This window comes from Bos grunniens, chromosome 1, assembly GCF_055505025.1.
Source record: "Bos grunniens cultivar Pamir isolate PY7600 chromosome 1, Bosgru_T2T1.0, whole genome shotgun sequence".
In the NCBI taxonomy this organism is placed as follows: Eukaryota; Metazoa; Chordata; class Mammalia; order Artiodactyla; family Bovidae; genus Bos; species Bos grunniens.
The window spans coordinates 90,822,839-90,875,007 of NC_141165.1; the positions used below are offsets into that span (position 1 = coordinate 90,822,839).

At 42.4% G+C, this 52,169-nt stretch overlaps 1 protein-coding gene and 1 pseudogene across 5 annotated transcripts; one reads left to right on the top strand and one right to left on the bottom strand.

Moving 5' to 3' along the window:
* The first annotated feature begins 271 nt into the window (after positions 1–271).
* Positions 272–34,916, top strand: ILDR1 (immunoglobulin like domain containing receptor 1). Of its 4 annotated transcripts, XM_086403494.1 has the most exons (9): positions 279–540; positions 13,405–13,575; positions 14,887–15,036; positions 21,203–21,322; positions 21,596–21,742; positions 28,492–28,623; positions 28,842–29,680; positions 32,261–32,380; positions 34,133–34,346. In XM_086403494.1, the coding sequence occupies exons 1-8, from the start codon at positions 486–488 to the stop codon at positions 32,375–32,377; spliced, it is 1,731 nt and encodes a 576-aa protein (XP_086259620.1). In that variant the 5' UTR covers positions 279–485; the 3' UTR covers positions 32,378–32,380; positions 34,133–34,346. The 4 variants fall into 4 exon arrangements, with proteins under 4 accessions (XP_086259635.1, XP_086259620.1, XP_086259646.1 ...); XM_086403509.1 differs by lacking the exon at positions 32,261–32,380 and having other exon boundaries at positions 272–540; positions 34,133–34,916; XM_086403520.1 differs by lacking the exon at positions 32,261–32,380 and having other exon boundaries at positions 28,842–29,639; positions 34,133–34,916.
* Positions 34,917–44,042: 9,126 nt separating this feature from the next.
* Positions 44,043–50,705, bottom strand: LOC147379899 (solute carrier family 15 member 2-like; annotated as a pseudogene). The gene is made up of 5 exons (XR_015169712.1): positions 50,662–50,705; positions 50,448–50,544; positions 47,433–47,579; positions 44,686–44,790; positions 44,043–44,356 (listed from the first exon to the last, which is right to left on the bottom strand). The product of XR_015169712.1 is annotated as a solute carrier family 15 member 2-like (transcript).
* Between the last annotated feature and the right edge of the window lie 1,464 nt (positions 50,706–52,169).

Sequence of the window (52,169 nt, forward strand, 5' to 3'; positions counted from 1 at the left end):
CATGTATGAGTGAATGGAAACATACGGCAGGAAATATTCCCTAAAAAGTTATATCCACAGAATTTTACAAACGGGGAGAAATTTGCTAGGCGTAAGATTTCCCGAGAACTTCTGGAAAATATGGTAACAGGCTCCGTAGACAAAGCGGAGAGTGGCAGGAAACGCTGTTTCACTGAGGAGAATCACCTGGCAGCCTGCCTGGGGGCGGAGGCAGGTATGAAAGGTGGCCGCGGGCGGGGGCCGGGGGCGGAGCAGGAAGCCCTGGTACTAGGAGCTGGAGGCGGAGCCGCGAGGAGCGCCCCAGGTGGGCAGGAGGCGGCGGTACCTGCCCCGGGCCCAGGGTCGGTCCACCGGCCGCGCTGCGCCGAGTGAGGGCAAAACGGAGGGATTTCTTGGCGAAGTGGTGCGTCGTGGACGGGTCGCTGATGAAGAAAGACACAGTGTCCCCGCAGTCCCTGAGCTGAAAGGGGCCGGAGAGCGCCGGTATGGGCTCCGAGCTGCCCGCACCTTGGCTGCTGCTCTTCACCTGGCTCCCAACAGGTGAGCCATGGGAAAATGGGTCCTAGCCAGGCCCAAGGAGAGAGGAAGCCATTGTTGCCTGGCCTAACAGAGTTGGCCGCAGGCGGAACAGAGGAGGCCTGGGCCGCGCTCTGGTGGCTCTTGGCATGGGCGCCAGGATGTGCGGAGACTGGATCGAGTTTCTGCCTGTGGGAACCTGTTTACTTTTATTAGCTTAGGCCTTTACGAAACAGGTGCAACTAAGAAAGAAACTCAGAGCCTCTGGCCTCCTGCTCCCTAGGCACTTCTTGGTCTCTAAAACCGGAGTGATAGAGGCAGAAACACCACTCTTTCAATTCCTAATTACTTTTTCCTTTCATCTGATACTTGTCATAGGTTTTAGATATGGTGACAACCATATTGGCTCAGAAATACACTTATTTCGTTCCTGAGAGGTATATGTATCCTCAGTATATGATGGAAAGTTCGATATGATTCAGAATCTATTACTATTTTATAGGATCACAACAGGAGGTTCTTTGCTAACCATGTTCAGTGTCACTTTTCTGCTTTGTATCCGCTCACTTCCCTAACTTTACCCCATGATCATTGTCTCCCCATCAAGTGTTCATCCATCCACCATTTTCATTTCCTTAACCTCCAGGCCAATCCTCTGTGCTTTGAAAGCATGGTTTTGTGTGTCTCAGTGTATCAGTTGGGGAAATAGCAGGCCATGATCTGCATGAGTGAAATCAGGTGGGAAGAGAGAGCATAGTGAAAGAATGTGTAGGTTCTTTCAGCCCTTTTCAATTGAAATGTAGGTGTGACCTTGCAAACTGGAACCTGAGTTCCCTTGGAAGTTCTGCCCTGTTCTATTTCATTTTACCTTTTTTACTTCCCTCTTTTAGGAATAGCCACCCTCTCACCTCTTAGTTGTCAGTGGGAGGTCAGCTCAGTTTGCTCACAGACCAGTTTGAGTCTTATATTTCTCTTCGGGAAAAGATGTAATATGAAGGTACAGGAAGAATTTCGTTTCTACAAGTTTGAGAGGACATGAAGATAGCTCAGATGTAATCAGATCTCATTCAGACAAGATTCTATAATTCTTTTTAAGCTTAATGCTGAGAATGAAAGGGAGGGAGAATTGCAAAAGGCTAGAAAACTGTTATCCCTAAGGTCTTTGGCTTACCACATTTTCTGTAGAATGTGGGTCCTATAAATTGTCTGAAGCTGAGGAGGGTGAATGTTGGACACTCATGATACACAAGGAAATGGACTGAACTGTACCGACATGGAAGTGCCCGAAATTCTACTAGAACAGTCACCAGCTTAGACTGTGAAAACAAATTCGTAAAAATCCCACAGTTTTGCACAGACTTCTCTCCTGTGCCTCACATGTTTAGCTCAAACTCCATAGCAGCTAGGGATTTCTGAAGCTCCTTGAGCTATCTTTTTAGGAAAGTTGAAGTCTACTCTCACTCTCGCCCTGAGCATGCCATCCCCAGAATTAGGACTTGTAGCCAGCAGTCATTTAGGAAAAAAGAATAAGGAAAGAAGCCTTACAGACAAAAATCCCATTAGGGTATAAACCTCAATCCTTAAATCACCAGCATATTTTAAAAGCTGTTCTGTTTTTGTGAGGAATATTGAGCACTGAATATTTTTCAAATACAATGACCATAACCAAAGGGTATATTCGTAAAGTAAACAAATTGCTAAATGGACAAAGTCTTCGGAAAGTAGAGCTCCATGTGTTCATGAACCAGCCATGCTGTGTGAGTAGCCAGGATGCTGCTGCTGCCGCGTTGCTTCAGTCGTGTCCGACTCTGTGCAACCCCATAGATGGCAGCCCACCCGGCTCTCCCGTCCCTGGGATTCTCCAGGCAAGAATATTGGAGTGGGTTGCCATTTCCTGCTGGGGTGGTCAAATAATACAGATTGCTGTGTTTGCCTGGTATTCATTAAATGGAAGCCTACCTGCGTTACACATTTTAAAACCAGAGAATGCTAAACACGGAAAAGTCCTAAGTCCAGAAGAAATATAGTTTGCATTGTGACATGTACACACATATATGAGATTTATAAAATAGGAGCAAGAGGTATACACACACACACACAAAAACAGTCACTATGTTGGATTAAAAGTATTAATTTAATAAATATTACTTTAGTAACATTTAAATTCGTAGAAAGTAATCCCCAAATTAGCAGCAACTTACTAGAAAAATCCAGTAAGTTGATGTTTTTTTTCAAGATCCACTGCAAACTGAGGTATGAACTTTGGAAAACCCTGCACTAGAATGTATTCATTTTGGTCTATCACCTTTTTGTCTTCTGTTTCTAAAGAAGAGGCAGCCCAGCCCTCTGATTAGCATCCAAGTTTCTGCAGTTGCAAAGTATGGGTGAGTAATGAGATTATGTCAGATGTGGGTACACTGGCTAGTTGGTGTGGCTTGGCTTCTGACGAAGCCTCTGAGGTCAGGAAGTCCTGTGAAGTTACCATAGTCTTTATGTTTGGAGCTGTGGCGAGATCAGAGGGTTTGTGTGTGTAATTCTCTGAACTTTTTTTCTTTAAAAAGGAAGAAAGTTTTATCACACAAGTAATATTTGCTTCTTAAAACAGACTATTAAGATAAGGCTAAATTAAGTTCCTGCAGCCCTTTGCATTAATGGCTAATAGCACTTGTTACCATCATCCAAACTCAAACTTTATTCCTAGAAAGAAAAGTTAGTTTTTTTCCCCAGATTCTAGAAGGTTGTGTGTCATTTGTGCTTTTGTGACTTTTTAAAAAGATCTTAGAAGGGTGTTAACTTATAGATCCATGTAGCTATCAACTTGTGTTACCATTCTTTGGGAAATCAGACAGCTGACTTCTAAAGAACAAGATTCTTAGCATTTAAACCATTAGCTTTCATTTGGTGGTGGTTGTGAAGGTTGGGATCATACTGAAGATCTAATACATCTTGTGAAGTTGCTCAGTCATGTCTGACTCCTTGCAACCCCATGGACTATAGCCTGCCAGCCTCCTCTGTTCGTGGGGTTTTCCAGGCAAGAATACTGGAGTGGGTTGCCATTTCCTTCTCCAGGGGATCTTCCTCAACCAGGGATTGAACCCAGGTTTTCAGCACTGCAGGCAGACTCTTTACCACCCGGGAAGCCCTAATATGCCTTGGTCCCTGATACAGTAAATAGTAAAGTGGAGCTTCTCAGGTGGTGGATAAGGGACTGCGTACTGCTCCTCTCCCTTGCCCCACCCCTCACCTCCTGTGAGGCTCCCTGAAGTACCTCTCAGAATGCAGTGCTCTGGGAACACAAGTAGAAATCACCCCCAGTCCTTGTCTTCCCCTCCCAGCCAATTTTACAGATAAGGAAATCTGTGCAGAGAAGTCAGATGTCTAAGGTTGACACAGTGGAGTTGGTTTGAGGGTTGGGATGAGGATCCTGGCATCCTCACTCTTAGGCCATGCTCTTACATCTATTTCATACCATGGAGCAGGTTTGTTCTGTCTCATTGAATCCTGGTAGAAATGGAAATTGACTACCTCTGGGATGTCTGCATGTATGTGTACTAAGTCACTGTAGTCGTATCCAACTCTGTGACCCTTTGGACTGTAGCCCTACAGGCTCCTCTGTCCATGGGATTCTGTAGGGAAAATTACTGGAGTGGGTTGCCATGTCTTCCTCCAGGCGATCTTGCCAATCCAGGAACTGACCCCATGTCTCTTATGTCTCCTGCGCTGGCAGGTGGTTCTTTATGACTGGCACCACCTGGGAAGCCCCTGGGATGTCTAACCAGATGTTAATTATTAAACATCTTGCCCCAACAGCAATGCAGTGGGATGAGATGGTGGGTAATTACTGTACTGTTTGCCTGGGTTTCTTTCAGCCTAATACTTTATTTCATTATTTGAAGTCCTTAGGGGAGAAAGAAAATTGTGTGTTTTAAGAATTAAAAAGACTGATCATGTCTTTCTCTGGTACTCATTTCTAGATCTTCCAAAATACAAATCTTAGGTGGGTCAAGGAAAGGATTTGACACTTTCTTCATTTCCCAAACCCAGTACCATGTTCTGTTGCTTAATCCCAGCAGCTTAACCATCTCCTTACCTCTAGGCCTGCTACTTCTTTGTCTAGTTCCAACCATTCTCCACACAGATGATAGGTTAACCTACCTGGGTTAATTTTTCCCACCTTCACTGTAGTGGGCTTCCCAGGTGGCACTAGTGGTAAAGAATCCATCTGCCAATGCACGAGACATAGGAGACAAGGGCTCCATCCCTAGTTCAGGAAGATCCCCTGGAGTAGGAAATGACAACCCACTCCAGTATTCTTGCCTGGAAAATTCCTTGGACAGAGGAGCCTGGCGGGCTGCAATCCATAGGGTTGCAAAGAGTCGGACATGACTGAAGCAACGTATAGCATGCATGCACCTTCACTTTAATGCTCTAAGAACCTCTACTAGATCCCCATAGTCTGTATGAGTGGATTAAAGCTCTTTGGAATTCAAGACCCACTCATTCTGGCCTCACTAACTTGGGCAGCTATGTCTCCACTGCTATGAGCATCCTCTTGTACCCTTCCCACCCCCAACATACTCTCTTCTTCCTTGCTTTTTGTCTGGCCATATTACAAATGGTTAACTTTAACCATTTATTTTCTGTACTTTCAGAGCACTTAAAATTTGTTCCAGGCAGTTTACCCTTTCTTGTACGAATTTGTTTATTTGCCAGATGTTTAATGTATACCATGTACCAGACATGCTCTCAAACAAAAGTAGACATGGCCTTGGACTCTATGGTGTTTATGGTCTGAAGGACAAACAAAGAAATGTGGAAATACAGCTATGACAGGGACCATGAGAAAGAGATACAAGGTACAACAAGAGGTTGTAATAGACGGATTTTGCTCATTCGGGAGGCTGTCTCTGGAGAAATGATACTTGAGTTGACAGCTGAGGTGTAATCATCCCAGACAAATTAATAGCATGTGCAAGGCTGCTGAATAGGAGCTCAGTGAGAATGAGGGATGGCAAGAATGTCTCCATGACTGAGAGGAGGAAGCCTTTCCATGTGGTGGGAAGGAGGCAGGGGTGGGTAGGACCAGATCGCGTAGTCTCATGGATCATGGTAGGAGGCTGTGTATTTATCCTGAGAACAGTGCACAGCTTTTGGAGATATTTAAAGAGAAAGAGTTGGGAGGTGGACAGCAGTGTGCTATCCACATGGAAGAAAACCAGAGTGTGTGCAGGTACCAGTTAACTGAAGCAGTATCCAGGCTGGAAGTGATGGAGCTTGTGCTGGGGTGATGGTGAAAATGGAGAGAGAGGGATCCCAGAAATAGTAGGGAGATAAATAAAAGCAGTTTGATAATAGGTTTTGTAGGGAGTGTGAGGGAGAAAGAGATGTCAAGGACAAGACCTAGTTTTCAGTCTTGCACATTGACTGAGATGGGAAATAGGGAAGAACCCAAGTTTGAATAGGAGGAGGAGGATTTAGATTTGGGGCCCAATTTAGATTCTGAAACAGCCAAGAAGAGCTATGAGGAGGATTTGAGCCTGGGTGTCTGTCTTGGCTCTTATTGTAGAGTAGCAGGACTTGTTATACAAAGCTCTACCAGTTTCTGAGCAATCCTGTAAAGCTCAGCCATGACCAGATGTACCTTGTTTATGCATTTACTTGTTTATTATTGACTTGCCCACCAAAAGTATAAGTTCCAAGAGTTCAGGGACCTTGTCTCTCATCAGCTACTTTACCCCCATCATCTGAAACAGTGCTTGTCTCATAGTAGGTATTCAATAAGTGAGTGAGTGAGTGAGTGACCTCTGGAGGCCCAGGGCACACAGAAATTTGTCATTCTGGTGAGACTTAAATTTGCATGTGCGCTGAGATTAGCATGTGGGTACACGGTTGAGTCACTGGCCTGAGCGAATGACTTTGGGAAACCCCGCGCATCTGCCTCTCAGGGCTTGTTGTCCTCTACTCATAATAACTAAAGGATACCAAATTCAAACCACCTGAGAAGCTATTTTTTTCACTTAGTAGGTTATCAGAATTTTTTTTAAGATTGATATTCTCCCCTGTTGGAAAGATTGTGGTGATACATGGGAGTGTCACACACTGCTCATGGGACTATAAATTTCTTTACTGAATTATTTATTAAAAGCCTCATCCCCTTTGACCTAGCAATCTCACTTTGAGAAATACATCCTACTGGAATAAAAAAGGACTTTTGTAAAGAGATACCTAATATAACATAAAGGTATTCACTTCAATAAGTTATTTCGGCATTGTTTGTGATAATGCAAATTTAGAAGTACCTAAATGCCCATCATTAGCAAAAGGGGTAAATTATGGTTCATCCATGTAGTGACTTTTCACGCAGTCACTAAAAAAATTATATCTATTTATACTGATAAAGAATATAATGATATTTCATTAGTTTGAAGAAAAAACAAAATTGTGAGTCAATGCACATAATATGATTAATTAAAAAAAAACAGTGTTGGAAAAGATGTGGAGGATAGACACAAAATTATGGTGCTTCTGGAGACTAGAGTTCATGGTGAGCAAGGAGGAACTTTTTACTTTATACCCTTCTCTCTTGTTTAAGTTTCTTATTATTTATCTTATGAAGAAAAAAAGGGATTTCTCTACAAAATGATTGAAGTAAATTTGTAAATGTCCCTTAAGGGGTTAAACCTCTGCCATTAGGAAACTTACCTAGAAGGCAAGTGGTACAGTGGAAATTGTAGGATTTGAGATTTTAGAGGTATAAGCGTAAATTTAGTCTTGCTATTTATTAGCTGTGTGGCTTCAGCCCAGTTATTTAATCTACCTGAGGATTTTCCTCATCTATGATATTGAGATGAAAATAAGGCTGATCTCATAGGGATTTGCCAAGGTTAAAGGACATACTGTATAATAAACCCTCAATACCATGCTGACCAACATCGAAATGCTCAGTAGTTACATTTTCCTCCCCAGGGCAGCCATAGGCTTCTGCCACTCCAAGCCTAACACTGTTAAGTGCACCCAGATCTTTGTTAACCGTGTAACTCATAGACGTACTTCCTTCTGCATCCCAACCGGTTTCTTCTCCCCTTTTTTCCTGTCCTAGCTCTCCCTGTCCCTTAACTCTTGTCCGTGCATTGCCAGGCCCTCTTCCTCTGGATTCTTTTCCTGTTTGCACTGTTATCTAAGGAAATATGACAAGTACCGATGGTAAATATACTTGGGGAGATAGCTTGCCCTGACATAAACTCTGATAGGATTAAATCTGTGTACTTTTGTTAACCTGCTGACTGGAGCAGAGGTGCCTGGGTGCCTGAAAAACAGGAATCAAGACCTTCCATCGAGGCAGCAGTAGGCTACTGTTTCTTGCTGGGAAACACTTTGCTCTCCGCCCTGCCTTCCACTCCCTTCCAAGCAAGACCCTTCGTGTGAAAAGGAGGGGAAATGACAACCAGTCCCCTGAAAATGATTTTTAGTTAAAAAAAAAATTTTACCTAGATCCCTATGCTGTATAGATAATAATTTCTAGAAACTTATTAAACATCTTTCCCACTCTACTACATGGGGAAAACAGGCTGAATAAATAAATGTGCAAAGATATGCATCTATTTGGGAACACATGGCATTGAATTGTAAAGATACTCTTCTTTCTTTGGTATATTCTCCTTCCACCTTAACGCAGAGTGATAGTCCCGGCTCTGCGCATCAGCGTAGTCTTGGAAAGTACCTCATGGCGGGAAACTGAGAATCCCCTTCCCCTTCTCTCCTTCCCATGGGCTCCGTTATCTCATCTGAAGTCACCTTTCCACCCTTACATGACAGATCCCTCTTCCTCTTTCACAGAGGAGACCAACTGAATGGGTTTGCCAGGTAAGACACAGCTTTAAAAGCTTTTAGTGCAGTAACTCATTTTGCAAAAAGAAGGCAGTAATGACTGCTTACATTTGTATTATTTTAATTCTTTCAAAAATGCTTTTACATGCTATTCTCAGTTGATCTCAACCTCTTAAAATGGACAAGATAAAAAATGATACAAATAATAGCTGACATTTATCAAGTGTCTATTATGTGCCAGGCTTTTTGCTAAATGCTGGACATATTTATCTCCTTTAGTCCTCACTATTACTTATTCAAACACATATTATCATCATCCTAATTTTGCATGTAGAGAAACAACCTTAGTTTGGAAATAACTTATCAGGTCTTTTAGCTAGTGGGGGAGTGGAGGCAAAATTTGAACCCAGAAAACACAGTTTCCAGAATTTAAGGAGAAAAGTATAAAGACAACTAGGAAATTAGATGGTGATAAACTGGGGAGAAGGAGATGCCACATGATGAAGAGAATGAGAATAGAAAGAAAATCTAAGAATTTGATAAGTCAATAGAACTAAGTTTAAAAGATCAAAGATGCAACCAGGACATGTATAAACAGAACACTTATCTTTTTAAATCTCTTCATATTTTCAGCCCAGATTCTGCTGCCCTTAGTCTTTTCTTGAAAACTTTACCTGCTTGATAGTGTGCATGCCCAATGTGGTTAATTTTACAGAGAAATTAGAGGCTAAAGGAGAAGATGGGAAGTTTCTGACTTTGAAATGGGCTGTCTTGCTACTTCCCTCCCCTTCCTCCCAATCTGGAAATTCCTCCTGCTTTTTGAGAGTCCAGTTCCTGACTTCTGCTTGGAAGGTCAGGCTTGCTTGCTTGGGAAAGATTGAGTTTTGGTATGAGCAAGACTCCAGTTCAAAATACTGAGGCTGAGAGGGCTTGGCTTATTATAGTCTCTGAACTTCTGCCCACAGCTATGGCCAGGACTGACCCCACCCTAGGGGTCTTTGTGAGGACTGGAGACAGTGTATGTTTATCACCTGGCACACAGTAGATGCTGAGATCCAGAGCAGCAGCTGAGAAGAAGGGAGAAAGGTTTGCTGGTCGGTCAGTACCTTTGTCCTGAGAGACGCCCTCGCTCTCCACATGGGACTGGGCAGAGGGTGAAGGTCTGGGAACTGTGCAGGGTGCTGTGGGGCTCACAGACCCCTGGAGGGAGTGTGAGTGAGTGCAATATGGTCAAATACATGGCAACCTGTCATAATTCAAGGCTTGAAATTCACTTAAGGGATGAAATTAAAGAAAGGATAAAAGAGCAGCAAAGCCAGTTCTGACGGTAAAGGTGAGTCATGTCACCCCACGTGTGGTTTGTCCATAATAAGGGCATTCATGGAAGAGAAGCTGAGTGAACATTTGGTAATGAAGGTGATCACCCTTGTCCCCATTCTTCTGCCTCAGGGTGTCAGATTCAGCCATCTTCAAAGTTACCCCAGAGTAATTTCTGGCTCCAACCAAATACTTATCTCTGACTCCTGGCACACCCGTACTATCCACCCCACCCCCCGCCCCCCCACGTATATTCTACCTCTATACAAATAACGTTGACTGGAGTCCTTTGAACAAACTGTCGTTTGTATCAGATTACCATTCGACAAAATCAAGGACACATAGTTTACTAATGATGGTATTAGAGTAACTGCTGCCTGTACTATATTAAGTATTGCATGTGTAGCTTGGCCCCATGCTCTGATTATGTGCAAGCTATTGAATACCAAACATCTTCCTCTATTTAAAAAAATAGCTTGATTCTGCTCAGGGCAGAGTCTTGGTTCCAACCACTTTAGAAAATGAATGACCACAGACAAGCCACTTGCCTTGTCCAGTCTCAGGTTTGCTGTGTATGCAGTGGCACAGCTTGTTTCTCCCTGGGGCTCATAAAGATAGTGAGTAGAAGGAAATATATGAAAGTTCTTTGTGAGTCTAGGATTTTGCTTAGATTGCCAGTCAGTTTTTTTCTCTCTATTTCAATCAATGCAAGTTACTGATCAAAATAAGCTAATGTTGACAATGCCATCCTATTTGTTGTCAGATCTTACTGCAGCTGCTTCTTCTGTTCAGTTAAAGCTGTGTTGGGTAAAAGCTCCAAGGTTTAATCCAGGTCAGTTCTGGGAAAAAAAAGGTGGTGAAGGTGGAGAAGCAAAAGTAAAAAAATCAGATTATGAAATAATCCATGTTAAGTTTCAGATACTAGTCATTAGCTCTTGATTCTTATTGGACTGACTTCAGGAATCCTACAGCTAATACAGACAGCAGCTCTCCCCACCCTCCCCACCCCCCGACCACAAGCTCCTCAAGGCTTATTTTCAAAATGATGCTCTTTTCCCATTCACAGCTAAATAAGAAAGTCATCCATCTTCCTAAAAACACCACTTTCACCTTATTATTCCTTTTCAGAAAAACCTTCAGTGATTATCCATTAACTAGAAACAGATTCTGGAGTGTAATTTACACACCACCCCATTTGCCTACTCCCACTCCCCACCATCATCTCACTTATTTATCATCTTATTTATCACCGTAAAGCCAGAGGCCCCAGCTGGACTGGTTCCTTCAGATTCCCCAAGGAACGGCCTCTTCATGATAAGTGCCTTTGCTCACTCCTTTCTTCTATCGTGACTCAATGAGTCTCTCTGCCCTCTTCCTGTTTTTCACATATCATCTTAATCCTACCTTGTTTTTAGAATCTAGCGTAACTCTCTCTTCCTTCTGTGATGGTTCCCCACCCACAGGTCTCCCCCCACACTTCTGCAGACCCTCTCTAGCATGGCTATCACTGGCACATCCTCATTACAGCTCAGCCCTGAAGAGGGCTCAGGTCATTTCTGGGGACCAGAGTCTATCCCAAGCAGCACAGCATCTTGCTGTCTCTCTGTGGACATGAGAAAAGTGGATGCTGATCCCATCATAAACCATGGTGTTCTGTATTAGGAGGGTTGTGTCTAGGTGAGGCAGGACCCAGCACCATGCTCATGGCTCTGGCCATTGAGCCAGGCCCATCCAGCGGCTCTGAAAGGTGAGGGGGTGACTGTTTTGTTTGTGGGAGTAACTCAGTCAAAATGAACACAGCTCCACTTGAGAACTCTATTGGAGAGACTTCTAACTTGAACCCCTTTCTCCATGGCCCTCAGAATAAGGGAGAAAGGAAAAAGACTCATACACTGTCACCACCATGGCAGCATATATGCCAGCACCTTGCCAGTTACCATGGCAGGTGCCAGAAGTGTGGATTATTTCACTGCATTCTTGCAAGGACCTGATGAGGTTAGTACTTATACAATCTCTGTTCATAGCTGAGGAAACACAGGCTCAGAGAGAGTAAATAACTTCTCCAGTGTCCAAGTGAGTAGTACAGTTTGATTTGAACCCAACTGTATCTGAGTCCAAAGCCTGGGTTTAATTTAGCTAGTCTATACCAGTGGTCCTCAAAGTACGGTGCCCAGAGAAGTAGTATCAGAATCTCCTGGAAATTTATTAGATGTAAGTTCTTGGGTCCCACCCAAGTCCTACTGAATTAGAAACTCCCGCTGACAGTGATCTGGGCTGTCACAAGTCCTCCTGGTGATGTATGCTCAAGTTTGGGTACTATTTCTCCACATTAAACCTGCTGTAAGAAGGCCCCTATAACTGGGCCTAGAATCCATATTGACACAGGAACATCTGAAGATGCTGGTAATGTGTGGACCTCTGACCATGTCAAAGTCCCACCTGACATTTCTGTGCCACCTGGTTCCTCATCAACACAGACTTGGAGCTTTAAGTATATCTGTAGATTTGGAAGGTAAGGGGAGAAAGTTTTTAAAAGTAAAAGAAAAATTGTTAGTTCCTTCAAATCTTTTGTGAAAAAAAATTGTCAGTCTGATCATTTTTTTTTTTAATTTGTTTTGTGCTTATGTTGGACCAGTTGTACTGCCAATTTTCACTGTCATTCATTCCATCATGTATTCAACATGAATGAACGTACATTTGTTGGGTGCTAAGGGCTTCCTGGTGGCTCAGAAGGTAAAGATTCTGCCTGCAATGTGGGAGACCTGGGTTTGATCCCTGGGTTGGAAAGATCCCCTGGAGATGGGCACCCACTCCAGTATTCTGGCCTGGAGAATTCCATGGACAGAGGAGCCTGGCAGGCTATAGTCCATGGGGTTGCAAAGAGCTGGACATGACTGAGTGACTTCACTTTTTAAGGAGGTGACAGGTGCCAGTATGAGGCTCTTGTGTTTGAACAGTGAGCCAGAAGCAAGCCCAGTAGGCCTCCAAGCCTACAGTAGCCAGGCCATCCCCAAGAAGTGTGAAAAGTGCTGCCAGAGGTAGGGCAGGGCACTTTGGGAAAACAGAGGAAGCCCCCTCTTCCAGACTTGCAGTCAGAGGAGGCAAGGGTGCAGCTGAAAACCTAAGAAAGAAATCTTGCTTAGCCTGGTGAAGGGAGTGGAGTGGCAACTGGTGATGTGGAAGAGTGCTCCACAAGAGATGTACACCTGGGATGACCTGCGGAAGACGTTGATCCTAGCACGAGAAGGACGGAGGCAAGTCTAGAGTGTCCAAAGCCCTCTGTCAGAGTGGGGCATGAAGGGAGATGAGGCCCCAGAGAAAGGCTGAAAGCAGACCTGACTGGTCTCCTAGGCCAGGGTACAGAGGTTGAACTTTATCCTTAGGGAAATGGGAAAACATTTTAAGAAGAGAAGTGACATGAAAAAATATCTACACTAGCAAAGTCATTCTTTTATGGCCTTCTTTTAATATCATTTCTTTATCATTGTTGGATGTGTCATCACTCCATATGGACTGTAGCCAACTTAGGAGTCATGATTCTTCCTCTTTTTTCCCTCCATCTCCTCCAGGGTGTCTGTAATATCCACCACAACCCCGCCCAGGCTGAGTAAGACAATTGCCTGTGAGCTGCTCCCAACCAGCCAGGCAGTGTGTTTGCTTATGGACATTGCTTTTCTTGCCCCATGAATAGAAGGAAGTCACCCCTTAGAGTCCTTCAGCATTGTCTTCTGCTCTTGGCTGCAGGCTGCATGTCCTTGCTGGTGACGGTCCAGCACACGGAGCGCTATGTCACCCTGTTTGCCTCCGTCATCCTCAAATGTGACTACACCACCTCTGCCCAGCTCCAGGATGTGGTCGTGACGTGGCGCTTCAAGTCCTTCTGCAAGGACCCCATCTTTGACTACTACTCTGCATGTGAGTGCCCTCCTCCCCACTCTTGCCCCCCACTCTCCCAAGGCCCCTCTGTGAAGTACTGCCATTAGGGTTAGGAATTATTTAGGATCACAAATCCTTATAGTGACAAGAAGCCAGAAAGATTGCTTATTGCAGTTCCCTCATTTTATAGATAGACAAGCTGAGGCCAAGTAGATGACATAACTTATTCAGGGTCACATACCATTAATTTATTTTAAAATTTCTGTTTCACTTTGTTCAAAAAGGAATGAAGGCAGCTTAGACATTAAGTAAAAAGGCAGAGCAAGTCCTGCATCCTAGTTAATGCCTGGTGCACTCGTATCCCCCACCCCACCCACTAGCCACAGGATGAATGAGGAACGGTCATTTGTGAGCCTCCAGCCCACTGCCACATCCCTGTCTAGGGCCAGCCTTCCGGTAGACAGTCATGCCTCTCTCAGTGACTGGGAGCGCACTGGCCACAGGTAGCCTGCTCATTGTGGGCATCTCTGAATGCTGCGCGGCTCTCCCCTACACTTAGCCAAGTCCTCCCTCTCGGTGACAACTGCCCCACTCATGTCATTCTTGCTGTCTTGAACCTAAGTCCTTCTCTCACTGCCCACCTCTGCCTCTCTCAAGAAACAGAAGAGCCCAGACTCCCACCACCGACCTGGGACAATTGACCTTTAGAAATTTGGAGAATAGAAGTAGACCCTGTTCACCCTGAGCTTCCCAAGATGAGGCAAAGCAGGGGGAGGCATCAGCTTTACCATTTTTAGCCCCGACTAGTATCTTACAATATGAGCTCCAAAACCTAACTTACTGAGCCACCCACAGAGCCTCACCTTGTTCCCAAAACACCCCCTTTCTAAACTGAGGCATTGTTTCCTGGGGGCTACTCTTAAAATGCATGCATTAAGTGGGAAAGTAGGAGGGACCAGGTAGAAGACATTTATCATCAGCAGATTTAACAGCTCTCAAAACGTATATTGAGAGGGCAGGTTAGAGGAACCATTTGGGAGCAGATTCTGGAGTCACTTTGGAAATGAGGCAGGGGACATTTGGATGGAGGTGGTGATTCAGTTCAGGATTTGGAAATTTTGGCCCAGTAGAGGGGTCTGGAGTCTTGCTGCTCAAAGTGTGAGCAATGGTTTCACCTGGGAGCTCATTAGAAACGTAGACTCTCAGATCCCCATCTTTGAGAAGATGCCTAAGAGATGCAGAGACTCAGGAAACACTGAGAACCTTCACTGCTCCAGGGACCACTAAGGTCACCTTTCTTGATGGGAATTCCTCACTGCTGTGTGACTTGCCCATGTCCTCTTTCTCCAGCATACCAAGCAGCTTTATCCCTGGGCCAGGACCCGTCCAATGACTGCAATGACAGCCAGCGGGAAGTTCGCATCGTGGCCCAGCGGCGGGGGCAGAGTGAACCTGTGCTGGGGGTGGATTACCGGCAGCGCAAGATCACCATCCAGAATCGTGAGTTTGGAGGCAGCTGGGGACTGGGGGTGGAGAGCTGTGTAGATACCAGGCCTAGCAGGCTGAGTCATTGTGGGGATTTCCCTTTTCTTCTGTTGCTTGATGGTCTACTTGGTCACTTTCATTTTTTGAGGAAAGTGCCAAATGCACAGAATGTGCCACCCCCTCTGAAGTCAGTACCCTGGAAGTTGGGCTCAGACAAGAGGACGGCCTACAGCTTTGGCTAAAGGTCTGGGACTGGGTGTTTTCCTTCACCTTCCTGAGATTCATGGCTAACATGTGGCTCAGGCTCCCTTGATTTCTTCCAGAAAGTGCTCTCAAGGCCTGCTCAAACCCCAGATGCCTGAGTTCCCCTCTGGCTACCCCTGTTTCCCAAATCTATGGAGTGGGGGTTTCTCAGTAGATGGCCACTTATGGACCCTTGCCCTTCACTGGTAGAGGAAAGAGCACTGGGTGTAGAATCAAAAGACGGGGTGGTGATCCCATGCTTCCACCCCCTTGCTTAGTGACCGATTCTTTTCTCTGGCCTCTGTTATCAAATCTGAAAGATGGGCATAATGGTCTTTGTCTCCCCACACTGAAGTAAACATCAAATACGACATCTGAGAGCTACATCTGAAGCATATGCGTTCTTTGTGGGAGTACAAGGAGTAGACTCAGGTGTCAGACTCAGGTGTAGGTCCCTGTTCTGTACTCACAGGGGTTGTGAACTTGGGCAAGTCCCTTTCATCTTTTAAGCCTCAATTTCTGTAAGGTGGGACTTGCCATAGTACTTGTCTCATGGAAAGTTGTCAGGATTAAGTGAGATGATGTGTATAAAGCACTTAGAAAACCACATGTGTGCGGTGAACTTTCATTATGACCATTTAGCACACCTGTGAATGAAGGGTCAGCACCCCACATTACTGGGGGGAATGGATTCCATGTCCAGTGGATTATTGGCACAGAATTCAGAGCCTATTTAAATGAGCTTTATCTATAATGTTAAATCAGAGAAGGCAATGGCACCCCACTCCAGTACTCTTGCCTGGAAAATCCCAAGGAAGGAGGAGCCTCGTGGGCTGCAGTCCATGGGGTCAATACGAGTCTGACACGACTGAGCGACTTCACTTTCACTTTTCACTTTCATGCATTGCAGAAGGAAATGGCAACCCACTCCAGTGTTCTTGCCTGGAGAATCCCAGGGATGGTGGAGCCTCATGGGCTGCCGTCTATGGGGTCGCACAGAGTCGGACACGACTGAAGCGACTTAGCAGCAGTTCAGTTCAGTTCACTTCAGTCGCTCAGTCGTGTCTGACTCTTTGTGACCCCATGAATCACGGCACGCCAGGCCTCCCTGTCCATCACCAACTCCAGGAGTTCACTCAGACTCACGTCCATCGAGTCAGTGATGCCATCCAGCCATCTCATCCTCTGTCGTCCCCTTCTCCTCCTGCCCCCAATCCCTCCCAGCATCAGAGTCTTTCCCAATGAATCAACTCTGCATGAGGTGGCCAAAGTACTGGAGTTTCAGCTTTAGCATTACTTCCTCCAAAGAAATCCCAGGGCTGATCTTCAGAATGGCCTGGTTGGATCTCCTTGCAGTCCAAGGGACTCTCAAGAGTCTTCTCCAACACCACAGTTCAAAAGCATCAATTCTTTGGCGCTCAACCTTCTTCACAGTCCAACTCTCACATCCATACATGACCACAGGAAAAACCATAGCCTTGGCTAGATGGACCTTTTTTGGCAAAGTAATGTCTCTGCTTTTGAATATGCTATCTAGGTTGGTCATAACTTTCCTTCCAAAGAGTAAGCGTCTTTTAATTTCATGGCTGCAGTCACCATCTGCGGTGATTTTGGAGCCCCCAAAAGTAAAGTCTGACACTGTTTCCACTGTTCCCCCATCTATTTCCCATGAAGTGATGGGACCGGATGCCATGATCTTCGTTTTCTGAATATTGAGCTTTAAGCCAACTTTTTCACTCTCCACTTTCATCTTCATCAAGAGGCTTTTGAGTTCCTCTTCACTTTCTGCCATAAGGGTGGTGTCATCTGCATATCTGGGGTTATTGATATTTCTCCTGGCAATCTTGATTCCAGCTTGTGTTTCTTCCAGTCCAGCGTTTCTCATGATGTACTCTGCATAGAAGTTAAATAAGCATGGTGACAATATACAGCCTTGATGTACTCCTTTTCCTATTTGGAACCAGTCTGTTGTTCCATGTCCAGTTCTAACTGTTGCTTCCTGACCTGCATACAAATTTCTCAAGAGGCAGATCAGGTAGTCTGGTGTTCTCATCTCTTTCAGAATTTTCCACTGTTTATTGTGATCCACACAGTCAAAGGCTTTGGCATAGTCAGTAAAGCAGAAATAGATGTTTTTCTGGAACTCTCTTGCTTTTTTGATGATCCAGCAGATGTTGGCAATTTGATCTCTGGTTCCTCTGCCTTTTCTAAAACCAGCTTGAACATCAGGAAGTTCACGGTTCACGTATTGCTGAAGTCTGGCTTGGAGAATTTTGAGCATTACTTTACTAGCGTGTGAGATGACTGCAATTGTGCGGTAGTTTGAGCATTCTTTGGCATTGCCTTTCTTTGGGATTGGAACGAAAACTGACCTTTTCCAGTCCTGTGGCCACTGCTGAGTTTTCCAAATGTGCTGGCATATTGAGTGCAGCACTTTCACAGCATCATCTTTCATGATTTGAAATAACTCAACTGGAATTCCATCACCTCCACTAGCTTTATTTGTAGTGATGCTTTCTAAGGCCCACTTGACTTCACATTCCAGGATGTCTGGCTCTAGATGAGTGATCACACCATCGTGATTATCTGGGTGGTGAAGATCTTTTTTGTACAGTTCTTCTGTGTATTCTTGCCACCTCTTCTTAATATCTTCTGCTTCTGTTAGGTCCATACCATTTGTGTCCTTTATCGAGCCCATCTTTGCATGAAATGTTCCCTTGGTATCTCTAATTTTCTTGAAGAGATCTCTAGTCTTTCCCATTCTGTTGTTTTCCTCTATTTCTTTGCATTGATCACTGAGGAAAGCTTTCTTATCTCTTCTTGCTATTCTTTGGAACTCTGCATTCAGATGCTTATATCTTTCCTTTTCTCCTTCGCTTTTTGCTTCTCTTCTTTTCACAGCTATTTGTAAGGCCTCCCCAGACAGCCCTTTTGCTTTTTTTGCATTTCTTTTCCATGGGGATGGTCTTGATCCCTATCTCCTGTACAATGTCACGAACCTCATTCCATAGTTCATCAGGCACTCTGTCTATCAGATCTAATCCCTTAAATCTATTTCTCACTTCCACTGTATAATCATAAGGGATTTGATTTAGGTCATACCTGAATGGTCTAGTGATTTTCCCTACTTTCTTCAATTTCAGTCTGAATTTGGCAATAAGGAGTTCATGATCTGAGCCACAGTCAGCTCCTGGTCTTGTTTTTGCTGACTGTATAGAGCTTCTCCATCTTTGGCTGCAAAGAATATAATCAATCTGATTTCGGTGTTGACCATCTGGTGATGTCCATGTGTAGAGTCTTGTCTTGTGTTGTTGGAAGAGGGTGTTTGCTATGACCAGTGCATTTTCTTGGCAAAACTCTATTAGTCTTTGCCCTGCTTCATTCCATATTCCAAGCAGCAGCATGGTGTTAAATAAATATTGACTGGTTAAAAGTGGGGGGAAAAAGTGGGAGAATACACCTAGCAGGCTACTCAGGGTACCCATAGCAACAATCTGAAGAAATCAGTGAATATTCGATGACTGTTTTAGAGATAGATCAACCTAGTTTAAAAACTGCTTCCAACTTTGTGTATAATACTTTGGCTGCAGTATGTAAGTCTGATCTGTTTATATTCAACCTCTGACCTTCCCAAGTCAGCCCTTGAGTATTCAGCCTTATGGAACATCTGTCCTTTTCCAGTTTTTAGGTGCATCCTCAGAGGTTCAGGGTGACTACTCTATCCAGAGCCCAGAAACTTAACTCTGATCTGACCCCAAAGTTTAAATTTTCCTTTACAGATTTTGAAGGACGAAAGTCCCCACAGGTGATAGTCTCTGATTTTCTGTCATTTTCTTTTTCTTTCTAAATGAATAACACTGTCCACTACCCCTACTCCCAACCACCTTTGGGTCAAATTCTGCCTCCTTATCCCCATGGGAAAGTGGTATTTCCCCTGGGTTTTAATTTCTATCTCCGGGATTGTTGTGACTTCTTGGAGCCCTTGTTTTCTGAAATTTTTATGCCTGTGTTTGCATCATTTGAGAATACCCTGTCAAATCAGTTCTAATGAATGCATCAGAATCATTACTCTGATATCCATGAAATAATCTTTCTCTCTAGTAAAATTGGGGGAGATTTATAATACACATTAACCTTGAAGGGGGTGTTTCCTCCAAAGCACTTTCACCATTTTTCCAAGTCTGGGGTAAGTTTGTTTCTGGGAAAGGCAGCAGGTTGGAAAATCATGAGTAGGAAAAAAACTGTAGGGATTGACGTAGAAAGAGAAGGAAAGAGAAGTCAAAGTTAGCTCCAGTGGTGCATGACCTTGCATGTTTGTTTCATTTCCTCAATAAATATTTCTTAACCAACAGATAAAAAAGAATTGCAACTATGACTGCCAAGTAAGCAGGATCAAATCTATAACTAAGGTCTTTAAGGATTTGAAGGTGTCCTCTGGTACTTTGTGTGGCTAAAGTAGCTTGGACATGGGGGCTACCCTGATGTCTCTGACTAGACCTTAAGCCCTTTCAGGACAGACACAGCACAGGTCTTGTTTGAGCTTCCACAGAGTCTGACATAGTGCTGGACCCACAGAAGGTCTTTAGAGAACATTTGCCTTTATTAAATGTGAACATAACCTTCATCTATCTTAATGGGGTAGAGACTTGGTGCTCACAAAACTCATTCTTTTCTTGAGTAACACTTATTCTGAAAATATTGGCATTTCATCCTTACTTGTTCCTCAAGTTCATCTCAACTGTCCCATCAAGATTCAGAAGTGTATGTTCACAGCTGGTGAGGAACCCAAGCTGTGGATTTTCCTACCCAGTTTGGAGAAGACATTAGAGCTTGGTGGTTGAGGGCACCAGCTTTGAGGCAAGACTTAAGTTTGAACCTACCTCTCTTTGTTACCTCTCTATGTTCCAGTTCCCTCTAGTCTTAGTTTCCTCATCTGATATGCAGCTAATAATCCTACCCCTTGTATCAGGATTAAATTTGATTTCGAGTAAGCAAAAGCCCCAACTATTAGTGACTTAAACAATAAAAAGTTAATTTCTTCCTTGGTGGCTCAGTGGTAAAGAACCTGCCTGCCAATGCAGGCAGAGACTCGGGTTTGGTCTCTGGGTTAGGAAGATCCCCTGGAAGAGGAAATGGAAACCCAATGTTCTTGCCTAGAAAATTCCATGGACAGAGGAGCCTGATGGGCTACACAGTCTGTGGGGTCACAGAGAGTCAGACATGACTGAGCAACTGAGCACGCACACATACAGGTGTAAATTTGGGGCTAGACAGACCAGAACTAGTGTGGTGGCTCTGTTCCATTAATTCCTCAGGAACCCAAGCTCCTTCCTGCTCACTAAGAATGTCATCTCTTTCCTTACTGTCCAAGATGGTAGCCATCACATTTGCTTTCCAGATGACAGAGTGGAGGAAGAAATGAAGAAGAAAAGAGCAAAGATGTTCCCAAACTGTTTTCAAGAAGGTTCCTGAGAGCCGTCATGTGACACTTCTGTTTATATTCTGTCCACCAGAACCAAGTCACATGTCCATGTCCATCTGTAAGAGAGGATGACAATTAGTGACTTTATTCTGGATAGCTATGTATTGATACATGAGCAAAAATTCTACGACCATGAGAGAAAGGGAGGATAGACATTGGGAGGTAACTGGTAACCTCTACCTCACCCATTTAGAGAGTTGTGGAAGGAAGGAAGTGGGGTGATGTATCCTAACTCCTTTCAGGGTACCTGGTAGAGCTCACTAAGTGGTCAGTTTTACCACCTTTATACTGTTAGAGGAAGAAGAGAATCTCAAAGGAAGGAATAGAGGCCTTTCTCTAACTATGAGAGGCCCTTTTAGGATGTGGAAGTATAATGCTGGGGACCTGAACCTACCAGAAATCAGAAACCCATGCCCTCTCCTTTAATTGCTGGCACCTTCCCCTCCTTCACTGCAGGAGCAGATCTGGTGATTAATGAAGTGATGTGGTGGGACCATGGAGTGTATTACTGCACCATTGAGGCCCCAGGGGACACGTCAGGAGACCCAGATAAGGAAGTGAAGCTCATCGTCCTGCGTAAGTGCTCTTGGAGATTTCTATTTGGCCACCCCCACTGGGACACTTTTACATAAAGGGAAAAAAAAAACAGAAACAAGCAAACCTAGGTTATTGTGGTTGGTAGCCAGCCTCTGAAGTACTTTACCAAAGCTGAATTTTTAATTCTGCGTGTATATTGCTCATCCTTAACTTATAGGTCAAGAGCTGTGTAGATCAGACCTTTAGCATGTTACAAGCTAAAGCATGCCCCTGAAGATTTAGTTCGACCCTTGCTTGGCTTCCCCCCTGCAGACTGGCTGACCGTGATCTTCATCGTCCTGGGAGCCCTCCTCCTGCTCCTGCTGATTGGAGTGTGCTGGTGCCAGTGTTGCCCCCAGTATTGCTGCTGCTACCTCCGCTGCCCCTGCTGTCCCAACCGCTGCTGCTGCCCCCAGGAAGGTGAGGGGGACAGATGAGCAGTGGGATGGGGCGGGACGGAAGCCTAGTGCCCCAGACATATCAATTTCACATGACCACGTCAAAACCTTGCATTCTCCCAGGTTCTTCTCTATGCCCTTCTCATCACAGGCTCAGAGGTCTTTGGGCTCAGTTCAGAAAATGATGCTTAGGGAAGCCATAGAGCCAGGCGGGAAGACTTATGCCTGTTCACCTTCTAGACTGCCTAAGGCCCCCTTCAGATGGGTCTGTCCACTGGTGTCCTTTCCTCAGCAGCCCTGATAGGCCTCTGCTTCAGTATTTTCCCCCAACTCTGACCTTGCTTGGACATGAGGTGGCTGGAGGGAGTGGTTTGCATGGAACAATGAGAGAGAAGGCCACTTCCTAGAGATGACTTGAAAAGAACAGATCAGAAGAGAGAGAGGTGTTGGAGCGGGGGTCCTCAAACTTAAGAATCTCCTGGAGGGCTTGTTAAAACTTGGTTGCCGGCTCTATCTTTGGAGTTTCTGATTTAATCGGTCTTGCGTGGGCCTGAGGATTTTTATTTCTCAGAAGTTCACACTGCTGGTCTAGGGGCCACACTTTGAGAGTCTCTGTTTTAGACAAAGGAAAGAGAAGGCAGAAGATCTTGTTCTAACAGTGATCTTTCTTTGGGCTTGAATTTGGCCTTTTATTAATAAAACAGAATTGTGACATGCCCTAAAACATTTGGTGAAGACAAAAGAAGAAAGTTTATTCCACAAAGATCTTTTCTTACTGAACGGATGGAGCAGAATCAGCAGCTTTAAAGGAAGGATTTTTGTGTGTTTTTAAAGTAGCATTTCCTTTTCCTGGTGGTATAAGTAAAGTATTACCTTGTAGGAAATCTGAGAAATTCAGGAAAATGAAAAAACTGATCTGAGCACCCAGATATAACCACTGTTATCATTTTGGTCCATTTGAAGGATATTAAAAGAAACCCAGATATTGGCTTTTAAGATAGAAACAAAACCTAATCTATAATGTCAGGAAGCTCAATGGTCCGAGTCTGGTTTCAGGCCTGTGTTCTGAGGTTGCTGTCTTATAGGAAAAGAGAACTAACTTTTATTGGATGTCTGGTGTGTGGGGCCTTTGCATATATTTCCCTTTTGAATCCTCACAACCCTAGAAGGCAGGTATAATTGTTATTTAACAATAAGGAGACTGAAGGTCAGAGGAGTCACACAAGGTAAGTAGCAGAAACAATGCGGTGTTGCATTCGTTCTCGTCTGACTTACAGTATGTGAATTTCCCACAACAGAGGCTGCCACAGCCTGTCTGTGTAGATCGCTATGGGATTGGCTGAGATGCCAATAAGCTCCTTCAAGAGACAAGAAATAGCAGAGAACTCGGTATTGGGCCCTGGAGCTCCTTGCCTTTCTATCCCTCCTCTGGGAAGGAGGTCATGTAGGAGTCACTGCTCCCGGTGCTGTAATATAAAGACTGAGATGAGAGAAACTCTCCCAGGATACTTTCTCGGAATCCCTAAGTCTGTGGGGCACTCAAAACAGGCAGGGGCTAGGGACACAGTCAGCACCAGCGATAAATGTGTCTACTGTCCGTAAGCTGATTAACAGGTTCTGGGAGAAAGTGGTTTCTCCCAAGTGGTTAGATTTCATTTAGAAGAACTGGTGAGATAAGGAAATGTGGGCCACAAAGAAAGATCCTTGAACTTGAGCAGATGAGGTCACTTTCAAAGTGAGTCACCTGGGGAGTCTGTCCTGAGAAATTTGGTGACAAGAGGAGATTACACAGAGAGGGCAGGACTTGTCAAGTTAAGCTCTTGGATGGGGAAGAGGGTGGATGTGATCGTTGATTTTTTTTTTTTTTTTAAATAAGGTAACCCTAAGCAAGGCTATGGTTTTTCCAGTGGTCATGTATAGATGTGAGGGACTGTGAAGAAAGCTGAGTGCTGAAGAATTGATGCTTTTGAACTGTGGTGTTGGAGAAGACTCTTGAGAGTCCCTTAGACTGCTAGGAGATCCAACCTGTCCATCCTAAAGGAGATCAGCCTGGGTGTTCATTGGAAGGACTGATGCTAAAGCTGAAACTCCAATACTTTGGCCACCTGATGCGAAGAGTTGACTCATTGGAAAAGACCCTGATGCTAGGAGGGATTGGGGGCAGGAGGAGAAGGGGACAACAGAGGATGAGATGGCTGGATGGCATCACCGACTCAATGGACATGAGTTTGAGTAAACTCTGGGAATTGGTGATGGACAGGGAGGCCTGGCGTGCTGCGATTCATAGGGTCACAAAGAGTTGGATACAACTGAGCAACTGAACTGAACTGAAGCATACTTGTAGATGGAGAACCAAGGCCAGTAGAAAGAAAGAGAAAGGAAGCATTGTGAAGTGAGGCAGCAACTGAGGAGGGATGGAGTCAGTGGGAGTGACATCAGGACTACCTTTCACTGTAAGAGAGGGAAGGAAAAGGAAGCCTGCCCTCTGGAGAGAGAGAGGAAGTTGTTAACGCAAGGAATATGATTAAAGTGTAAGGGAAGAAGCTGGGGGAGTGAGTTGACACCAGCCTGTCTCGATTTCAGCAGATCAAAATTCTAGACACACAAGGCAGCTTCAAGAACGATGTCAGTGATTCTTGAGCTTCTGTGACCACAGCCCACCCCCACAACCTGCCCCAGCTTTCCAGTGAGAGGACCAGGGAGAAGTAAAACAAAAATGACACCAAAGTTTAGTAACCCCACTTCAGCTGAGGGAAGTGGGGCCTAGACAGAGATTTCCACAATTATACACAGCTTGTTAGTGGTAAGCCTTGGACTAGTCCTAGGTCTCTTGATTCCATGTCCAGGACTGGTTCCTCTTCCTTAACAAAGACATGTTATCAGCTAAAAGTTCATACTGCGGGGAAGACATCAGAAGTGGGGAATGTTTAAACTGCTGCTCTGGAGGAGGGAAGCAGGGTTGCTGAATCAGTCCAGGAGATCTACGCATATTGGAAAAATGGCTATTTGAGGTTGGTTGTCTGACAATGGAATCATCATGCGCCCAGGAAGCATGGACTGGTAGTTCCCGAAAGCTGAAATAGCAAGGGTTCAAGGGGTGTGAGATTCTAGGGTGTTTCTGAGGATGTCCTTGAAAGGACTGCCAGTCAAATCAGTATACTGTGTATACTGCCAGTATATATAAAAAAAAAGAAAAAGGATGGTATGACCTATGGCTCAGGGAGGGCGAAGAACTCTCTGTAAGAGTGGAGAGGGGGTGGTAAGGAGTGGAAAGAGTTGGAGGTCCTCAGGGTGATTCAGGCACCATGGGTGATTCACACAGAAGATTCTGGCTGCGGGTCTCTGGTGGAAGGGAGGTGTTGAGCATTATTTCTGTCACAAAGGGTGATCTTAAAGCACATGCCCCGGGTTTTCCTCAGAAATGAAAATGAATATGCTTTTGATGCTTTAGTCTCCAAATGTGTACTTTTTGTCTTCTATGGGATCTAAGGTGAAAGTAGTGACTTATATTAACCATTTATTGTAACAACATGAGCCATGACCCATTGAATATTTGCCAGTATTAGGCATTTCATATGTATTACCTCATTTAACTGCAACAACTTTATGAAATAGGTATTATTATCCCTGGGGCTTCCCTGTTGGCTCAGATAGTAAAGAATCTGCCTGCAATGCAAGAGACCTGGGTTCGATCACTGGGTCAGGAAGATCCCCTGGAGGAGGAAATGGCAACCCACTCCAGTATTCTTGCCTGGAGATTTCCATAGACAGAGTTGCCTATCGGGCTACAGTCCATGGGGTCACAAATCAGTCAGACATGACTGAGTGGCTAACACTTTCACTTCACTACTTATTATCCCCAGCTCAAAAATGAGGAGGTTGAGCTAACATACTGTGGAGACTCAACTGAAATTACACAGCTAATACATGCTGGGATTCCAGTGGAAGTCCCAGTGACTCTTAAAGCCTGTGTTTATGGAAACCTATCCCTGAGGACCATAATTCTCAGAATGTTGTTGAGAGTTGAGAATCCACAATAGTCAACTCCAACTCCTGCCTTAAAGCTTGTTGAAAACATGGATTTTCTCACCTTGTATTTGACTGAAGGCCAGTCTGGGAGTGGGATCCAGGAGTCTGTATATTTAACTATCTCATTAAAGGTGATCAAGACAGATTTTACACCACTGAGGTTCAGAGATAACTTATTAGTAGTCATTTAAGGCTTTGTTTGGCACCCTACTCCAGTACTCCTGCCTGGAAAATCCCATGGACGGAGGAGCCTGGTAGGCTGCAGTCCATGGGGTCGGGTCGCTGAGGGTCAGACACGACTTGAGCGACTTCACTTTCACTTTTCACTTTCATGCACTGAAGAAGGAAATGGCAACCCACTCCACTGTTCTTGCCTGGAGAATCCCAGGGACGGGGGAGCCTGGTGGGCTGCCATCTATGGGGTCACACAGAGTCGGACACGACTGAAGTGACTTAGCAGCAGCAAGGCTTTGTTAATTTCTCCATGTTTCTTATTTTGTTGCCTGATTCCCCATTAGGTGAGCAACAGAAAGCCTGATAGTCTAGACTTCCCCATTGAGCTATTTTTTTAGGGACAGGCACGCAAGGTAGAAGCTCAGAGACTATATTTTTTCACTCCAGTGCATTAGGGAAGGAAAGGACCCTAGAAAGAGATGGTGGCAGTTAAGAAGGAAGCAGGTGAGTTAATCTTGGGAATGTGTGAAAATCTGACAGGAAGCCTGATGGAAGATCCAGAAAAGTCTCTAGGAAGTCATCTCTGCAAAGGGTCCCATTAATTAAGAAGTCATTTGGAGAACAAGAAGAGAAGCCCAACTCTCCTTTTCCTTCCTATTGAATTGGAGGAGCTGAAAAAGGAAGTGGCCCAAAGATGCAACAGTACCATTGGGAGGAGATCAAGATTCAGTTAAGAGGGGTAGAGGGCAGCAAACGTTGTTCCCAATGGGATCAGATGTCCTGAGGCCCTGGAAGCAGAGATTAGTCTGGAGTGAGTTTTGAAAGGTGTGGTGCTGAGGAGAGAAAAATAATGTGAGAAGGTACTGCTGGGAAAGGGGTTTTTTTTTTTGTTTTTTGGTTTTTTTTTGCTTTATCACATAAAGGAGTCTGGGGACTCTGCAGTTTGGCAGAAAGAGTAGAGGCTTGACAGACAGACACAGGGTCACACACTGCCTCTACTGGTCGGTCACCAGCTGTGGGACATTGGGCTGGGAAGGTAACCTCTCTAACTTTCTCATCTGATGCTCACATTTAAGAGATTTCTCTGAGGATTAGTTAACTCATGTAAAGTGACTGGCCTGTATTAAGGAGGGCATTGTATGTGCTGAAGGTGGCATGTTATATGGAATTGGGGGAGGCACGTGTTAGCAAGAGAGAGAGGAAAGTGCTGAGTAGGTGAACTTGTCTTCAGAGGGTCTGGTGTGCTGTCCTTAGGCATGAGGGTGTGGCAGGTGGGTGAGCTGCTCTAAGCCTGCATCTGGCTTCATCCAGGCTGGGCTGTGACTCACCATCAGGGCTGGAGCTCCACACAGGTCTGTGGGCTTGGCTATAACCATTTCTTGTTGTGTTGGAAGTTGGTTTTATACTGGAGCCATTGGATAGCCTTCCAGATGACCCTTAGCTGCTGGCCTCAGCAAATCCCCCACCCTATGCTGGGTCCAGAATGCCTGTCTTTTTCCTCCTCCTACTATGGTAAGAGGAAGCTCTGGCAGAGCTCTGTGGCTTTCAGGGCATTCAGAGGGTTGGGGAACCCAGGAAGAGGTGAGAGTACCATGCTGGGGGCCTAAAGAGGGCACTTCCTGCACTTAAGCACACAAGTGGATAGACATTGGACTGTTCTACATGCATGTATACACAGGGACCTTGGGAGACATGTGCACTCGGTCACAAAATAGAATCACGTGAGCAAAACAACTAAATGCATTTGTTTTTAATTTGTATGTGCTGTGGGTTGTGTGCTTCAGATCAGCTGCAGAGGGGACTGGAGAAACATTTCTATGGACTCTTGGGCTGCTTTTTTTTTTTAATACTATTTTCTTTGCCCTGAAAGGAAATGGTATTTCCCTTCTCTCTTCTCTGCCTCTAACCCACCCATTAGAGATTCCCCTTACTTAGGGAAAACCCCAACATTTAATAAAGTGAGGAGAAGTGTAGAAAGGATCTACTTCAGGTTTTTGCATTCTCTGCCTTATTCCCCGTGGTTTTCTCCCACCCAGGGCTGGCATTACCAGCTGGAAACATTCATCAGTCCCTTTCCCTTTCCCAGTAATTCTGCACATTGACCTCAGCATCTGTGTCCTTTTCTTCCACTCTGAGCAGGTGATCCTCCCAAGAAGCCCCTGACTCACCGCCTCCTGTAAGCCCTTTGCATCTGTGCCTTCTATATTTGGCCTATAGCTGAGATTTCACTGCCTGCTAAGATCTACATTTCTACCTATACATTTTAGGTGACCTTGGAAATTGGCAGGACGATGAAATGATTTCAAGACTAGGAAGTCAAGTTTCAGGAGGATGTTTCCTAGGGTGCAGGAACTGCAGTCTTGCCAGGGAATTTATTCCCAGCGTTTTGACAGAGGAACAGTGGATTCACTACTTCCCTTAACTCTTCCACCCGTGTAAGAGAGGACACAGTAAACTTCAAGGAGAGAAAGTGGCCTCTTGGCAAGGCTGCCGGGTGGAGAGAAGTGAAGTGGGGCGTGTGGGCCTTGCACTGGCTCAGGGTCTGCGTTTCTCCCTTTTCCCCTGCAGCCCTGGCCCGCCACCACTACATGAAGCAGGCTCAGGCCCTAGGCTCTCAGATGATGGAAAAACCCCTGTACTGGGGGGCGGACAGGAGCTCCCAGTTTTCATCTTATCCAATGAACCCACTGCTGCAGCGAGGTAAACCCTGCCAGAGATTTGGGGTGGGAGAGGGTAAAGGGCAAGGGTAGGAGCGTGGGCTGCATCGGGGCCTTCATGACCAAATAGTGGGCATCTTTGTGATGGAAGATGGAAAGGCGTAGATTCACGCTAAATAAGGTGGCACTTGGGGGCCCTGATTCTGAGGAGTGTGTTTTGGACGAGCAGTTCTGCATGTTCTTATTCTTATTTTCATTCAGATTTGTCCCTGCGATCCAGCCTCCCCGAGGTGCCAGTGACCCAGGCAACCGCTCACCCTCCCATCCCCAATGGTGTCCTAGAGTATTTGGAGAAGGAGCTGCGGAACCTCAACCCAGCCCAGCCTCTGCCACCTGACCTCCAGGCCATATCTGGCCACCCCTGCAGCATCCTGTCCTCCCTGGGCTCTGAGGTTGTGGAACGCAGAATCATCCACCTGCCTCCCCTGGTCAGAGACCTGCCGGCTTCCCGGAGGACCAGCAGCTCCTCCCGCCAGCAGTGGCTCCCCACACTGCCATCTCCCTCCAGACCCTGGGATCTGAGGGAGGGGAGAAGGCAGCACCGCTGCTCTGATTTCCACCAGGAGCTCCGGGATCCTGAGGCTCAGTGCTGGGAGTTGGAGCAAAGGGAGCTGGACCGATTGCGACGTGGGAGGCACCGCGGCTCCAGGCATCGCTGGTCACCCAGGCCCTGGTCGGACAGGGACAGCCTCAGCGACGGCGACGGCCCCTCATCCAGTGAGGCCCACTGGCGGCCCTACCGCCCCCCTCTCCGGAGCCGCTACCCAGAGAGAGATCCCCGCAGGCCCAGCCTCAAGGAAAGCGCTCAGGGGCACCAGAGGCGCAGGCCCCGCAGCTACTCCCCTCCCCTGCCCTCTGGCCTCAGTTCCTGGAGCTCCGAGGAGGAGGAGAAGGAGAGGCAGCCCCAGAGTTGGGAGACCCGCCGCCATCATCGCTCGTGCTCCCCAAACTGGCCTGAGGAGAAGCCACCCAGCTACCGCTCGCTGGATGTCAGCTCAGGCAAGAACGGCAAGAAAAAAGGGAGTGTGAAGAGGCGCTTGGTGAGCCTGGGGCTTCCTGCTGAGGGTCGGGAATGGGCAGTAAGGACTCTTCATCCAGGCTGACACAGGCCACCTCATATGCCTCCATGGAGGGCCCCTGGTCCCTGTTTTGCACCGCTTGCCCTCTGGGCTCCGTGAGACACCTCTTATAGAGTTGGAAGGAACTGTGAGTGCTCAGGGCAAGCTTGATGCTTCAGGAGGGGCTCCTCGCCCCCAGCCTGGCTCCACCCCTCATCACAGTTCTCCAAGGCCAGTCGGGCAGGGTCCCCCCATTTCACAGGTGAGGAAACCAGGCTCAAAATAATGAAGTACCTTGTGAGTAGTGGAGCTAGGACTCCAGGGCAGGCCTTTAGGCTTAATCTTTACTTCTTGTCATAGCTGCCTTGCTTTACTTAGCAACAGCCTCCATTCCCCAAATTAGAACAGTGGGACTGACAGTGTGCAAGGGCCTGCTGTATTTGAGGATGCAGCCCTTTGAAACTCCTCTGGAAAGTATCATTACAATGATTTAGAAACAGACCCAAAACAAAACAAAACAACCTGATATCCCAAATATGGGTCAAAACTTTAGGATTCTGTGAACAGGCAAGGTGCCAATGTCAGAGCCTGAAAGGGACACAAAAGGAAGTAGGCTTTTTAATGCCTCTGAGCATAGACCCTTTTCCACTGTAAGATGTGACTTTAAAAAGTCATTTTATAATTAATATACCTCAATGATAATATTCCTTCTATGTTGTCTCTTTGCAAATTATGCTGGTTGTTGCTCAAAAATATTCATGAATTGCCTTCAGAACCAACTTACAAGCTACCCACAAAAATCTATTTCTTTATTCATTCAAAAATCCTTTTTCTGTTTTGTTTCTGCTGAGATAAAGGAATGCGGAGCAGGTTGTGAGGGAGGTTCTCAGAGTAGAGGGATATTAGAGGAACAAGAATTTTAATCTCTCATGCACATTGACTGATACAACTCTCATTTGGAAATGCAGGTTCTGCTGTGCCTTGTTTTAAAATCAATCATCTGCGTAGTGTGTGCAAAGACAGGGACCTTGTGAGTGCCTCAGTGCTGGTCTTTCTAGGGAAGAACCTTGGTGAAAGAGTGATTTGTGAGGAAGATAGTGAAGGCCCACAGGCATTTCTGAAATAATCGATGGCAATTATATTCTCACAGATGTCCCATGAGAGAGGCAGAGAGTAATAATGAAACTAAGTGGCACTGAAAGTGAAAGGAAAGTGAAGTCGCTCAGTCGTGTCCGACTCTTTGTGACCCCATGGACTGTAGCCTACCAGGCTCCTCTGTCCATGGGATTTTCCAGGCAATAGTACTGGAGTAGATTGCCATTTCCTTCTCCAGAGGATCTTCCCGACCCAGGGATGGAACCCAGGACTCCCGCATTGTAGACAGACGCTTTACCGTCTGAGCCACCAGGGAAGCCAATGACTATGGACATTTACACAGTGTTTCATTTAATCCTTTCAACACCCTGTTCGTTTACAGTAGATACAACTCTTCCATGTTACCAGTAAGAAAATTACATCCTGAAAGAAAATACAAAATCAATCAAAGTCAATCACTGTTACTTTGGTCATGTGGTTACTAGATGGTCTCTTATCTTCACTGTAACAGAGAAAAAATGAAAAGCCAGCTTCAAACCCAAATCCTATTTTCTTCTAAGTTAAAGAAGAAATTTAAATTTTCCTTTATTTTCTTCTAAATTATATAGTTTCTTGTAAGTGAAAGAGGGGGAAACTGGGGTATCAGTTATGTTCTGGATATTGGAATAAGCCATTTCTAAGTCTATTTCACTTAATCCTTGCAACTGCCCTGTGAGGCTTAGTAAGATTAAGTAACATGCTCAAGGTCACACAGCCAAGAGGGAGTGAAACCAAAATTTGAACAAAGCCCTTTAACTCTCAAGCCTGTGCTCTTTTCAATTCATGCTGCCTAATTAGAAGAAAATCTGTGGGGCAATGTTTTCTTGTGACATTTATTTCTTCCTTATTTTCTGAAAGTATTATAGCTTCCTTTATGGTACACCTTCCTTTATAGTACGCCTTTCATCAGGGTGTATACAAAATAATTCTATCACAAGCAAACCAAATTTTCAATTGTAAAGTTGCTTGTGAGAGGAAAAGTCACTCAAGATAATTCTAAAGGCCTTCATTATTTTGGATTTCTCTGAGCTTATCTCCAAAAGAGTTCTCATTTCAATTTATCACATTCAACTGTCCACTCATATTCTGAATGACCAGAGGCCCAGGACCAAAGCTTGATTGATTGATTGATTGATTTTTAAATTTTATTTTATTTTTAAACTTTACAAAATTGTATTAGTTTTGCCAAATATCAAAATGAATCCGCCACAGGTATACATGTGTTCCCCATCCTGAACCCTCCACCCTCCTCCCTCCGCATACCATCCCTCTGGGTCGTCCCAGTGCACTAGCCCCAAAGCTTGATTTAGAAGGGTGATTGGTTTGGAGGGCACCGTGTTTTGTTTGTAACTTGAATTTTGAATGCCTTTGTAGTTGTTATTATTTAGTAAGTTGTATCCGACTCTTTTGTGACCCCATGGACTATAGCCCACCAGGCTCTTTTATCCATGGGATTTCCCAGGCAAGAATACTGGAATGGGTTGCCATTTCCTTCTCCAGGGGATCTTCCTCAACCAGGGATTGAATCTGTGTCCCCTACATTAGCAGGTGGGTTCTTTACTTCTAAGCTACCAGAGAAAGCCCCTTGAATGCCTTTAATGGAGCCAAAATTTCATTCTTTGCTTCTCTCCTTAATGGGGCTGGAGGCTTTCAAAACACCTTCTAACCTTTAAAGTCTTTGGAGCTTGCAGCTAATTTTAGAAGTTATAATATATTTGGGCCACTAGATGGTGATCTTTAATTATATATAACTTGAAGTTTCTCTACTCAGGTTGATAAAATGTATCACTATTTTCTTAAGATTTTTTTAAAAAGATCTATTTATGGCCATGCTGGCTCTCGGTCCTTGTGCCAGGCTTTCTCTAGTTGCAGTGAGCAGGTGCTACTCTCTTCTGTGGTGCATGGGCTTCTCATGGCTTTGTTTGTTGTGGAGCACTGGCTCTAGAGTACATGGGCTCAGTAGTTGCAGCATGTGGGCTCTAGAACACAGGCTCAGTAATAGTGGCTTACTTGCCCTGTGGCATGTGGGATCTTCCCAGACCAGGGATTGAACCCACATCCCCTGCATTGGCAGGTGGCTTCTCAACCACTGGACCACCGGGAAAGCCCTCAGGCTTTCAGCAGGTACAGCTTTACCATAACTTTTTGCAAAATACTTATTAAGAATATTAAATATTCAGATGCTCTAGTGGCTGATTTTGCTGATGCCTGATCCCCAGGCTGGGGAGCCTGACATGCGGCTCAGAACACTCACTCCTGTGGAAGAACTTCTGCAATGTAACTATTCTCCAGTTTGTGGGTCACTCACCCAGTGGGGTATGGGATTTGATTATATTGCAGGTCTGCCCCTCCTACCTGTCTCATTGTAGTTCTTTATGTGTTTGGTTCCAGTTTTTTTTCTTATCGATGGTTTTTCTGGAAATAGTTGTAATTTTGGTGTGCTGATGACAGGAGGTGAGCTCTGGGCCTTTCTACTCTGCCAGTTTGGCTACTCTCTCCCATCCCACATCATTTTGATTAGAAACCATGTCCACTAAAACTTTCTTGATAAAATGGAAATATACAAAATTTTTGAAGCAACATGAATGTAGTACATACATGTACATTTTGAACAGTATGTTTTGAGACAGATACCTTGCCATTCCAACAAGAAAGGTCACATTCATTGATGACAGCTGTAGATATTCAAAACTAGAATAAAAATAATCTCCAGTACATAGAGAAATATGAGAAATGAAAACCATACTCTCTGAAGCCCTTGTAGCACAAGATGAAAAAACCAAAAGATCAAGTGGAATAACTTCTGAAGAAAAGTCACTGAGTTTGGTCAGCAAGAGGTAATTAGTGATCTGAAAAAATAACTTCAGAGAAATTCCATGGTATGAAACTGAACTTTTTAGACAAGGTTGAGAACAAACGGCTCAGGAGAATATAAATAGAGAAAAGAGAACTGGGCCATGTCTTCATGAACGAATGATAGAGGTGCTGATGAATGAACAGAGTATCTTTTTTTCAAGAGATTTAAAGATGTCAAAAATCAGTAAGAGGCAGAGTGAATGAGAAGTTTTCAGAAGTTAAAGATGGTTGAGGGAGGCTCAGAAAGGTAGGAAGAGCAAGAAACCAAAGCCAGGGGGAGAAACTGGCTTCACCAAGAGTCAAGAAGTAATGTTTTAGATTCAGAGCTGCTGTCCCAGCAGCCACCACTCACTGAGGATTTGCACCTGAACCAAGCCCTTGTGTATTGTGTACATAGACAATAGAGCACAGCTGACTGGATTTTTGTGTTCTTATATTCCCCAGGAGAGAGAGAGCTCCCATAGTGGAAGGAGTGTGGTCATTTAGTCACTGGGCACAACACTGCTTCTGTGGCGACTTCTCAGCTCCTGTGTGTCACCAGCAGCATCTAGATTTCCACGTGGCTTGAGATGGACACCGCAAGTTTGTATCTAACATCTTTGGCTTAGATTCTGAGAATCAGATGGTATAATTTTATAAACAAAGTTTGAGGAGTCAATGACTGTTGTTTTAACCTTGGTACACACTCTGCATATTCAGGTAGTCAGACTTGTAATGAATCCTAATTGGGATGCAATCCCTCAGGAACTTAGTAACCTGAGTCTTCAACTGGGTCACACTGCTCAGAACTGTGGCCATTCTCAAGGTGAGAACTCGGGAGTCTTTAAGAGGAAATCAAACATGTCTCAGAGCAAGAAATCTATGGAGCACTATAGGGAAATTTCCATGGAACCTTGTCTCCCTCGATAGCATATCTAGAGGATCCCTTCATGTTATGAGTCCACTTTACTGCCCCCAAGACTGGTCCTGAGTGCCTTTGAGGGTTCACGCAGAGATGGCACAGGGAATGTTCCACAGTGTGCCCTCTCACAGGCTATTTATTGCGAGTGTACAAAGTCACAGAGAAGCACTTTTGCACCAGTTTTATTCCTTTGCTTTGTTTTCTTCTTGCTTTTTTCTTTTTTTGCCTATATCTGTATATTTTTTTATATAGTATGTATCCATTAAAATCACTTTAAATGCTTTTGGGGAATAGCATAGTACATAAATAAATAAGAAGTGAAAGGTACTGGCTTGAGGATTCTGTCCTAGATTTTGATGCACTTGAAATTAAGCCTCCCCGACTAAGGCTCAGAGAAGAGCCAGACCAACCCGATAGCTGTGGAGCCACCTTTCTCTTGGCACCATTTAGCCTTGTGGGGTGGGGATTTCTCAAGTAAAGGCATCCAGACAGGTTTTGCCACTCGGTGCCCCAGGAGGAAGGCTCTGTGCCTCTCTGTAACAGGCCCTACATCTCTCTCGTTTTCCTTAGCCCCCTCTGGTGTCTTCATGAGTCCATTTGTGCTTCAGGTAGAGACTGTCCTCCAGCAGACCATAAGGAGATGTCCTAAGATGAAGTGTGTGTGAATGTATGTGTATTCCTCAACAGTATCTTTATGTGAATGGCCTTAAGCTCATTTTTGATCCTTTTGTACTGACATCTATTTTTTCTCCATCCATTTTTCTCATTAATTACATATTGGAGAAAACTGGTTAAATGCCTGCACTGGGCAAATGTTTCTTTGAGATTATTTTAATATCCATAATGTAACTGAGTCTAAATTGGAAAAATAGAAAAAAATTAAAATTTTAATAGATAATTCAGTAACTGAGAGACTTCTGGTCTGGACAAGCTGATATAGACCTCTTTTCCTCTGTTCCTCCTCACTAAACACAACTTTATAAATCCTAGAAATGTTACAAGAGACAAACAAAGAAGAAATCTGAAGAGTGCTAAGAAGAAAGTGAGCTGGTTTGGGAACCCAGGACCAGATGACAACACAGAGGCAGGGCATCTTGTGTCCCCCAACCAGCAGAAGGCAGCCACCCAGACCTGGTCTTTTCTGACTTCCCATCTGGCAACAGAAGGTAGTCTCGTAGCTTGTTCTTTCCCCTGGATCTAGTGGAAGCCCCTCTTACAACTTCAGAGAAGGGGGACCTACTGGGAGTCCTGTCAAAAATAAATGACCAGGGGAAGCATTCTCCTTCCCTGCAGAATCAGAGATTTCTCTTTTCTATGGAGAAATGCTGATGTGGATGGGAGGACCCAGTAAGCAGGTGGCCCAACTGGAGAAAGCTCAATTGACCCCAAGGGCTGGAGACTTTGCTCCTCTGCCCAGAGATACGAGGGCTCTCTGGTGGAACCAGGAAAAAGAACCTGTCACAGCTAGTAGCCTTATAGCTAGCAGCTGGGTCCAAGAAATCACTTTATTCTCCTCCCTCCCCAGAGAACTGGGTAGCTGGAGGTGGGGGGAGGGTTACTAACTGAAGACTTTCCCCACCCACCTCCCTCACCCAGAGGTATCTTGGCAATCCAGCCGGAGGAAATTTCAACCCTCAGGCAGTCACAAAGTCTCTGAAAATTATCAATTACTGGAATCAGCCCACAAAAGTAGGCTAAGACTCATATGTTAAACCTAAATAGAGTAACTTCCTGTAAAATATTTAAATAGAACTTAGATTTTCATAACATAATGGACAAAATGTCCAGGATATAAATCAAGAAACAAGAAAAATCACAACTTGAATGAATGTCAACACCAAGATGAATCAGATGCTGTAATTAGTCTGATAAGAATTTAAAGGCAGGCATTATAGAAATGCTACAATAATCAACTACAAATTCACTAAATACAAGTACAAAAAATCACAGAAAATAAATAGAAGTTATGCAAAAAAAAAAAGGAAATTATAGAACTGAAAAATAGAAATTAAAGACTTACTAGTGGGCTCCCAGTAGAGTGGAGATGATGAATCAGTGAACATGAGTACAGAACAACAGAATTCACCCAATATGAATAATAGAAAAGAGAATGGGAAAAGTGACCAGAGCCTCAGGGACCTGTGGACTAATAACAAAATATCCAACATTCATATCACTGGAGTCCAATAAAGTAGAGGGGAAAGAGGGAAGAATGAATAAATATTTGAAGAAACAATGACTGAAAACTTGCCAAATTTGATGAAAAACATCAACATAGAGATTTAAGAAACTCTAAACAGGATAAATCCCAAGAATCCATGTCAATACACATCATAATTAAACTTTTGAAAACTAAAGACAAAAATTCTTGAAAGCAGCCAGAGAAAAACAATGAAATCCCTGTAGGGAAACACCATATGAATGGATTTCTCATGTGAGATCATGAAAAAGGAAATGTCAAATTTTATTTTTTAAGTCCTGAATGAAAACAACTATTGGCTCATAATTTTGTATCTGGCAAAACCAGTTTTTAGAAGTGAAAGGAAAATAAAAACATTCACAGATGAATGACGACTAGAAGATTTTGTGACTAGCAGATAAATCCTGGAAAGACTGGATAGAAGTTCTTCAAATAGAAAGAAAAGGACAAAAGGAAACTCAAGCATCAGAAAGCAAAAGAAAAAATAGGTTAGAAATATGAGTCCATACAATAGACATTCTTTTGAGTATTAGTATTATAATTTGTTTCCATCATAAAATATGATTTATAAAACCCCAAAGAGGGGGAAAAAATCTCACAAAAGAAATGGGAGTTATACAGTGAGTTAACAATAATAGGTAAAGGTGAGGAAGGTAAAGAAGCCTAACTGGAAGTGATGTTTCTATACTTCATTTTAAGTAGTAAACAGTGTGATACAAAGTACAGAATTAGAAGTAGTATCCAGAGCAACCATATGAAAACTACAGAGATGAACTTAGAAGTGCTATAAATAAATCCAGATGAAATCCGAAAACATGTTCAAGAAACCTGCAGAAAGGTAAGAAAGAAAATAAACAACAACGACGTCCAAAAGAAACAAGTAGGAAACAATAAAATAGCATCCTAAAGTGCTAATAACATATCAATATTTGCCTTTGTTGTAAACTGTCTAAATATGCCTATCAAAAGACAGATTAGCAGAGCAGATTAAAATATTTTTTTAAAAAACTAAATCCAACTATATGTTCCATATAAGAAATTCACTTTGTATTCAACCACAGGTAGCCTAAAGTAGGATGGAAAAGATACACCATGTACACATTGATAATAAAAATTAGAAGGAGTGACAGTACTAAAATCTCCTAAAGTAGACTTCATAGCAAAGAAAATTATCAGAGACAAAAGAAATATTATATAATAGTTAAGGGATCACTCTGTCAGGAAGACACAATATACTAATGTGTATAAACTAAAGCATAGAGCTTCAGATACATGAGGCAAAACTGTTAAAGCTGAAAGGAGAAAGAGAAGACTCTACAATTATTGTTGGGAACCTTAACACTGCTCCCATTCAGTAACTGGTAGAAGTATTAGGCAAAAACATCTGAGCAACACAATCATCAAGATCTAATTAACAAAACAGACCATCCAACAACAGTAGAATATAGTTTTCTCAATTTCTGTCGAACATTCACCAAGTAGAAAAGAAAAAAAAAACCATAAAATATACCATAAAACAGACCTTGACAAATTAAAAAATTGAAATCATAAAGCTTATATGTCCTGACTACAGTGGAATCAAACTGGAAATCTGTTAACAAAGACAACAGGAAACTCTCAAAATACTTGGAAACGAAGCAACACACTTCTAAATAATTATGGGTAAACAATAAGCCTCAATGAAGATTAAAAAGTATATAGAACTAAATAAAAATTAGAACACAAAGTATGTAGGAGGCAGCTAAAGCAGTATTGAGAGGGAAATTTATAGCACCAAATGCTTACATTTAAAATGAGGAAAGGTGTAATATAATTTAAATTATTTCCTCCAGAAACTAGAAAGCACAATAAACCCAAAGCAAGCAGAAGGAATGAAATAATAAAGAGCAGAAAATAAAATTGGAAATAGGAAAACATTACTGAAAAAAAAAAGCCCAAGAAAACAAAAAGTTGGTTCTTCAAAAAAAAAATAATAATAAATTTGATAAACCTCTAGCAAGACTGACAAAAATAGAACACATATCACCTGTATCAGGAATGAAATAGGATATATCATTCCTGATAGTGCAGCTGTTAAAAGAAAATAAAGGAATACTACATACAACTATATGTTCATAAATATGACATTGTAGAAAAAAACAGAACAATTCCTTACGCACCACAGACTGCTGCAATTCAAGACGATGCAATAGAAAACCTGGATAGCCCCATGACCATTAAGGAAATTGAATTTTTAATTAAAAAGCTTTCCAAAATGAAACTCAAGGCCCAGATGGTTTCACTGGACAATTCTATCAGACTTTTAAAGGGTAATTAAAACTAACTTTATACCTCTTCCAGAAAATAGAAGAGGGGGAAACATTTTCCACCTCACTCAGGAAGACAGCAGAGCCAGACAAAGATATGGCCAGAAAAAAAGAAAACTGAAAACATTCCTCCTGAACTTAGGTGCAAAAATCCTTAACAGAATATTACCAAGTATTTTAATACACAAAAATAAGTATATACCATGAACAACTAGGATTTATTCTAGGTATGCAAGACTAATTACCAGAATAGTCAAAACAATCTTGAAAAGTACAATTGGAAGACTTATATCTTCTCATTTTAAAATGTACTACAAAGCTATCATAATTGAGATAGTGTGATACTGACATATAAGGACAGACATATTGGTCAATGGCAAATAACTAAGAGCCCAGAAACAAATCCTTACATTTATGGTAAATTGATTTTTTGCCAAAGCTATTTAGGCAACTCAGTAGAGAAAAAATAGAAAAAATACAAACTGCTGCTGGGTCATTTGCATAGCCACAAGCAAAAAGGTGGAAGCATTGCATACACAAGCAGTTAACTCAAAATGGACAGCAGACCTAACTGTAAGGGTTAAAACTACAACATTTAGAAAAAACTAGTCAGAATCCTTTGCGTCCTTGGATTAGTTAAAGAGTTCTTAGATATGACATCAGTAGTATAACCCTTAAATGAAAAATTTATAAATTAGACTTCATCAAAATTTAAAACTTTTGCACTTCAAAAGACACCATTAAGGAAATGGAAATACAAGTTACAACTTAGAGAATATGATGACAAATCATATTTTTTTTTTTTGCAATTCGTCTCTTTTTATTATTATTATTTTTAATTAAATTTATTTATTTTAATTAGAGGCTAATTACTTTACAATATTGTATTGGTTTTGCCATACATCAGCATGAATCCACCACGGGTGTACACGTGTTCCCAATCCTGAACCCCCCTCCCACCTCCCTCCCCATACCATCCCTCTGGGTCATCCCAGTGCACCAGCCCCAAGCTTCCTGTATCCTGCATCGAACCTGGACTGGCGATTCGTTTCATATATGATATTATACATGTTTCAATGCCATTCTCCCAAATCATCCCCCCCACCCTCTCCCACAGAGTCCAAAAGACTGTTCTATACATCTGTGTCTCTTTTGCTGTCTCCCATACAGGGTTATCGTTACCATCTTTCTAAATTCCATATATATGCGTTAGTATATTGTATTGGTGTTTTTCCTTCTGGCTTACTTCACTCTGTATAATAGGCTCCAGTTTCATCCACCTCATTAGAACTGATTCAAATGTATTCTTTTTAATGGCTGAGTAATATTCCATTGTGTATATGTACTACAGCTTTCTTATCCATTCATCTGACAAATCATATTTCTAACAAAATATTTAGAAAGAATAAAGAAACAAAGAATAAATCTCAAAACTCAAGAAGATAAACAACTTAATTTTTAAAAATAGGTAAGATTTGAATAGAGATTTTACCAGAGAAAATAAAGATGGCTAATAAGCACATGAAAAGATGCTGCTTATTAGTAAAATAGAAATTAAAATGACAATGTAACACTACTTCACAACCACTAGAATGATGATAATAAAAGACAATAATAAGTGAAGGCCTAGACATGGAGAAGTGGAAATTGCTGATTGAAATGTAAAATGATGTAGCCATTTTAAAATGCCTTTTGGCAATCAAAAAAAACATATCAAACATAAATTTACCGTGTGACCCAGCAGTTTCATTCCCTGGCATATATCCAAGATGAACACTCTATTTATGTGAAGACTTATACTTGAATGGTCATGGGGGTCTTATTTTTAATAACTAAAAATGCAGTTAAAAAAAAACACAAAACCTAAATTTCCCTCAACTGGTGAATGGATGAACAAAATATAGTATATCCACACAATGGAATTCTATTCTGTAGTTTAAAAAAAAAATAACTGAGAGGTGCTACAACATGGATAAACTTCAAAAACATGCTCAGTAGAGGAAGCCAGATGCAAAAGACCACATATCATATGATCCAGAACAGGTAACTCTACAGAGACAGAAAGTAGCTTAATGGTTGCCTGAGCCAGGGGTGGAACAGGAATTAACTGCAAGTGGACAAGAGGTTCCTTTTGGGGGTGATGGAAGTATTCTAAAATTGGATTATGGTGATGATTGTACTAAAAATCATTCAATTGTACACTTATAAGGAATGAATTCAATGATAAATCTACTATGCCTCAATAAAATTCTTTAGTAAATGAATATCATTCCAAAATGTTTTCTATGCATATATAGAGTGATAAAAATTCTTTTAAAATGTGTTCAGGTTTCCGAGGTGGCTCAGTGGTAAAGAATCTGCCTGCCAGTGCATGAGACGCAGGAGTTGCAGGTTGGATCCCTGGGTTGGGAAGACCCCCTGGAGGAGGAAATGGTAACCGACACCAGTATTCTTGCTTGGAGAATCCCAAGTTCAGAGGAGCCTGGAGGGTTACAGTCCATAGGATCACAAAGAGTCGGGCATAACTGAGCACGTACGCAACAGCAACCCATATTAAGAGGGATTCTGACCCACTGTTGCATATCAAGCAAAGAATATTTTTCAGAATTGGAAAAACAGTTGTGAAAAGTCTGGACTATGCCCTGTGAAGAGTCATGAAAAAAGCTGAGAATCTTTAGCTTGATGAATGCTTACTTGAGGCAACATGAAAATTCTCCCCAAATAGCAAAGAGAGTACTGCATAAAAGAGAGGTTTATGCTTATTCTAATTAGCCATAAAGGAAAGAACCATGGTAGGCAGTTTCATAAAGAAAGCTTTTAGTTCAACATAAAGAATTGTCTGCCAGTTTTTCCCAAGTCACTATAACTTATGAGGCTCAACAAAGAGTCTTACGTTTTTGCTGAAGGATTTCTCAGAATCTTTAATATCAGGTGTTAAGAGGATGTAATAAAAATAATTTGTCTGAAGAAACTATTAGCACTGTTAATATCTCTGAGACAGTAGTTCATAGAACAGATGGAGTTAAAGCTGCTGAAATGGGGACAGAGTATTTTCTGAAGAAGCAAAGTCAGGTTCACATCAAGATATTTGAGGAGGGACTTGCCTGGTGGTCCAGCAATTAAGACAACACACTCCCAATCCAGGGGGCCTGGATTCAATCCCTAGTCAGGGAACTAAATTCCTCATACCATGACCAAGAGCCAGATTGCCACAATGAAGATCCCAAGTGCCAACTCAGACCCAGCCAGTCAAGTAAATGAATAGATAGACATACATCATTTTAAAAAGGTTATCTGTGGAAACTGGGTAGTGTTGCTGTCACTTTGGCACTTCTGAAAACTTGGTAACCAGGACCAGAGTATTAAAGCTTGGGAAAATGGAGCAACTTTTCTTGTTGTGTTTACAATGTGAGACTGATTCAAAACAGTTCTAGATGAGAATAACGGAGCAAAACAAATGGAAATGAGACTTTCTAGGACAGTTATTCTGAACTTTTCCCCCAGCAATACTTTTCCCCAGAAGTCATTATATTCCCATGTCTGTCCACTGAGTCATTCACTGTGTGCAAGGTATTATTTCTCAACTTTTTCCACCAACACAGCAACAGACAAATAAAACCCTGTCATATTCTATCACTTCTTCCTTCAACTCCAGATTTTCTTAGAATCCTGATATGGGACCATGTCCCACATTGAGCACTGCCATTTTAGAAGCTCAAACCTAGAGTACTGGGTTTACTAGAGTATTAACTTTTTTTTTTTTTAATAAATAGGGCATTTAAAATTTGGGGGGAAAGTAAAACAGGAAAAAATATCAAAACAGATCCACTACTTTGAAGCTGAAGGAAATACCAGTAAGAAAGGAAGTTGTTTTCATAAAAAATACTGTTGTTATTAAATATTTGTAGCAATAAATACAGAGAAGGCAATGGCAACCCACTCCAGTACTCTTGCATGGAAAATCCCATGGACGGAGGAGCCTGGTGGGCTGCAGTCCATGGGGTCGCTAAGGGTTGGACATGACTGAGTGACTTCACTTTCACTTTTCACTTTCATGCATTGGACAAGGAAATGGCAACCTGCTCCAGTGTTCTTGCTTGGCGAATCCCAGGGACGGGGGAGCCTGGTGCGCTGCCGTCTATGGGGTTGCACAGAGTCGAACACGACCAAAGCGACTTAGCAGCAGCAGCAATGAATAAGATAATATAATAAGAAAAAGGTGGGCCAACAACATTGAAAATGAGGGTTGGAAAATGATAATTAGTGTTTATACAGTTGTCCACAGGTGGGCATAATCTAGAGTTAAAACATTATAGTCCCTAAGAAAAGCGTATACTGTACAAGAATTGTTCATCAGGACTTCTACAGTTTATACTTTGCTGTTTTGCAGAACCATGTTTACTGTCTTTAATTTGGTTTCCAAGGACCTATCAATACTGAGAAAGGGGTTTTTTGATTAGTAGATAAAATACTGTAATTATCAGAAAGATATATCTTATCCTGTGTGTTAATAAAATATCATTTTGTCTTTTATTATTTGTACTGAAAATTTTACTACAGTCTTAGTGAGCCTGAATAGCTGACAAGTCAGGCCCTGGATGAGATCACACCAGACATACCAATTCTTGAAGTCCTTATAAACAACAAATACACTGTTAATGAAGACATTTGAAAATACCATTTCTCTGTTATTCTGAAATTTGGCCCTAAATCAGCACTTCAAAAGGTGGGGTCATCTGCTCTAAATGGCAGGTAAAAGAATTCATACAGAACTTTGAAACCACAAAGATCAATCTCAATTATACATTTGTGTTTTTGGAGATGCCAGGCTAGCTGCAGCAAAACCACATAAGGTTTACCACATAAGTGACATATAGGAAGACATAAAGTCTCAGGGACCTTGCTTTAATGTACTGAAAAACCCAGTCCTAGAATTGCCTCTATCATCAGAGAAAAGTGAAGGAGATCAGTTCATTGTGATGCTACTTCTCTCTTCCAACCAAGTTGCAGTAAAAAATGCTTGAAGATGGTGATGGCCAAGACCAGAGGCAGGAACTGGGGTCTGGGCAGAGTCTAGGGAACCATTAGAGCCTTGTCTTCTTGGTTTCCAGGTTGATCATATTTCCTTGGATTTGGGGGGTCTGCTTATTTGCTGACCCCTGAACATCCTCTGGCTTTAAAGGAACATAGTAGTATCCCATGATGGAGAAGATCAGGCAGACCACCAGCATGAGGCAGGAAAAGAAAATGAATTCGGCCCACTGTAGGAAGAAATACATATAAGAGAAAATATGGAAAACCTGATACTAAACTGATCTTTCTAAGATGAAGACTGAAGAGCAGACTGACCCAGGGTCACCAGTTTTGGAAGAGCTTTGGTAGGAAAAGACAGGACTAAGTGGCCTCTCCTCACATGGGCCTATGGTGGCCATTATTGCAGCTTACATGCCTATTTTCATGGCAAAGTCTATGTTTAAGACAGAGGGCTGAGTGGGGAATGTGGCAAACAGAGGGGTGGGGGAAGGGCAGCAGAGGAAGATGGAGGGAAATCCTTGGGTAGACACGTGCTCCTGCTTCTCTTAGTACATACCTGGGCCAGGCCACTGAACTGTGCCACAATAATCACGATGATATTCCCAAATGCTATAGTCAACAACCAGGCCACCTAGAGTACAGACTTCATGCTAGAGGGAGCCTAGAGAGGACACAAATCTGTGAGTAAAGAAACTGTCTACACCACCCTCTTATACCAAGCATCTATCCAGAAAAGGTCTCCCACCCAAACTTCCAGATTTGAACTTCCCCCTCTAAGTTCAGCATTCACATTGATTCAGGGAATATGTTTATAGTAATTGAACATAGTAAAATGATTCAGGTAATAATGTTCATAGTAACAACAAGATGGCACTCTTAACCGAATATTTTAATTTATTATATCATATAAACTTCATTATAACCCTAAGGGAAAAGTTCTATTACTATTCTTATTTTACACATAAAAATAGCTTTAGAGAGCTGAAAATTCACTGCTGAAGGTTACACAATAGGTATGCAGCCAAAATTTAAACATGGGCAGTTTGATTCCACAGTCCTTATTCTTAATGTTTAAGTATCCCTTTCTGGATCCCAAACAGCATGGATCCAGCCTGCCATGTTCCTGGAGGTCAAGCTGATTCTCTGCTTAAGATCATAAGGAAGCTAAGGCCCCAAATAATGGAAGTCTTGGCCACGGTCACATAACTAAGACAGTGTCAGGATTAAAACTCCATCCTCTGAGCAATAGCTCCACCTCCACTTTCCACTTGCAAAAACCTACCTGAGATTTTTTGTATTTCCATACAAATTGTGAAATTATTTGCTCTAGCTCTGTGAAAAATACCATTGGTAGCTTGATAGGGATTGCATTGAATCTATGGAAATACAAAAAACCTCGAATAGCCAAAGCAATCTTGAGAAAGAAGAATGGAACTGGAGGAATCAACCTGCCTGACTTCAGGCTCTACTACAAAGCCACAGTCATCAAGACAGTATGGTACTGGCACAAAGACAGAAATATAGATCAATGGAACAAAATAGAAAGCCCAGAGATAAATCCATGCACCTATGGACATCTTATCTTTGACAAAGGAGGCAAGAATATACAATGGATTAAAGACAATCTCTTTAACAAGTGGTGCTGGGAAAACTGGTCAAAAACTTGTAAAAGAATGAAACTAGAACACTTTCTAACACCATACACAAAAATAAACTCAAAATGGATTAAAGATCTAAACGTAAGACCAGAAACTGTAAAACTCCTAGAGGAGAACATAGGCAAAACACTCTCCGACATACATCACAGCAGGATCCTCTATGACCCACCTCCCAGAGTAATGGAAATAAAAACAAAAATAAACAAATGGGACCTAATTCAACTTAAAAGCTTCTGCACAACAAAGGAAACTATAAGCAAGGTGAAAAGACAGCCTTCAGAATGGGAGAAAATAATAGCCAATGAAGCAACTGACAAACAACTAATCTCAAAAATATACAAGCAACTCCTACAGCTCAATTCCAGAAAAATAAACGACCCAATCAAAAAATGGGCTAAAGAACTAAATAGACATTTCTCCAAAGACATACAGATGGCTAACAAACACATGAAAAGATGCTCAACATCACTCATTATCAGAGAAATGCAAATCAAAACCACAATGAGGTATCATTTCACACCAGTCAGAATGGCTGCAATCCAAAAGTCTGCTGCTGCTAAGCCGCTTCAGTCGTGTCCGACTCTGTGCGACCCCATAGATGGCAGCCCACCAGGCTTCCCCATCCCTGGGATTCTCCAGACAAGAACACTGGAGTGGGTTGCCATTTCCTTCTCCAATGCATGAAAGTGAAAAGTGAAAGTGAAGTCGCTCAGTCGTGTCCGACTCTAGCGACCCCATGGACTGCAGCCTACCAGGCTCCTCTGTCCATGGGATTTTCTAGGCAAAAGTACTGGAGTGGGGTGTCATTGCCTTCTCCGTCCAAAAGTCTACAAGCAATAAATGCTGGAGAGGGTGTGGAGAAAAGGGAACCCTCTTACATGTTGGTGGGAATGCAAACTAGTACAGCCACTATGGAGAACAGTGTGGAGATTCCTTAAAAAATTGGAAATAGAACTGCCTTATGACCCAGCAATCCCACTGCTGGGCATACACACTGAGGAACCAGAATTGAAAGAGACATGTGTACCCCAATGTTCATCGCAGCACTGTTTATAATAGCCAGGACATGGAAGCAACCTAGATGTCCATCAGCAGATGAATGGATAAGAAAGCTGTGGTACATATACACAATGGAGTATATGCAGCCATTAAAAAGAGTACATTTGAATCAGTTCTAATGAGGTGGATGAAACTGGAGCCTATTATACAGAGTGAAGTAAGCCAGAAAGAAAAACACCAATACAGTATACTAATGCATATATATGGAATTTAGAAAGATGGTAATGATAACCCTGTATGGGAGACAGCAAAAGAGATACAGATGTATAGAACAGTCTTTTGGACTCTGTGGGAGAGGGAGAGGGTGGGATGATTTGGGAGAATGACATTGAAACATGTATAATATATATGAAACGAATTGCCAGTCAAGTTTCAATGCATAATACTGGATGCTTGGGGCTGGTTCACTGCGACGACCCAGAGGGATGGTACAGGGAGGGAAGAGGGAGGGGGGTTCAGGATGGGGAACATGTGTACACCCGTGGCGGATTCATGTTGATGTATGGCAAAACCAATACAAGATTGTAAAGTAATCAACCTCCAATTAAAATAAATAAATTTATATTAAAAAAAAAAACAAACCTACCTGAGAATAAGAAAACTCAAGTCCTGTGACAGAGAACATGACCTCCCCAGCTGTAACAAGGGCATATTGTGGTAGCTGCCATGCGACAGACATTTTGTTGGCTGGGATGTATTCCATCTTCCAGGCCTGAGGACCCTGACTGGTTCTCTTAGTGAGGGAAACAAGAAATGGGCTTGTTAGGAGTCTCAAGTAAATATTCCTGGCCTATGGCATTTATGGTCTTGTATCCATCTCCTCATTGTATTGTCATTCTTGTGGTACCATGAAGAAACTGAGCAATTTCTACACAGTTTCAGGTTTTTGAAATTCCTTTTGGTAGCACCACTCACTTGGCTGGCTTCAGTCAATCAGATACCATTATTGCAGAGATCTTAAATGGCAGATTATTTGATACTATAGTATCCCATCATTTTTACCTACTGGGTATTTTGATTCTGGCTAACATTTTAAATGTAAAATGGCATCTGAATTATATAAACAATGAATTTTTAGAAAAGCATGTACTTAAAAAAGTTTAATTCTTTGTTCAATTTTTTATGTAAGTACAATTAAAATATTTCTCACATTTCCATTTAAATATTTATTTTACTAAAATTACTTTTATCAGAATATTATAATATCAGAATAATATCAGAAATTATTTTCTTGGTAACTCTTACAATGAAGATTTTCTTGATAAATTTTTAAAAATCCATATCAGATACCATCTACTACTTTGTATCTTATTTACTGGCCATTATTTTTAAACTCAAACGTAAAAATTTTGTCAAAAAGATGCAATTTTCCTATAAAATTTTGGTCAAAAAGAATCTTTTCAGGGTCAATATTTTGTTACTAATGTTACCAAATATACATGATTCTACAATCTTTTTTTAAAAATACTTTCACTACATGAAGGTTTTTAGCTGAGTTGGTTTTCTTGTATATAGATTGTATTTAGTAATATTTATTATAATAAATAAAATGGAATTTTTGAAATTATATATTTTCCTTGGAGTAAAACCAAGTTATTAGGTAGTTAATGTTATTAGATAGTAGGTATAATATCTGGATATATCATAAGACTAATAATAGCAGAGACAGAAGGTAGACAAGTGGTTGTTTAGAACTGGGGAGTTTGGGAGGAAATGTTGAGTGACTGCTAATGAATATGTGGCTTCTTTTTGGAATGAGGAAAATGTTCTAAAATCATACAACTCTGAATTTATTAAAAACCACAGAATATATATTATTAAAAATATATTCTGTGTGTATTGAATATACAATATATATTAAATATGTTACCTTTACATTTAAAACCATTATATACTTTAAGTGGGTGAAATGCATGATATGAATTATATTTCAATAAACTATAATAAAAAATGGAATACTAAAGATATCATGCTAAACTAATTACAATTAATAAAACTTTATAGATGAATCTCATCACACTTTGAGAAATTTTCATCTTTTTCTTATTCATGGTCCTCTTTTTATATTTAATACAAAGTCAAAAGTCATGAATTAAAATTGGAATCAAGGTTGACATCAGAATTAAAATTCAGAGGTATCATGCCTAATTGCTGACACAATTGCTTTTGAGGGACCATAGCTACCTTTGTGGGAGAAGGTAATGGCACCCCACTCCAGTACTGTTGCCCAGAAAATCCCATGGATGGAGGAGCCTGGTAGGCTGCAGTCCATGGGGTCGCACAGAGTCAGACATGACTGAAGCGACTTGGCAGCAGCTACCTTTGTGTAGAGATTGACATTTGCCACCAGTCTTGGTATTTAGTCGTGTCCAACTCTGTGTGACCCCATAGACGACAGCCCACCAGGCTCCCCCATCCCTGGGATTCTCCAGGCAAGAACACTGGAGTGGGTTGCCATTTCCTTCTCCAATGCATAAAAGTGAAGTTGCTCAGTCATGTCTGACTCTAGTGACCCCATGGACTGCAGCCTACCAGGCTCCTCCATCCATGGGATTTTCCAGGCAAGAGTACTGGAGTGGGGTGCCATTGCCTTCTCCGTGTGATACGCTAGCAGATAAGTTTTCTAGGAGCTAGGGAAACCACATGTGAAGTCAGTCAAGAAGACCAAAATAATTTTTGTTTTCTTGGTGGCATAATGAGACTGGAGCAGACCACGTCACCTCACAGCAATGACTCAAGGTAAATTATGTCTACCATTCCCCAAGACTTTGGGCCTCTTGCCAGTGTTTTTTTATGTCCTTTAGTAAGATCTTAGGAGTTTTTTAAAGTCACTATAGAAGCTATCACCCTACACTAGAAATAAGTGAGACAGTCAATTCCTAGGTAGGTTGATAAGAAGTCCAGGGTCTCCAAGGAAATAGGGGTCTGGAGTTCTCAAGGAGGAGAAAAGGACAACCTTCCCCCTCCCCCCTTTTTTTTTCTTTAAGCCGGCTGATGATTGCACTACAAAACAACTCATGTTGCTCAAGGATATGTTTTTGCTTCAACTCTGTAACAACAATGTATCCTGCTTGAGGACCTGTTTCTCCTTGAGAACCTTCTGACTAATTCTGTCATTTTAAAATGTATATTATGGGAGTGGGTCTGGTAGGTCTTTCTGTTGTTAGTTCTAATCCCATTATCTTAAAATGTAAATTGCAGAAGTGGGTCTGGTAAGACCTTTACAACCTTGAGACATTCTTTTGATTTACTGTAATAACCAATTGAAAAAATATATAGCTTCCTTGCTAAGATTAGCAAGGGGGGAACTCTTCATCCCCCTTCTGATGTCTATGTCAGAAGCTTTCTCTGTCCCTTTTTCACTTTAATAAATCTCTGCTACACTAAAGTTCTTGAGTGTCCTGAAGCTAAATCTTCTTCTTCAGAGATCACGAATCTGACACTGTTCACCATAAGCCATCATACGTATGTGATGCTGTCTTGCCATAGAGTAAGATACAGATAGATATAGATTATATATAAATTTAGATATGGTATAATTACATAGATATAGATACAGATAAATGGAAGAATAGAGTGAGAATGGTCATGAGCTACTTACATTTGTAATAACAAACAGATAAGCTGCACCAAAGTCTAGTAGACCCAAATTCAGTGAAAAATCCTCATTTTTTGTTCTACAATGCACCACAGGATATCTGGAACAGGACAAATTTAGATTAGAAGAAACATTACAGTTTAGAAAAGCACTTCCATTTCTGGTGGAAGGAGTGATTCCGTCTCTCTCTTGATGGCGAATCAAGCAGCAAAGCTACCCTTTATCTTTGAGGAAAGGAGTCTCAGAGTGAATTATTTTCATACTAAGTTCTTTTCTATGCCTGATCTGAGATTTCATTGCCTGTTTGGTATGCTTTTTTAACCTTAAACCTGAATGCAAAATGCACAAATTGCCTTCTATTGGGAACTTCAGACTCTAAGTCTTCTCATCTAAGTCTTATGAATTTTTCTCTTCTGAGTATTATGAATTAGTGGAATAGCATAAAACAGTGAATCTGAAAGGATAAGCTCAAAGTAACAAGGTGTTCATAGGAATTACCAAAGGGTAGGAGTGGGAGCCAACGATAAACTGGAAAACCTCTGGGAGATGGTCTTGTTAGGTATTCAGTATGGCCTTCACTGAGGCAGGAATCCCTCAGAAGAAATGGAGTAGCCATCATGGTTACTCCAAAAGAGTCCAAAATGCAGTACTTGGATGAAATCTCAAAAACGACAGATGATCTCTGTTCATTTCCAAGGCAAGCCATTCAATATCACAGTAATCCAAGTCTATGCCCCAACCAGTAACGCTGAAGAAGCTGAAGTTGAACGGTTCTATGAAGACCTCCAAGACCTTTAGAACTAACACCCAAAAAAGATGTCCTTTTCATTATAGGGGACTGGAATGCAAAAGTAGGAAGTCAAGAAACACCTGGAGTAACAGGCAAATTTGGCCCTGGAATACGAAATGAAGAGGGCAAAGACTAATAGAGTTTTGCCAAGAAAATGCACTGGTTATAGCAAACACCCTCTTCCAACAACACAAGAGAAGACTCTACACATGGACATCACCAGATGGTCAACACTGAAATTAGATTGATTATATGCTTTGCAGCCAAAGATGGAGAAGCTCTATACAGCAGCAAAAACAAGACCAGGAGCTGACTGTGGCTCAGACCATGAACTCCTTATTGCCAAATTCAGACTGAAATTGAAGAAAGTAGGGAAAACCACTAGACCATTCAGGTATGACCTAAATCAAATCCCTTATGATTATACAGTGGAAGTGAGAAATAGATTTAAGGGCCTAGATCTGATAGATAGAGTGCCTAATGAACTATGGAATGAGGTTTGTGACATTGTACAGGAGACAGGGATCAAGACCATCCCCATGGAAAAGAAATGCAAAAAAGCAAAATGGCTGTCTGGGGAGGCCTTACAAATAGCTGTGAAAAGAAGAGAAGTGAAAAGCAAAGGAGAAAAGGAAAGATATAAGCATCTGAATGCAGAGTCCAAAGAATAGCAAGAAGAGATAAAAAAGCCTTCCTCAGCGATCAATGCAAAGAAAAAGAGGAAAATAACAGGATGGGAAAGACTAGAGATCTCTTCAAGAAAATTAGAGATACCAAGGGAACATTTCATGCAAAGATGGGCTCGATAAAGGACACAAATGGTATGGGCCTAACAGAAGCAGAAGATATTAAGAAGTGGTGGCAAGAATACACAGAAGAACCTTACAAAAAAGATCTTTACAACTCAGAAAATCACGATGGTGTGATCACTGACC

Bases quoted from the DNA above. Each gene is read 5' to 3' on its own strand.
- ILDR1 (XM_086403494.1), top strand. From the start codon at position 486: ATGGGCTCCGAGCTGCCCGCACCTTGGCTGCTGCTCTTCACCTGGCTC. The intron at 15,037-21,202 runs GTGAGTTTGGAG...CCTTCACTGCAG, and splicing joins CAAGATCACCATCCAGAATC to GAGCAGATCTGGTGATTAAT. The intron at 21,323-21,595 runs GTAAGTGCTCTT...TCCCCCCTGCAG, and splicing joins AGTGAAGCTCATCGTCCTGC to ACTGGCTGACCGTGATCTTC.